Source organism: Lethenteron reissneri, chromosome 36, assembly GCF_015708825.2.
Source record: "Lethenteron reissneri isolate LAM-NWPU_2019-01 chromosome 36, ASM1570882v1, whole genome shotgun sequence".
NCBI classification, from domain to species: domain Eukaryota; kingdom Metazoa; phylum Chordata; class Hyperoartia; order Petromyzontiformes; family Petromyzontidae; genus Lethenteron; species Lethenteron reissneri.
Window position 1 is genome coordinate 7,543,881 of NC_083814.1, and position 72,089 is coordinate 7,615,969.

The window sequence follows — 72,089 nt, forward strand, 5'->3', positions numbered from 1 at the left end:
TACGAATGAAAAGTTACTGTTGCCACACGACCATATAAACATATGTAAGATGGTCTTATATTTGACAAAAAAAAAATTACTAAAGCAGCTACACAAACATTGCTCCCGTTTTATGGACGCGCTCGCCCGTTATTTTCCACCTGCGTAGATTAACGACGCGCATTTCTAAGCAACTGCCCGCTGAAACCAAGATTGATAATAAACCCACACAGGGATTGATTTCATCTCCATTCTGCACTCAAGCCTAAATCTAAAATCTTTGCGGTGGTATGCATTGCCTCATTCCGGTTTGCCTCCACTGTTAAAGTTGTAATGAATGATTTAGAAGTTAATTAGAAGAATAAACGCGGCGCTGTGATAAATATGGTACTCGGGCATATACATTTCATGGGTTGTAGCCCTTGCAAAAGAAATGTTGCCGTTCAACCATGGTGGCCCATAGTTTTCTGGGTGTGATGAATTTGCTTTGTAGGCGTTTGGCTAATTACGGTACCTCGCAAAAAAAAAAATGAAAAAGAGAATTTCAATACGCCCAAGAGAACGACCGCCGCGGAGATGGAGTGGATGAGATTAGTTCCACATTGCGTGAGTGAGATGGGCTGTGACTTCACGGGAACACAAAGGATTGGTGGCGTTGTGGGAGAGGGTTTGAATCCAGCAGCGGGTAGATGTTGGCGGCTTCTGCTGCTGCTGATGATGATGATGCGTTTGGAAAAGTAGACGGATGAAAACATGAATTGCAGAGGAACCTCCTCCACACACACACATATACATCTGGTGTTAACGGTGGGAAATGAATGCAAGGTTACTTTTGAATGCACTGTAAATGTAAAAATACAACTTTTTCAGTAGCCGCAGCTGTCTCCCATTTTTTGTTAGTGCCAGCACTGAGGGACCACACTGGTTGCTTGCTCCCTCGTGGTGCATCCGTAATGGCTATGCTAATAATACGAAAAGTGAGCCAATAAACATGTGATGTGGCTTCGGCAATGTTTGTTTCCTCTACAATTTCTGTCCAAGGTGCAATTAGTCATGTTTTTGGCTTCTATCTGTTTGTTTTGTACAAGGTTGGATCCAATTCGCTGGCAATGCCTCCTAGCTAGTTAACCCCTCCCCCCCCCGCCCCCTTTTAGATTCTAGTCCGTATGTGTTGCTAATTGCCCATGCTGGAAAAAAAAATGATGACAAGAAATGCTGACTGCCGTTGCTTTCTTTTTTACTGTAAATAACGTTGACCCAATATTTGTTAAGGGGAGGAGGAGGAGGGGGCGAAATATGGCTGCAATTTAAATGTTGCGATAAAAAAAGACAAATTGTGAAACAGTTTAGGCTATCCAAATAATAACAAAAAGAAAGAAATACAAAGACGTCGGTGCCTCAAGATATTTTAAGAATGTGCTGCAATTATCGCGGAACTAAACGAAGGGATCTTGCACATCTGTGAACCGCATGCAAGTGTCGGAATTGCCACGTTTCACGAGGACGTTTTTCCACGTGTTTGTGCTCGCTGCACAGAATAACGGTAAAGGGTTTGTCAAAACTAAAGTCCCTTTTTTCTGCGTGTGTGCAGTAGTTTATTCTCAATTGGACAAATTACCGGATTGTGGATATGTTTAGTCCAAAAATCATGAAACGTCCGTCTGTCAATGTTAATATATGTGCGTATATTGCACACACTCGCTTGAATATGAAGGATACATGATTTTTTTTCTTATATTATCTGTGTCCTTCCATCTGTCCACGAAATTAAGCAAACAATAATTGTGATATTGCACTGGAAGTGGTGCACAAGCACAGATAATAATGATTTTTAAAAATGACGTTCGTCAATAACAATGTCTATGTTGTTTTTAACAAGCGACATTTTGGGCAACAACCCGTTTTCATAGCACAGATATATCTGGGCAATGCACGACACATTTCCTGGTATATATATATTAGGGCAGTGTTATTGATCAATGTGCGTTGCATCCAGAGATATCATCAGATGAAGACTTTTGATAGCTCCTCCCATTGTTTCAACAGTCGCATTTTTCATCACTTCTCAAATAAGCAATTTCCACTCTGGCTTCTCCCCCCATTATACACTATCATGGTTTGGCACACCAGGATCAAGCATGAGCACCAATTTTGGAAGGGTTATTATTGTATTATTATTTTGATTTTTTTGCAGTCACTAAGCGCTTGGCAGAAAGCATCACACACACTGGATGTGTGAGAACCATTTCAATTATGATGTGGTTATTGATATATATATAAAAAAAAAACTTTTCTCCAGGGCTTGAGCACGAGCTCTTTGAGTCTTTGGCTGAACAGGCCTGGCGCAAACGTTTAGCCCCATGAAGTCACCCATCCACATACATCATTGGGTTATCTTTTTTGAACACTTGCATTTGAACCAATCTGTGGCCCCGCTTCGTTATTATGTCCGCAGGTGGATGGCCCTCATTCCAAAATGTATACGGCGTTATCTTTACTGTTGGTGCCACATTAATAGTGAACACGTATGACAGCGAAAATAAACCGAACGCAGCGATACAATCAAACAATCTGTATGTAATGAAACCGTAAAACGCAACCGAGATGGCAGGAAAATGGAATCATAGTTTACGGTCCGTTTTCAATATACTTTTGGATGAATGGCCTCCACATGCCATGTCATTCATGGGGGGTTGCTTTACCTTCCTTTACCAAGCTGGTCAGTTCGGGTTGGAGAAGGAGGGTCATGATTGATTCAAATGACCACTCGTCACTGATGTTCGCCAGGAATTGAACTCTGGTGGCTGGGTTCATTGTGCAGTGTGCTCAAGCACTCTACCACTACTCCACCCTGAACATATGGTACATAGGTCTAATTGTTTAAGCTCATTAGGCAACATGAAGGATAGGGTTGGCCATATTGTTGCAATTGTGAGGCCACCCCTGTGCTCTACATTAAGGAAACCCATTAAACAGCATGATTAAATGAAGACATGTGGTCACTCTGTGTGAGCATCTAATGGACAGTGCATCACTTGCTGTTTGGCCATGATGTAATTAAATTAGACTATAAATTTATGAAGTCAGAGCACTGCTCGGCGACAGTTTTGCTTTATCCAACAAATGTGTGCATTACCATGCGAGTGTAAGAGTCACAGTACTTAGTTTAAGTACTGCATCGTCATTGGCCGTGAATCAATCCAATGCTGGATGGAAAGCCTTCCCAATCCATCACAGGTCCCGCCGTGTAGCAATCCACCTCGTGCCTGCATACAAGCTGATTTAATCTTTACAGATCCATACTTCATTGGCAGGAAATATGCACTTATAAAAAAAAAAACCTCCTGTTTAGGCACATGACTAAGTTGCTCTCCATGATCAAGTGCATTTTTTAAAGCACTTTAACCTTTCTTTAGTCTGTGACTATATTTCGTTATTTTGATACCGGTCCACCTTCAATTGTTGAATGTTCAAATGCGTTTCCCAGGTGTATCCCTCTCACAGACATCTTCATGTGCGTGGTGACCTTAGCTTTGCTGATATTTATCTTGAGGGCAATTTTGCAGCCTTCTTGATCAAGCTTTACAATCGTACACTCCAGCTAGTGGCGGCCTCTGCACACAGTGAAACTTGAGCATGATAGAAGTCGATCCTGGTTGTGTTAGTTACGACTTTATTGTCTAATTCCATGGCCGGTTGCGCAATATACCGATCGAATAAGTAAAAGTGCAGCCCTGCAATAACTCACTTTGCGCCACTGCCCGTGAAGAGGGCATCCTCTCGAGTTGTCTTGTGGTTGTTGTTGTTGTTTGACTTGCATCCCACTGGGATTTTTGCATATTTTTGTGTACGGTGCTTTTTCTGCAATATTTTACTGTCTCTTCTTGGAATTTCTGTTTGCACTCAGTCACATATTCACTTTAAGATGTTTTTTGTTCATGTTTTTGTTTTTTGCTTGTTGCGGTTGCACCCGATTCAAGAGCCGAATGGCTCACAGGGCTATACCAAATAAATGAACGTGAAATAAATATACAAATAAATAAATAAATAACCTTGAAGAGGGGAGCTCTGGAGACCAATCCACGCTGGCCAGACGTCGCATAAGAGATGGGCATGCCCGCAATGTAATACTTCACCACATGCGACCTGCCAGTCGACTAACTGTGGTGTGTATCCATCTACAGCAGGGGTCGGGAACCTTTTTGACTGGGAGAGCCATAAAGCCAAATATTTTTAAATATATTTCATTGAGAGCCATATAGTATTTTTAACGTATAATAAATTAAATATGTCTTACTTTTAATGCGACTTCTGGTCACGGGATCCGTGACCCGAGAAATTTTATCTTCAAAACTAATTTCTGTTTACTTTAAAATGACACAGTATTATTAAGCAATATCACAAGTATTTTAAAATCAGTTCCAAACTGATTTTATTATTATTATTTTTTTCAACTCAAAATTGTCTGGGAGCCATATGCCGTCACCAGAAGAGCCATATATGGCTCGCGAGCCATAGGTTCCCGACCGCTGAATCTACACTGTTAGGTGGGCAGATGTTGGTGGGTGGTGGTGGGTGGGGGAGTTGAGAAACTAGGCCACATTTTCAACTGTCATAACCTGGAGATAAAGACATATCGTATCCGGGTTAATTGCAATAATAGAACCAACAAACGCGTAGCATTCACACTGCCGCAGTAAATAAGTTAGTCCTGGCACATGCAATGAAGGAAGTGATGAGAAAGTGACATCACCAACTGGTTAGTGGCACGCTGCAGTCAATTACCTTAATGCTAGTGGCAATTAATTGCAGCAGAGTGGTGGAAAACAACGCAGCCATTAGGAGAGCATAATTCGGGCAAAGCTACTAGTGTCACTATCATTATCCGCAATGCCGCCAACCCTTAACTTGTTTTGAATGGCGTTTTTTTGCGATTTAATTTCATATTTCTTCTGCAGCGCCATTTTCACGTAATGTGTAAAGTAATTACGGCGAGGATAATGTCTACGCGAGCTGCAAATGCCCATTGCCAATTTAAAGGATACCTTCATTGTTGGCTTGTGCTCAGAGCCTTTCCTATTTCATGCCAGCTGTGGCACAAAAAACAAATGGTTTAGAGTCGTGAGCCATCACATTCTCTTCCAGAACTGTCTCTACATTAATATATTTCGTGTGATGCACCCTGTGGAAAATTGAAAATCCTTGGTAGTTTAACTCAATAGCATGACACCAGGCAATAAACACGGATGTATAACTTTAACTCCGCAAATTTCAGGTTGATTCATCGTGCAATACATACGCTGTTATTCTCGCATCTTGAAATGCAATTCCAGAAGAAATGGACGATTTTGTGTTTTTTTTATGGAAATATTTGAGAAAACATGTCTAATGTGCAGCATACACTGTGTCTAGACATACCATCATATATAAAGGGTTGTCCATAATGCTATCATCCGTTGTTAATGAATTATAATTAGACAGCAGTTTTAAATGCACGGAAGAAAATTTGCATAGCCCGCGCCAGAATTTGGAAAATTTACCATAAAGCAGGGCACACCCAGTTTATTTAACATTCAGGAGAGCTGACTGAATTCAGATTTAGTTACATAAAAGCTTTATATGCTGCACATTACCTGATTGGTTTGACCACTTGCAACTACCAATTGGCTACAATCGCACAAGTTACTGGAATATGCTTTTAGTGGCAACGCTTTGATTGTTAAGGGTTCGAAGGATTCCCATTTGCACTCCGTACTAGCCAATTTACCATAGTATCGTCATCTCAAATCTCAATACGATGCGTGCCACCAATTCCGCGTTGGACGTGCTGAGGTTAAGAAGGATGAGAATCGTACGAGTCCACAGCTATAAGAAAACAATCATAATTAATTTTATTACAATTCATCAATAATGTTAAACTACTGAACATAATTTCCATGCAATTGTTAACCACCATTAAATACTAATTATTCGTCAGCAGTTTAAATTGCACGGTTAACGCTTCTGGCAGACACGTTTCTTGCACACAGGCTTGAGATTTTGTTTTCATCGGAAACTTCGAATGGGCTTCCAACGGAGGTGCGTGGCATAAGCATTCAAAACGATTTGAGTTGAGATGTTGGTGAGCGCCTGTGACTCTCTCGAATCTCAACGTGTCGTGTTTTTTATATATATAAATATAAATACGGTTTTCTTAGAATTTCTCTCACTTGATACAGCTATCGTGCTGTGACTGTTCCACCTGAAGACGAAAGCTTGTGTTGCCTCCGAAACGTCGTGATATTTTTATTTCTTTATTTTTTAGATTTTGCTTTCATTAATTTTAATTTTTTACCTACGTGACTTTACCGAAATAACCTAAGAATGTGTCGTGTGTTACCAACACCATTACAGGTACGTCAAGGTTCGAGAGGAACTAGAGGAATGCAATCAAATCTTCATACTACCAAGTGTGCGTGTGTGTGTGTGTTTTGATTGGCATTGCTCAAACGTCCGTCGTATTATAATACATGTTTTTTTTTAAATGAATGATACATTTCTGACACTCTGGATGAACGGAAACCGCAAAGTAATTATAACTGGATGAGAGCCAACCAGGCCGTCTCTTTTGCAAGGGGAAACGGGGGTAAATGTACTATATTGTAAATGAACGATCTCTCTTAATGCTAAAAGTTTCGGTTGCATTCAGTGTTTTATTGTTTCCTTTGATTACAGTGTTTAGAAATGTCTGTTGCAGATATCACGAAGGTTAAACTCTTTGAAACATCTCCCAGCATTCATCGCAAACGAGTTTGCCTCCAGTTGGCGATTGTGTGTTTGTTTTATACTTTTATAAATCAAACGACTTGGTTTACATTTATAGCTGCCTTTTCCCATTCTGGGTTGTGCTTAGTTCGCAAACACAAAGTATATGCTGTACGCATTCTTCATCTTTAACTGAGCGTGCGTGGCATAAATATATACACAGGCCCAGTTTAATACGAAGACTTATTACTCACAAGACGTGGTAATCATCTCGATAAACAACTTTGGCACCAACTTTTTTGATTCTTCAAATGGACGCATTGACGGTGCACCGGTGCAGCGTCGCACACCGACCCTCACGAAACAATGTCTGAAATCCAAATTTGAACTGACATCCGTCTTCCGGCGACTTTGACATCACGAGAACTGATTTTGACGCATCACCCCGCAAGGTTTTCTGATCGGGGTTAAAAATCGCGTGAAAATAAGTAGTTGATGCATTTTGTGTGTGTGTGTGTATGCTGCCAATACGTACAAATGGACATGATGAATGTACATCACTGCCGATACACTCTACTGCTCCTGACGTGGTTATCTGGTTTGACCACCTCAATGTAAAATTGCAGTTGTGGTTCTGCGTCTGCATCAGCTGTACAATAAGAATAAGTGGTAGAAGAAGAATAAAGAATATTGATGATTGATGATGATGTCCTTGCCCAATCCTGGCCAGCTGGCTCACAAAGTCAATCAATCAACAGCACTCTGTAAGTGGGTTACAGAGTGTTTGTATCGTAAACTTTTATCTTAACACGTTATTCTGACCAAATCCCCTAAAATAACGTTTTATAGTTCACGTTTTATATACTTTCGCCTCATTTGTGCACTGAGTCGATTTTAATTGTCGATTGTGTGTCGATGTTTTCATGAGGATATGCTTGCAATAAAGCACGGTTGCCTTGGAAAAGACGACTTTTGGTGTCACTGAGTTCTCACCTAGGTAAGAATGAAAGTCATCTATCAATCTATCACTGGGACGATACAGAGCAATCATTACCCCCTCCTGGCAGACTAACGCCCCAGGTCACTCTTGCAAATGAGAACATGCTGGTCTCTTGAGTTGTCACTTGGTTAAACAAAACAAAATGTAAAAATTGCATTTATCATCGTGCAAACACTAGATTTTCACTTTTATATTAAATGCACTCTCACGTAAAATAGAACATGGTGGAGAGATGTTAACTCCCTCGTGGGTTCGATCCCGACCCTGACGCCTGTATATTTGGAGTGTGCGTGTTTTCTCGCTGTGGGTCGAGTATACTTTTAAATATGTGTTAAAAGTATTCAGCTGCTATAAATGTCTACACGATAAGCCACTTCGTTGAGCTATCATTTGTGGCCAGGTCGCTTCTGAAAAAAAATTATATATCTCAGTGGGCCTTACCTGGTAGAGTAAAACGAGTTTAGTTTTTTTAAATCCTTTATATTAAATTCACTTACGCGCTTGCTTGCTTGCGCACTTACGACCGTGCAAATCTTTCGGTCGTTTTTTAACCCACTTCCCGTGATCCAATCGAGCTGACATTTTCAACACAGACTCGTCGTGCGTGACAATTAATGTTCGTGAAATTTTTTTTCCAAACTTTTACACTTTTTAGGACAAAAAAACTATATTTAATTACCAATTGCTTAATGCTGCCATGCAATCATCTGACCCATAGGTGGCAGCCATCTCAAGCCAGAGGACGAGAGGACTCTAGCCGCCACGCATATAAAGGATTTATAGTGAAAAACTTTGTTTTTACGGGTTGTTAGAGTTTAGTTAAGAACATAATGACTCAATTTCTTCTGTATCGCCGCATGCTCTTGTCCAATTGGTCGTGCGTTAGCCAACAACATTTGTGGCACATCTGACTGATGATGCGACCCAGCTCAATTATGGTCCAGAGTTTGTGTGCTTAAAAAATCGCCCTTGCGTAATATAAGCATGGAGGGTCATTGGACCCCAAAGGCTACAAGACATTACATTTTTATGTTGACTACGGATGTATATTTATGTATTTGTTGATATTATTCATCAACCATTGCGGCTGATTTACTATTTCCTTTTCAAGAGAAACAAACATACCAAAAAAAAACAAGGCAGCAACACAAGCAGACTTATGTATCGAAGCCACAGATATCCACATACTACCAATGTCAGTGAACAGATAGCCCATATAGCCGTGAACAGACTATTGGGGGCAACTCCTGCCTGTGAGCACCTATGAAGGCCAGCAAGGTGCACGAGGCGTTGCAGCTAGCATTACACCCGACCGCCTTTGTCTCCCCAGCGCTGACGTTTACACACTGTACCAGTTGCTCATTTAAGGCCGAGCCGATCTAGGGCGGGGGGGGGGGGGGAGAGACCCAGGACCGGTTCCGATGTTCGCCATTCATTTTAGCAAATGAAGCGGTAATGGAACTCTGGTCTCCTGTCTTATTTAATACGACGCGATAATGACGACACTGCCACTCTCCATGCGGGGGCCGCATGAAACGCGCATCGCCAGCAAAGCACGCAGCTGCTTGCTCTGCCAGCGCACGCTCGCGCTGCCCCGTGAGACTTGCGACCTGTCAACCGCCTGACACCTTCGGCCGAACCATTAAACGATCGCAAAGATAATGCACGAAAGTTATATTTTCTTCAAGGGTAAGGATGCCAGATAATTTAGAGTTTTGGGCGTGCGTGACGCATGCAATATTAACTCCAGCACGGATTTCTCCGGAGTCGACGATAATCTAATGAAGCAAAAAAAGCAGTCGAAAGATGTCTGCGGTTGTGCATATGGGATATGTTCGCCACAAAATAATGAAAATACAACGTTTGCATTCATTATATGGCGCTCATACAACTCAAAGCAAAGTCCATTGAATCTCATCTGCAGCATTCGAAAGAGAGCCCCCCCAGTGGCAGCTGGCCCGATGCGATGATTTTGCTGGGTGTAATCCCAATTGATCAATTTGTCCTCCACTCTGTGCTTTTTTTGTTTCCTGCAGCGGACTATGTTTAGGACTTGCTGAAATTCTTTACAATGTACGTGGGAAATCAGGAGAAAAAACTACTTAGGGGCCGTCCATAAATGACGTCACGCGATTTTGGACGATGTTTGACCCCCCCCCCCCTCGTCACACGGCATCGCAAAAAGTCAGACCCCCCCTCAAATATGACGTCACAAAGCTCTGCCCCCCCCCCCAAAAAAAAAACATGCTTCAAATCGCTTTAAACTATTGTCATTCTAGTGCTTATTTAATGTGGCGCTGCACTCTGATGTTGTAGGAGAAAACATTTATTAAAAAGTCGAATTAAGTAGAACGTGTTGTCTATGTTTATTTAAAGTTGCGCATTTTAATGTGATGTCACATTTCTCAACCCCCCCCCCCCCCTAGTCACACATCGTCACAAATATTTGCCCCCCCCCCCCCAGGTGCGTGACGTCATTATGGACTGCCCCTTATCTCAATGGCTTCATTCAAAACTAAACTAAAAACATCTATTAATGTAGCTTTATGGTAATTCAATTATATAAATTTGTTTTTTATCAGACGTGTCATCCTATGTTAGTTAAATTTACAAACAGTATTAAGCCCTTTGTTAATCCACTACAAGATGAGGGCCTCCCCAAGCCTGTGGGTTATGGGCATTGTTTGACCATACTTCACCACGCTGGTTAGTGTGGGTTTGTGAAGGTGGGGAGCATAGATATGTGAGCACAGTACAGTATAACATTGGATGTTGCTACACTGCCCCTGCTTCCCGTATATTCAAATACCTTTAATTAATGTAAAATTTAGAGTTTATAATTTTACAACACAGTACTTAGCAGTGTTAGTTATATTCGGTGGCTTATTATAAATACGCCTGTGAAGTTGTTTATGTAGGTCGCAGGTTGAACCCGGTATTGTCAAATACCCGTCATATATACAGTAAATCCCAAAATGATGATAATATACAGTTTATATATATGATCTCGACTGATGGTAGAAGTTTCATTCCACCAGGGAGGAATTTCAAACAGGGGCTTGTGCTCATTGCCAGTCTGCTGACGTGGGGAACAGCTCTAATGATTTGCAGGGACATTCAGTTTCTGAGCGAGATTACAGTAAACACGCAGGTGTTGAGTGCAAATGAGAAATTCTTTGGCCCCTTACCAATCAAAACATTGCCACTGAAAAACTATCCTACTATTGTAGCCAATTGGTATTTACAAAAGGATGAGCAAATCAACTTGGATGCAGTGTGTGAAGTTTTTTTCTGTCACCAAAGCTGAATTTAATCAGTAAGCTCCTGATTGTTAAATAAAATAAGAGCTTTCGTTAAATCATTGGTTGCTGAGCACAGGCCTAAGGCCCCAAAATGCCAAGCCGCCAGCAACAATAAGCACCGTTTAAAGATTTAATAGATACGACGTGATCTAATTCCTAACTTGAGCAAGGTCATTCTCATAATGAGAGGGCATTCCAAAGTCGAACAGGAATAGAAAAGGAAGCGTTGAGAGAAGTGTTCGACTTGCAGTGTGGTGGGTGAAAACGCTGTGGATATGTTGATCTGGCAAGACCGAGTATTCAACATGTATGGTGGAAATAATAAATAATAAAAATAAAGCATATATTATTATTTTATTATATTACATTATTATATTATTTTGTTATGTTTTATTTTTATTATTTTATTATTTCCCTTCTACGTGACTTTACCGAAAGAACCAAGAAGATGAATCCCTGCAGTCACGAAAGCTTTAAATCGAAATGTATGGTGGAATCAACGAGTGGGCTTCACGGGGAACGTTTCCCCATGTCTGCAGCGATAGAAGGGTGACAGCGAGGGTGACTGACCGCCAGCGAGCGAGCAAGTGGCTGGAGTCAGTTGGTGAGCAAACTGACTCGTTTACATCGAAGGGTAGTCACTGCACGGTGAGGCAGAAAACATGGGTGTTCCACCCTAGATATAATAACGATATTCCAACCTTGCTCGAACTGTAGTATGCATGTTGAACTTCTTTCACGCTGTACGTACGTAGCCAACCGTGCAAAAATGAGGTGCGAAAATATAACATAAACCATTATAATAATTGTTAAGAGTTTGAAGAAGGTTTGGAAGTAGAGAATGTGTCTCTTCTTTATGAAATGTGCTAAACTCTCACACAGGTCATCTGATGCCACCGAATTTAATAAATTGTATGCAGCACGCATTCATTTAAATCCTCACCAAGGTATAAAAACCCGACTGGTTTGCAGCTTGCAATTCTGAGTTAATTTGGAGCACATGAGAGCTGCACCACGGCATGCGGCTGAATATTTTTTTTTCCAAGGCATTAAGGAACAAAGAAAAGTAGCAATGAGTTCAAACATTGGGTTTTGCACACAACAAGCCGAAAATAAATGTGAGGAAAAATGAAAATAGAATTGAAGAGCTTCGTATTCAATCCGTATCACATATCTGCCAAACCAGTGCGGGTTTTTTTTTATGCAGAAGATGTAGGTATTCTGGGCTTTAACGCTGGTTTCGTGTATTTTAGTGACCATAACTATCAGAAGCTAATGCAGCAACAGAGCCACGCTAGCAGCTATTAAATATTTATTTATTTCCATTGCTAAATTAGCTTTGGTATTGATTTATAAAGGTGGCAAGGATATAAGTGCCCTGTGTATTTCTATTAAAAAACAATTTCATCCCTGGAAGAAGAAAAAAAAACTATGAAATCCCGAAAACACTTAAAGTGCTGGTCTTTTTTGGCCATTTTAATATTGCAAGCAATTTTTTATTAAGCCTCCAAAATAAGCCAAAACTTATCACACGAAGAATTGAAAACTCGGATATGCAATTTTTTTTCTCTTCCAATTTTTTTTTAAAGGAGCAGCGTTATGCATAGCAAGTAGGTTGGAATGTCAAAGTAAATGTCGTCACTGTTTACATGTATACGTGTACATTGCGTATGTATTGTTGTTAAAACAATTTTTAGGAAATAAGCTACAATACACTTTCAATCGACTGCTGGATGAAGGTCTCCCCATGCCATGTTAGCACTTGGGGAGGGCGGCTGTTTGACCATACTTCACCATGCTGGTCAGTGCAGGTTGATTGAAGCTGGTGGCCCAGGACCTGGTACAGATATGATTCACTACAGACTTTAGCTGTGGCTATGAATTGGACTCCGATTTCTGGGTCCATAGTGCAGTGTGCTAACTGCTTTGCCGTCACTTTACCCCATTGGTATCATCATCACCGCTAGGAAATGCTCTCAATTATAGCAACATCCGAAAGCAGGAAGTAGTTTTTTAGGGTGAGCTCATAATTGTGCCATCCTTATTTAAAACACCACACAACAGATGCTATCAGTGGATAACAGTGAAGGATACGTATTCTTTGAATTGGAATTCACAGGACTCACTCATCACGAGGAATTGACAAATTATGACATTTATTGCATACCAGATCATATAGGCTGTGGGCATTAAATGACTTATTTCCAATTCAAGCTTTCATTTTCATTCAATTATTAATTATTATTTTAACAAATTTACTCTGTAATATGTATTGCTTCTTGCTTTGTTTTTGCTTTCCACATTAGCATATGCTTAGCTACATACAATTTGCCATGAAATGCAAATACTGTAATAGGTTCCCACACGGCCAAATTCAATGCATGCATCGCGAGTGTAAAAACTGACAAATCAATCATTATTGATTGCATTATAACTGCTGTGCATTCGGATTCCTCCAGTCTAAATAAAGATGCCGATTCTAAAGATTCTTAAATTGTAGCTTAGTGTTTGAAGTAAAAAGAGTAAAGGGGTAGTCCCGTATTTGATTGCCCCATGCCACTGGTGGCAAAAAGGCGCTTCCCTTGAGGGTATCTTGGCCCACTCTTTCCACTGATTTGGTTCCTCAGGTCAGGGGTTACAACGATGCGTCTGTTTCAAAGGACGGCAAACGCCTGTGAGCATATCAGGTGGTTTCGAGAAGCCCCGCAATGGCTTGCCCACGCAACTGCTGGCAGGAAGGCCTCCCCTGAATGGATCTCGAAAGAGCTCTTATGGAGGGTATTTTACGGTAACTGTTCAACGCAGGCCAGATGTCTTGGTAGAGATGGGAGCACCTCACACTCTTTACCCCGCTGCACGCGACCTGCCAATCGACTGACAGGGCTTGAAACGCCGCCTGTCGATGCAGAGAACATGTTCCATGGCCTTCACGCGTAGTGTGTGGACACCCCCAGCGGTGAAAGAGATGGCAAAAGAAGCAGGTGCCATTGATTTCATGTAATTTAGAACGAGCGTGCTGTTCTTCCAGCAGTTGCCCACTCCACAGTGCAAAACAGGTGGTAGGCCACATTAGGCACGGGGCCCAACATAAGCAGACCTTTGAACTTGCGTTGTCAGCCATTTTTTTTTGTTGGGGCCAGCCAGGAAATGAGTCGTTTGTAACTTGAAAAAAAAACCGAGTGAGCGAAAGAGACTTGTTTGGCTTGCATAGTAATTCCCACAGCCATCAAGTGCTGAGCAAATATACAGATGCTCCGGTGCATAGAAAGCTATTAAAGCAGCATGGGAAATTAACTTTTGCCGAAATTATCTTTTCTTAAAGCCCAATTTTTCAATATAAATGCATTAAAAAGGGACGATTCTATTTTTTGCACATTCCCAATGCATCGCTATATGTGTTTGCTATTAAACCATTGTCATTATGCGTATTTAATACAACAAACTTACGATGAAATACAATCCGTTTTGGATTTGTAAACAGTTTAAATGTGACCGGATCTCAGTATGATCCGGTCCTGGGGGGTTCTATGGGTGGGAAGACAGACGGGGGGGAGGGGGGGGTCACTGTCATTCAGATAATTTAAAAACAGATTTTTTTTTGGGGGGGGGGGGAGGGCAATAAATGAGGGGTTTAAGTTATTCATGAGGATGGCTTAAAGTTATATAACAAAGTAATCTGTTACGATGTGTCAAGCTTTTCATAATGTCATTTATTAATTTATTTCATGGTGAATGCTGTTTATAGCGAACAGAGTCAGTGTCCTCATGCTCACGTGAATTCGATATTTGAGGATGAAAATTTTTCTTTTGAAAAATAATATGTGGGTGGCGATGAGCCAGTGGTAACATTTCTACCAAAATTCCACATTCTTGAAGCCAGACACAACAACGTAACGTCCGTTGACGGTGACCATCCCATACAACATGACAATCCGCGTTGCATCAGGCTGCAGTCACCCATACAGATGTGGAACCATCGTCTCATTTGAGCGCCTTATTGTGGGCTGGAAGAGCAAGCGATGAATTATGTTCAATAATGGTAACTCCACACCATCCTAAGAAAATACGTCGATATACAAAGCACATACCACGACCAAGCTAATATCATCCTAAAATTGTGTCCAGCACATAAACCAGACTGAGCTTCGTTGCCTGATTAGGAACGGCACTACGCATTTACATGCATTTTATATTTTATTCGTGTTTTATACGAAAGAGCAGGCATATTATATTTATTGGCAAAATGAATCACTGATTTAGAAACAGATTGACAGAAAAACAATACCAATAATAATGCAAATTATTGTATAATATACAGGGATGATGTAACATATGCAAACTTATAAAAATCTTTAACAAAATAAGCTACGATGTAATTCGGGATGTAGAGGAATCACGTTAAATTGTTTCTAGATATGTAGACATTCTCCATGTGGTCGAGTGCATATGTGTTGATCAACTCAGCTATGACTGAACAGAAAATTGCTCTCTGATGTGTTTTTGGGTTGTGTCACCACGTGTTGTCGGGCACGATGGCCGACGTTTCGGCTCCGTGGCGAGCTTCTTCAGAAACTGAACCGCGGGGAACGGCGCGCGTTATTTTGGGGCAGTAACGAAGCAGCAACGACGTGGCAACGTGGCTGACGTCAAACACCAGAAGCGGCCCGGCAACTCGTGGGAAGAACAACGAGCTGCTTCCGTTCGATACTCCGACTGATGCTCCTGCTGCTGTTGTGGAGTGACTCATGCAGCCAGCTATGGCTGCAGAGTTTGGACCAGTGGCGGCTGGTGATATTTATTTTTGGGGGGGCGCATTTTTTAAATTTTATTGAGGGGGGCAAATAAATATAAAGCAGTACCAAAAGCCATTTTGACTACTTGAATATAAATTTTGATGATCTTTATTTACATTTCAGACCAAAAGAAGTACCAAAAAGCATGTTTCCTACTTGAACATAAATGTTTCTCTTTTATATACATTTCAGACCAAAGTACCAAAAAGCATGTTTCCTACTTGAACATAAATGTTTCTCTTTTATATACATTTCAGACCAAAGTACCAAAAGCATGTTTCCTACTTGAACATAAAAACGTTAGTTTCATGCTATTATCAATATGGCTGCGGCTACTTTCATGACGTTTGCATTTGTCAGAGAGATATTTGAGGTCTCTTACCCCCGTCGTTGTCCACAAAACTTCAGTGCCGACACTTTGAAATAAAAGACAGGGAAAACAAAAAAGAGAATTGCTAACATCACATCCAGCCAGCCACCTCCGTTTCTCATAACAAGCGCGGGTGAAGCTTCGTGTGTAGCTTCGTCCTCTGTCACTGGCCTGCTGCTGGATTTGTAAATCGGGTTGGTCCGGTCCGAGATCCTTTATCTTTTTTATTTCTTCCAGCGAAAGCCTTGTGAAAGGGTTTTTTTGTAAATAAATTACAGAATTTGGATGAACTGCTGCCATTGTTTACACAAAAAATTTGATCAGCCTAGCAAGTGTCAAAGTGGTGTCGCCTTCGCACTCGCAGTAGTGGCCTACAGCGTAAATTTGAATGACAGGTGACGAGAACCAATCAGATTGGATAAAATAACATGTATCCAATTCTGATTGGCCAGGGACGCAACGACTTGCGCCCCGAGGAGAATCTTTAAGAAACCAATTAGAGACCAGCTTCAGGTCACATGCTGTCCGAAAATGTAAAGTCTCACATAGACATCCATTTGTCCGGCGCCCCGCATAAAACACATTGAAAAACATAGAAAATAGTTGACCGATTAAAGCCAGTTTTTATTAAATGCTGATGCTTTTCTTACTACCAGCCGGCACATCGTATGAAAAAAATATTTTATTTATGTATTTTTATATAAATTTTGTATATGTATATTTCTGGAATATTGATGGGGGCGGCGCCCCTGCGCCCTCTATTGACGAGCCGCCACTGGTTTGGACGTACATGTTGTTTACATAGTTTATTGTGAAAATTCGGTCGCAGTTCCTATGATCACTGTTTCATTGCTTTTATGGCTTTATTTTGGTGATTTTCGAAAAGTTTTTTGGCTTGGCCATGTTTGTTTGTTGTAGTACAGAGTTAGACCGATGGCCTTAATCTAAGTTGTCTTGTGGTTGTTGTTGTTGTTTGACTTGCATCCCACTGGGATTTTTGCACACAGTGTTGGTGTACGGTGCTTTTTCTGCAATATTTTGCTGTCTTTTCTTGTATTTTCTGTTTGCACATAGTCACTGTAAGATGTTTTCTTGTTCATGTTTTAGTTTTCTGTTTGTTGCGGTTGCACCCGATTCAAGAGCCGAATGGCTCACAGGGCTATACCTAATCAATGCACTTGAACTTGATTTGCTGACGAAGAAGAAGCTCCGAGAAGACCTTGTGAGTGAAACATTGGACACATCGTGCCAGACAACTCGCGATACAAATCGAAATCGCATCAGAGACTTGTACTAAACCCACCAAGCGAGACCCTGCATTTCTAGATTTGAAGCTTTCGTGACTGCAAGGTTTCATATTCTTAGGGTTTTTTCAGGTAAAGTCACGTAGTTAAAAAAATGTAATGAAAATTACTAAAAGTAAAATAAAATAAAAATCACGACGTTTCGGAGGCAACACAAGCTTCCGTCTTCAGGTGGAACCGTCACAGCACGCTTGCTGTTTCAAGTAAGAGAAATTCCAAGAAAACAGTCCTTGTATATATACTGGTTGAGGGTGGGTGGAGCCAAGGCAGGATATTATTATTGTGAGGTTCGGTGCGGCTGAAGCACAGCTGCTAGGAATGAGCCTTTACCTATAAAAACCTAAGAATATGAGACCCTATATAGCAGAACTGAAAATGACTTACGAACAATAAAGTGATAACAATATGTACGTGCGTAATCGAGTGTATTTTACAGCAACACAAAACAGGAATCTTATAAATATATGTAGCTGCATATCTTGATATTTGGTAAGGTAATTTTATAACGCAGTGTGCACAATAATTGCAACAATGATAATGTCGTCTTGAAAAACATGCCAAGATTCTGGTGTTGTTTTGCTGGCTGTTGAGTTAATAGTTTTTAAAGATGCAGAGAACGTGGTTGAATTTGGTGTTTTTGGGGAATCAATTGCTCTCCCCTGGACTGACATGGTAGAGTCCTCTAAACCAAATATTTAAAAGTGTGTTTGGAATTGAAAATGTCTCTGTTGGTTACAAACTAAGCTCACACGCACACACATCATTAATCCCAGACGCATCCACGGGTCTCTGCAGGTGAACTAATCTTTGTGTTTACTCCAAGTTAATTTAGGGGTTTGTATTTGAGCTGTGTCCTGTTTAAGCAGGCCATTATTTCAAGACTTAATGCACCTTGCAATAAAATGTAAAGAAAAGAACCGGTGATGACCCTTCATTGTGCGTTCAGTCACGTTGACATGAGACTTCGATACACAAAAGAAGCACAGCAAAAAAGTGTGTGCTTCAATGGCTTCTGAAACATTTCACGAATGTATTTTGATTCATAATAGAGGTTTTTGGGTCAGATCGCGTTATTTATAAATGTGTCGTTACCCTCCACCACCCGACACGGCCGAATAGTAAAAAATGTGTCACGTTTTTCAAAGGACAAAATAAGTTCACTTCTTTAGCCCACCGGTGTGCTGAAGAGAGAATCAACAGCATTTTAAATTTGAGTACGACGTTTCGCTGATAGTTACAATCAGCTTCATCGGGCAAGAATGGTGAAGCTCTCCTGTTGCTTCCGGTCTTAAATAGAGCAGCAGCAGGGTGACGTCATCATTTAATTAAATTCAATCTGGTGCAGTGATTCGGAGGCAAAGAGGGAGAGGGTATTGTTATGGTATTCACAGTATTACATGTATGCATTTATTTTCAGGATGCATGACCACTTGCGGACATTAATAAATTGATGTTAATGTTCTAATGCACCTATTTTTATATACGTATATTATTTACTCACCAGCCATGATCCAACCCACTGCTGGATGAAGACCTCACCAAGCCACCGCTATCTCCCACCCCCCCATCCCGTGATGTAATAATTCACCGAGCACCTGCACACACGAGCTGATTTTATCGCTACATCTTCTCAGTCGACGTCTTCGAATGCGTTGCACTCCATTGTTCGTGACAATCGAGCCGTCACCCCTTCTGGTGATGGATCACCCTCGAGCCCACTTCCTTTCTTAACACTTTTAATTATGCTTTAAACCTGTGTAAGTGCTCATCCGTGCGTTTTATCTTCCTGTCTCTCAATGCAATTCCAAGCATGAAACTCTCCATCATTTTTTGCGCACCGTTACATTTTTGTTTTGCTAATGTCCAAGTTTCTGAGCCATATGAAAACACATTTCCAACTATATTTTTTATCCCGCTGATTGGCACAGATTTGTAGTATATGGGGTCATAATCATAAGGTTGAAAATGAAGTCTAAATCTGGATTCAATTCGACCAAGTCAATAAAATCGGTTACTGCTATGTGTAAGGTCAGCAGTAATTATCTTATGGGATTATTCAAACCTCTCATAGAAATGTGGAATTCCCATCACTTCACTGGCTCAGAGCTTTAAACATGAGTGTGTGTTTAATTTATGTGGAAACCACTTCGTCTTACTTTCTATACTTGTGTAAATAATGCAATACAATGCAATTCATTATCATTTCAGAATAAATATCAAAAGTTAGCATATGCCAGTCAGTATGTACGACCGAAATGATCAGCATTCAGCCATCTAAAATTATCTGTTTGCACAATTTCCACCTTCCTCTGTTGATGAATGTGAAATGAAGAACAAATGAGCTCCAGATTATGTGTAAACATCGATATGGCATTCACCCATTGAATACATTCCACAAATAGTAATACAGTGGCAATACTAAAAAAGGAAAGTTACAATAAAAATGAGCACTTTAACAGCAAAGAATATTTTAGTCATATATGTGAAAAGTATCTTCGACATATATTTATTTATTTACACATCGTGATTTATCACATCGGTTGAGAAAATTGTATGTGAAAATTGAATTTGAGACTGCATAGCCTGCCCACGTTTTTATCAGGAGTGGGGACAAAGCTCCATCTGCTTGCTGCGTAATGCTTGTTCCTAAATCTATCGGCCTAACACCGGAATTATTCACAGCAAAACTTTAAATTAAATTGTCAAGGCCAGACAATCGCTTTTCTTATGGTATCACTCTAATCCGCGTCACAATCATTTTGCAGAGGGATTTTTTTTTCATTATTCAGTTGCCTTGTGCAGATTGCTTGCATGTGTGTGCAGTTGTCGTGTGTGTCTGCACATGTGCACTCTGACAGGCGCAGTGTGTTCCTGTGCTGCTCTTTGGTGGCATCAATCCAAAATGAAACCGCATAACTATTTTTTACAGTGCTTTTCATATGGTAATACGTGTTATTGGAATACGTGTTATTGGAATAACACGTATTACATATGTCGCACTGGTCCGCGTATACACTGTGGTGTACTCGTTTTATGTTTACCCAATGTTTTTAAGTTGTATTCTCTTGCCACTGAATGACCCAGATACAAATAATTATGTATTCCAATGTTAGTTGGCTAGTAGGAAGGAAATTAGTGGCATGAATTCCATTACTCCTAAAGCCCTTAACTTGGCTATGAACTATAAATTATGAGGCAAATGCTTCTTTGTATGAATCCTGAAGGAAAACTAAATCCGAGAGTTGTATTTCGTCCAAAAAGAGATGAGTCAAAACATAATAGCTGTTATAATAAGTAGTATTATCATGAAAGGACAATATTGAACTCCAGAACGTGGTTGCCATGAAGGTATGAACCATTATTAAGTAGTTCTAATCACAGTTTTCTAGGAGTAAGAACTGCATGAATCAAATGGCAACAAATTCCTTATATGTCTGAGTGATCTTCAACAGCACATGGCAGAAGCATTCGGCAAATATCCCATACGAGATGTTGAGGAATTCCAGATTTGAAGCTTTCGTGACTGCAATGATTCATACTCTTAGTTTTTTGGTAAAGTCACGTAGGTAAAAAAAAAAAGAATTAAAATTAATAAAAATAAAATAATAAAAATCACGACGTTTTGGAGGCAACACAAGTCTCCGTCATCAGGTGGTACCGTCACAGCCAGATTTGCTGTATCACTTGATACGCGTGTCACAGCCAGATTTGCTGTATCACTTTATACAGCAAATCTGGCTGTGACGGTCCCACCTGATGACGGACGGAGACTTGTGTTGCCTCCGAAACGTCGTGATTTTTATTATTTTTATTAATTTTTATTTCATTTTTTTTTATCTACGTGACTTTACCGACAAAACTAAGAGTATGTTGAGGAATGCCTATGACTCTTAAAACCTCAATACCATGTGTGTTGCCAGAACAAGGAGTACACGTGGAGGTTTGGAGGGATGAGACTAATAATAACACGTTCTTTCGGAGTGGGCAGGTAGGAACTTGACGCACTTCAACCAATCCAGGAGCGTACATGTTTGGGAGGGGCTATGCACGACAGACAAATAATCCCTGGTGGGCAATGTGGAACTGTTGTTCCTACCTGTATTAATTATTCACACTCCAATTATATAGGTAAATAATTTGACACATTCGTAAATAATAGTGGCCTTAAAAATTACAATATAATAGGCGATATTGCACACATCTAGAAACAATGCCCCGTCTTCATATATATATAATTTGAAGGAGGTGTTTGAATGAATGTATTGTTTGTGCTTGTACGCCACTGCTAACGCAGCAGCATAACCAAATAAGTATACGCGTGCCTTTGTGTATTTGTATCGACCTCGCTGAAACTGCTGTCAAATTCTATATATATATTTATAAATAATAGATGACACCTTTATGGACACCTTGTATAGTTAAACAGCACTGCGCAAGCAACGTTGCTTTGATTTAGTGCCATGAAATTAATTGGGATTGTTTATTTGAAGAGTAAAGAACAGCAAGGGCCAAATGTGTGTTGCGCCTCTTTGTGGATTAGCAGGACAGTGATGCCTGGTGGCGAGCCAAAATACAGAATTTAGGTTGTACTTTCAGGGGATAAGCACCTTATCCATCTGGCCCTATCACTTACATCCACACGGCGCTGAAAGACACTTTGTTTTCTAAACGGACTGCGTGTCTGCATTGCTTCGTGCGTGCCTCGGTGTCCTTGGGAATGCGCGTGCGTCGCAGCCACAGCTGTTTGTGGAACAAGTGCCCCTCTCCTCCGTGCTGTCAATGCGGCTGGGCCAGTTTTAACGGCCCACGCCGCCAATGCAACTCGGATATGATCAGGGTGTCAATTGTAGGGAGGGGGTGAAACTGCGTGCCGCGGTCGAATTATAACCCAGCCAAACCCATCCAAACCCCCGTGATCCGCCGCCGCTTTGAATGTGCCCCAATCTGCATGCAGCACACCTGGCTCGCACCGCTCAAGCTGGTCTTAAGCCAGGTGGGCGCAGCATCCAGAATGACAGCGCAATATGATAGCATCGGCCCTCCTGGAATTTAATCCTCAGAGGTGACATCTATTGCTGCTTAACATTTGTACGTTTCCGCCAAGAGTGTTTTTCTTTCTCTCTCTCTCTCTCCGTTTGTGTGTGTGTGTATGAATGTGTGAGGAGAAGCGGTGTATTGATAGGTGCATTGCACAATGAACATAGCCATCTTGAGTTCGATTCCTGGCCACACATGAACAACAGTGCTAAGTGCTCGTGGAAACTGTCTTGGCCTCCCCTATGTTGACACGGCCTTCGATTGGGGTATGGTGCATTGTGTAACCATCATCACTGGGGAGACAAAGGAGGCTAGGCGTGGTGCTAGTCATTCTCCACCCCCATGTGTGCTCTCCAGGGTTTCATATGCACTCGCAAACAGCACTTGGGCGATTCTATGCGCGATTCCCATGTTAGCATTTCTACTCACTTGAATGGAATACTGTGGGCGATTCTGCCATTGAAGATTCTTGTAATATAATCGGATTTTATTGAAATTATATTACTCATCTATCAAGCATTAGCTTCGGCAATGGTCAAGCATTGCCGATTCCAGCCAGCCAGCATCACCATTGTGGCAAATTTGACGTGGCCATTGAGGACCACTAATGAAATAAATGACATCGGCATTGGTTGTGCGGTTCTATGGTTATGCTGCTTAATAACAGTCTCTCAGTATCAACCAGAATCACCATTTGTCTTGTTCAATGCATGTGTGTGCGGTTGCGTAGTGGTTAGCACGCTGCGCTAAGAACCCAGTAACCCAAATTCGATTTCCGCTCACGGCCAACACCAGTGACGATTACACTGGTCAACAAAAAAAAAATTCTGGCCTGAATTTTTGTAGCTGTTTTAGACTAATTTCAGGGTGCTGATTCCAAATCTGATCTCAGATTTGCTCTATCACATCTCATTTTATGCTATCGGCAAACCCCATTTTCATTGATTTTACCCGAAATTAACTCTGTCACTTATGATTGCAAGTTTTTGCGAGTCAGTGACTGCTTTAGTGTTAAAATATGGTGCTGTATTTTTAGGATAGTGTGTTTATAATATAATTTTATGTAGATATCCACATTTATTTAATATTTTTCTTCTGCAGTTTTTATTGAAAATGCAATATTTGATATCTCAAAAACCCTGATGTGATAGACAAAAACTGATGCCAGATTTGGAATCAGCACCACAAAATTACCTTTAAACCGTTGGATACCTTATGCCAGAAAAAGTGTGTTGACCAGTATTATCTGAACTGGTCCCCTATATCGATTCAGCCTGGTGCGGTGTGTAATCATCGCCACTTGGGAAACAAAGATGGGCAGGCGTGGTTTTGGTCACCCATCACCTTTGTGTGCTGTCCCAGCCTTCATCGGTGCTTGCTAACAGCACTTGTAAAGTCCTTAAGGGGGATCTCTGTCTTTGTCTTGTGTGCTGTAAAGTACATCTTTATTCTGTTGAGTGATGGCATACTCGTGCATGCAGTGTGCCACGCTCCTCGTGAACACATTCCTGACTCGTTGATAACTGTTTCTGTTTCGGTGCTACACCAGAACAATTTGGCATCGAATGAGTCACCTTCAGCACCGGTTGATGAAATCTATCGCTGCATTTCCGTGACCCCTGGCAAGCACGCTCAGTCGCCCAGGAACTGTGTTCAACAACAACGGCTCTGGGCAATTAAGCCCCCCGACCTTCTTTGAGGTTCAAAAAAGCTGTGACATATCAAGGGAAGTAGAGTATCTCACCATACCAGTAAGAAACAGTGCTACATATGCATATGCTCTGGAGAAGGTACATTGGCTAAAACGGTCACCAATTGTAAATGTTTCCTTTGAAGGCAGTGTCTTTAATGAAGGTGAGCTTTTTAAATATACTTAAAAAATGCATCGCCTTAACTGGTGAATTATGCAACTGGCAAAAGCCAGGGTTTTAAACATCCTGGGAAGATTTCACATTTCTTAGGACAGCCACTTCACAAAGAGGATGATATTTGTAAAACCAGGGACAGGAGGTAGCAGCCCTACTCCCAGCACATCCACCTGTCAACCATCTTCGGCTGGAGGAAAACGTGTTTTTAATGTTCATCATAAGCTTATGTTAGGTTAGACAATCTCAAAGTAGCATCGATATGTTTTGTACATTTCCTAAGAAGCTTTGTAACCAAAAATAGGCGCCCATAAATTGAATGGAACGAGGGGATGCCAGTAATGGCATATCCCGTTTCCACATTGACCCTTGACTTCACGACTAACTCGGAGTGTAGGACGACTGAAATCACGCTGTGCACCCTGAGAAAACAGAGCTCATGGGCCTGGGTTTCTAACCACTTCCAATTACCACGGTTGGCTACGTATGGTGAGAAATAATTTCAACACACATACATACATAGTTTCCATGGATGGCCAATTCCCGTACTCAAGATAGAATGAACGGCCAAATTGAGTCGACTTGAGTGTGCAGTAGGTTGCATTTCTAACCGTTACATATCCCGACCTGATCAATCAACCGCCCAAAAACTCAGTGCAGTATATATTTATGGTGGTGTAGCTATTAATTTTTATATAGACATTCATGAATCCGACCTTGTCGGAGAAAGTAATGTGTGCTGAATCTCACGTGCGTTTCAATCTATATATATAAGTCAAAAGTTGCGTGTGAGTTTTTTAGCTGGGTTTGCGTGTGCGTTTGTGGCGGGGTTTGCGTGTAATCGCGTGCTTGCCTCTCCAACGGTGGGGTTTACGTACAAAAAAATAGCCAGGTACCCGCTCTAAGCCCCACTGTGAGCAAGCGCTATTCCTTTTTCACATCCGTCAACTTTTAATTAGTTTAATTAGAGATTTAGTGCGATTTCTGTGCCCTTTCTTCTTTTTTATTTCTTTATGACGCGTGCACGACCATACCAACTCACGCGCCTTTGGTGGGGAGGACGGCCCATGCCAAGTCGCACGCCTTCAGTGGGAGTGAGGGGAGACATTTTCTTTCACGTTTAAAAATGCTATAAATATACAATAACCACTCAGGTAAATTCTTCACTGTCTCATGTCCCCCCCCCACTCCGATGCGTGCAGTTATTACTACTATACAGTCGCTAGATGCTACCACTATAGGCCGTAGATATTACTGCAGAGCGGCCGGGGACATCCTGCCTGGGGTGGGGGGGGAGGGGTAGCAGCCCAGCCCCAGACTGCCAAGGTGCCACCTCGGCCGGCTGGAAAATCTAGGCGAGGCTGGAGGCTCTGCACGGGACTAGGCCTCACCACGCCACTCTGTCAGTTGAGTACTTTGTGCTATAGAGTCGATAAATACTGCTATAGAGTCAGCATGTACTACTGTAGTGATAGCAGGTACCACCACAGTCAGTATGCACTGCTGTAATCATAGCAGGTACCACCACGGTATGCATTGCTGCAGTGAAAGCAGGTACCACCACAATATTCACTGCTGTAATCATAGCAGGTACCACCACAGTCGGTATGCACTGCTGTAATCATAGGTGCCACCACAGTATGCACTGCTGTAATCATAGCAGGTACCACCACAGTATACACTGCTGTAATCATAGCAGGTACCACCACATTCAGTACGCACTGTTGTTAGATTTTTAAGAGTAGTTTTGAAATATTTTAAGACCCGGGCAACGCCAGGTACTTCCCGCGAGTTACTTATAAAGCACAGTAATGTCAATCTGGAGCTCTTGCAGTGTTTGAATGATAATCGTTTATTTGTTGAGGTTTTCACAGAAGGATTGCTTATTTTTACAATTTTTTTTCCTTATTCACATACATGTCTGGACCATTCCATTTCAAGTGTAGGTGTCTATTAAAGCACCTACATTATGTAAACATATTTTAGGATAATCTCAGCATTGTCGTGGTAAATTTAATATTAATTGATACGGCGTATTCTTTGCTGATGAACCACAAATACGTTTACTTTATATAAAAAAAATGTATTTCAAGATATTACTTAAAATGACTTGGGACACTTTATCCAGGAATCATTAAAAACTTGAGATTTTAAATATCCTTTAAACATTATTTTTTGCTTTTCCCTTCATCATGTATATTTCAATCGAGCTGTTGGCATAATATCAGGGCCTGATTAAATATATATATTCATAACGCTTGAAGCTAGCAGGGCATCATGCTGTGTCAGAAAGTGGTCCCAGAAGATGTCACTGAAATACATAAAACAGGCCTTTTATCTGTTAATTTACACCAGCAGCAGATATTTTAATGTTCTGAAATATTTGATTTTGATTGCATGTCAACCAACTCGGGAAAAATTACAGATTATAAAAAAGCCATCTGAAGTTAAACACATAATTGAATTATTTTTGGTAGACATCGGTTACCAGGTTGAGAACTTCAACATGATTAAAATGGAGAACCCATTTTAATCATGTTCGTCTGAACACCTGGATTTGAACCCAATATCTCAGGGGCTCCCACCTGACTGCTTTGACCCCTAAGTCACCCCTCAAAATAAAAGTTTACAATATCATTTACGATCTTTGGTACATTTCACAAACCCCTACCTCTATTTGTGTTTGCGCATAGAGTAGCATACATTTACAGTACTGTGTGATTAAATACACATGTTGAAGAGTAAATTACACACTGTTTTCCAAGTAATAAAACGGGTTGACTGCAATATTCCTATGAAAAAACACATTTCAAAATTAGCAAGACTATGCATAGAAACCTGCATAACATTTGGACAAATATATGTAATGTTTTTCATATATAAATTAGTTAGAGTAATAAAACATATACATACTATCAAACTATTATTTAAAGACATTTTCATTGATAACATTAACAGAACAGGACCCTGTGGGGTGGGCTGGTAGGAATAATACTTAGTACCGGTACAGAGATATCGACCGGGTATAGAGGAGTTAAAGAAAAAATTACTGTATTCTAGTGTAACGTTAATTAAAAGTGTTTGTTTTGACAAGAAACGCTGTGAGATTTAAAGACTCGTAGTCTTTCATTTCCAACACCACCCTCAACACCACCCCTCCCACGGACAGACGGACGGACGGACGGACACATTAATCTATTGGTGGTCTGGTCCACTTCGTTCCTACCAGTAAAACCTCATTATCAATATCAATTCAAGCTCAGAACCATAGTTTTAATAAAAACATGTTTTTACGGAAATACTTTCATCAAATTTGTGGACTTCACTGTTTATATTTCTCCGTAATAATTGAATAATTTTCTCTGAAATTTTAAATGTCTCTCAATGCACTTCATAGAATGTTCGACACGAACGTACAAGAGATACATATTGGAAAATGTTGCTCGGCCCATTTTCAAAACACTGCCTTTTATTTAGCTAACGTGACAACGGCTTGTTACAAGGTGTATTTTGATGGGGGGCAGGGGGGTGGCTTTCACCAACACTGCCACTAAAGTTCCAACAATGCAGCTTTCCATATCAGCCTATCGTCTGTGTTCGCATTCAAACCAAAGGTTATCTGTTGATGAGTGAAATAGCTTAATGTACCTTTGCACATGCTTGTTAGTTGGTAGACGGTGCTGTTGTTGATAAAAAAAAAAAGCACAACTGCCTTATATATTAAACAAAAACAGCTGTAAAACTCGCAAGAATTTATTTTCTAATTATAATTTCAACTCAGGCAATAAACATAGCCACGTCCCATACCTGACCAGGCATCCACTCTGGCTTTTTAAATCCTTTATATTAAGTTCGCTTGCTTGCTTGCGCGCTTAGGACCGTGCAAATCTTTCGGTCGTTTTTTAACCCACTTCCCGTGATCCAATCGAGCTGACATTTTGCACACAGACTCGTTGTGCGTGACAATTTATTTTCGTGAATTTTTTTTCTCCAAAATTTTACACTTTTTAGGGAATTTTTTTTTTATATTTAATTACCAATTTCTTAATGGTGGCAGGCAATCATCTGACCCATAGGTGGCAGCCATCTCAAGCCAGAGGACGAGAGAACTCTAGCCGCCACGCATATAAAGGATTTATAGTGAAAAACTTTGTTTTTACAGGTAATTTTTTCCCATCTTTCCAGGGTGAATACATTAAGGTACTATTATGAGGTAAGACATCAGTGGTTGCGTTATGGAATAACTTGCTCTGCCATATGAATGTGGAATGTGCATGACTGGCTTCGAGCTGTAAACAGAAAGGAGTGCACGCATCACGTTCGTTTGAGTAGGGAACTACTGCTGTTTTCTTTTCAAGAAGAAGTAATTATTTGCTGAAATGAATGTAGTTTTGTTTAATGATGTCTCAGCTGTGAATGTTTAAATTGTACAAACTGTAGCCTGGATTAGTTAAACAAACAATCCGTTCTTACATTTTGTATTAGGTTTTCTTCAATGTGTGGCTTTATGACTTTCAATGTAATGATGTGCTGCCGCGATGTGTAATACGTATTATTAAATTTTATTCTTTAAAATGAAAATGCTGGAAAATTAATTTGGCCAAAGTGTACGCAGTTTTACGAACAATTCATTCCCCATTGTCTTCAAAGAAGATACTATGTACACTGAAATACTGTGATATATTTTGAGAATGAAATATAGTAGTTTTGGAGAAAATAAGCTTACAAAACAGTTGCTGTTTTAGAAAAGTGTTTATATGGTGGATTTCTCCATCATACTACACCTTAATAAACAACGTTTTGCACCATTTCACTTGCTTTAAAATATGTATTTTAAGATGGGTTGTTGATAAGTTGTTTCGAATACATATTTGCATGGATGTGGCTTGGTCAACTTTAGCTGGCTTAATGTTAGGATTTTATACATGCTTTTGGTAACCTATGGATATGTTGGTTAATAATAAACCACGTTTCATAACAATAATACACTACGTTTCACAACAATAATACACTACGTTTCACAACAATAATACACTAAGTTTCACAACAATAATACACTACGTTTCACAACAATAATACACTACGTTTCACAACAATAATACACTACAGTTTCACAACAATAATACACCACGTTTCACAACAGGGAACACATGGCGTGGCACGATGTGAAGGGTGAGTGGAGAAGCAGTGCATTCTGGGCTATCTTCTTCTGCCTCACTACATCGGCATGTTGCCCTCAACCCAAAGGGAGGGTTGGAGGCCGTTTGATATCATTTAACTTTTATGGGTCTCTCTAAAATCACCATAAAACACCGCAAATAAACTCTTGCACAGGAATTGTTTTCGAAATAGTTTTACTTGCCATGTAACTTAAACTTCCAGCAAAAATAAAAACACTAATAAATTATATTACATATACCAGATATGGGATGGTAGAAATGTATTTATCTTTTTTCAAATTCTTGGCCACTTATGTAATTTATACAATCATGGTGCGGTACCGATTGTTGACTCAGAAAATGACGTGTGATAAATTCCCGTAATAACAATCACTGAAGTGCCATTTATTACTTTAAGTACTGAGCAAGCTTTGGTATTTCAGGATAAACTTTCCACCTGGCGTTCACTTACATGATGAATAATGCTCGCCACGCAGAACATCAATAAACAGCACTTCCCTTACAGCTACACGGACACTCATCAGCACACACTATTCTGTTATTTTCACCCGGGCATAAGCTACGGAAGTAATTCTATCATTTCACTGCACAATGTTTGACATCCAAGAATAACGTCACGTTTATGGATGAGTGATTTATTTTGTATGAAACGAAGGGGGCGAGTGTCTTAATTACCCCCAGCAATATCCACCCACAATGAGTGATACAGCAGGTCCGCATGTGGTCTGGTAAAGTATGGATACTCTCACCTCTCCAAAGACGTTTAGCCAGCGTGCAAGAGTAGGCCAAATACCTTTCTACAGGGGCTCTCTAGAGCTCTGTCTAGTGGAGACCTTTCTGACAGCAGTTGTGTGAGCAAGCAATTGCAAGGATGCACCTTTACCTACTTACGTATATTATGAAATAAAATTAACATTCAGACAAATGGAACAGTGAACGAGTTGCATATAACCTCAGATGCAACGGAGATGATGCTGCTTATGAACTAAACTTTGTGATTATAAACAGTAAGCAGAGAGATGGAGTTAACTTGGAGAAGTCCCCTCGCCAATTTTGACAAGAGAAATAGACAAACTTGACATGATTATTTAACGCAAAATTCCTACACAATCGAGTTCAATTGTGTAACGAGAGTTTGCTTGCTTAAACGAATGCCATTCTGAAAGATGAATCTTTAAGACACATATGCTCCTGCCGGACTACAGTTCTTTGTAGTTTGCGAGATGTACTTTTGTCCTCAGTGTCTTGCTCACAATCCAACAGCGTAGCGCGAGTTATTATGCGGTGCTGTTTTTGCGCTAAGCGACCCCACAGCTTACACAAGAGGCCCTCTATGCCTATTTTTGTGTTAAGCCCCAGCGGTCCTTGCTGAACAGTGTTCACAGCACCTGCATCTGTATTAACAATGACAATGTTGTACAACCATGCGACTTTGGAAAACGATTGTCTTAAGGTTCAATCCACAGTCTTCCTACCAGCTATGTCCAGCACTCTGCCTCCCCAAAGTGTTGTCAAACTAGCATGTCAACACAACCGCCATCTCTCCCATGTGCTTTCACACAAAAGTTTTCCACATCTTCCTAGAATCGAGATTGCAGATGCTTCCATGTCTCCTCCAAGGTCTCTTCCTCAGATCCGTAAACCTCCTGTGTATCTGCTTAAAACAACATCCCTCTCTACCCCTGGTACCATATTGTCTGCGTCCTATTACACGAACTATTCAACCAAGCATACAGTTGTGGTGAATGCACATCAGAGAATGTCCTCTTGAAGTGCAACATGCCTCCCCACAAGCAATGCAAGCGTATTCACATTCAGTCAGAGAGGCGGTACTGCCATGTCTCAAGCCATTGGTTCAATAAACACAGTCGCCACATAGCCCATCCCTATCAATCAACCCTCATTCTTACACAAGCGTTGATGTATTAATCACTTTAATTCCCCATTGTTTTCCATGAAACTCTTGTCTGCTGGCTCCGCATCTTTGGCAGCCTGAGTAAAAGCTTTGTAAACACACTGAGCAGACTTGAATTGTTTCACAGAGACTTTCCTCGCAAGCCCCCAGAACACATTCCTGCGGAGGGAGCTGGTAAAAACGTTGGGTTGCTCGGTCAATGGTCAGGGTCAACGGCGGCGTGGTGTATTCCGCAAATATGGCCGACTGTGAGGGCGGGCACAAGCCGGCGTGAGTAGGTTAAACGTTGAGTTTTATAAGGGCACCACGGGGTGACCAGCCCCTCCCCACCCAGCCCCACCCTCCCACCCCCCCACCCAGCCCCACCTTCCCCACTCAGCCCCTCCCCACCCTCCCCACACAGCCCCTCCCCACCCTCCCCTCACCACCCAGCCCCACCCCTCCCATTTTTGGATGCACGACGGACGGACACAATAATCATCTGTGGGCTGGTGTAACCAGGAGGTTCCTACCAGTAAAACCTTCCTGATGCATAGACAATGTTTGAGTGATTTAGAGTAACCAAATATGCTTTCAAGTTTGTCTGTTGGAGTATGTGTGTTCGTTACGGATATGCTCACAATCGTAAAATATATTATTTTCCAAATTGGATCGAGATACAACATTTCATACTAATCCAAAGTTTTGGTTTTGTTTTGGATTAATAAAAAATGGGATTCCACAGGAATCACTCTCACGCTATTACATCCACACTCTTCCCACCTAAAGTGCCATCATTTTGAGACGTGATGTCACTTTTACACCCATGTGCTTAAGAATATTTTTAAAGTATTATAGTGTTTATTAAAGTGAAATTATCGGAAACAATACGATAGTAAAATTACCCCGACTTTTTTTTATAATCTGGAATTACATGTATGTAATTGAAGACAATAATGGTCAGTTCACGACACAACCTCGTATCCACCCCTGAGTACACACACCTGCACCCCTGCGCTAAATAACACGTGGCATCGTAGCAGCATAACTTTAACAGACCTGACTCTCTTCCGATGAGAACCATAAGGTCAACAGTGGGTGGATAGTTGTCCTGCTTAAATATATGCTCAAGGAGGCTCATCGTACCCGTATGTACGTTTTTAATATAAATAGCTTTGAGCGACTTTATTTCTCTGTATGTACTCACAGTATTAATAATGTGTACGTGCCGACTGGTCCAGATTTCTTGTGACCCCAAATTAACTGACACCCAATCGGTGTTTTTTTCCTTTGTATATTCATTTAAATTTTAAATAAACCTTAATCAAAACATTCAGTTTTAGAGAATTAAATGGGGGATCACAAGATATCTGGACCGCCCTGTAAAGTAATTAACCAAAAGATAGCCACGTTTGAATCAGGTTGGGAGCCCATCGCTAAGTCGTGACTTTTGAAAGGGAGATGTGTGGGTGAATTTAGTCGGTTTATATCGGCACAATCCACGTTTAGTTATACAGCGACTGGAAAATTATCTTAGCTTTTGTTGTCATTTATTCAACACACAGTTGTAGTAAAGCGGTGGAGTGTTGTCGACGAACTGCAGTGTGTATAATGTTTGTGAAAATGTGCAGCTTACCGACCGGAAACTCATGCAGACACGAGGTTTGTCTGGCTGTTAAAAGGTTTAAGTAGAAATAAATAAAAACGTGTCGAGGGAGGTTGGAGAAGGGGTGGGGGGAATTTGTGGCTCACCAGAAGTCCGATGACAAGACAAATTGCATCCAGATTGGTGCAGTGACTTTTTCCCATTGTGAATGGTTTGTTAATTTATCGTTGAGGTCTGCAGGTGAGACTTTCAGGATCATCATTCCTGGGCTGGGGTTGAATTCGAGTGGGCATTGAAGATAAATGCATTTCACATGCGCAGAAATGCACAAAAAACATCTGATTAATTTTTCTTCCCCCCAGCACCTTTTTTTTTTCGGTCATCTGGAGGCGTTGCACTCATAATAACCGCAACATTAGTTAAAGTGCTCAGACAATTTGGCAGCCACTTCCATAAATGCGATCTTCTCTGCATATTTGAACTGCAGTTGGCCACAACTCATAACACTGCCGGCATGGGGCAGACACGGTTGGCCTTCACCCTTTAAGAGCCATGGCTTAAATGGTCTCTAAGGGATCTCCATTAGATTGAATAGGAGACAATAATATTTTTAAACCTGGAAGCAATACATGGTATATACGCTTCCCTCCTTCCTAACCGCATGCATACATTTGAGAAGAAAACATTTGAAATGCCACTCGTGTGTACGGTGTATTTTAGCACAAATGTATCCGACGAAACAGACATTAATTTTGCACAATTAATCGCTGGTCGGCATAATTTGTATGAGGCATAGCAAATTCATTATTTTTGTATTTGACGTTGCATTGTTGAACTAGGTAGCTTTGCTTCAGTCGTACTCAATGTACGACTTTTATGCCGCGATTGGACTGTTGCAGGGCATCCGGATCAGACACAATGCAGCAAACAACACACTTACCACTGCAGCTGCTGTCGCAGTTTTCAGCTGCAATTGGGCGTGCAATACCAGGCAATGAAAATTGCATTCCGTAAACATGTATATGCCTCAAATGGCATTGCAAAGTTGTGGAGGAAGAGTGAATAATGTCCCTGCAAGAAATGCCACATTCTCAAACTCAGTGGCTCATGCAGTCAAGGCCATGCTCCAGTAATTGCCTACCGCGCATGCATATTCTATCCCCGGAGCGTCCCAGGTCCAGGTGCCAAACATTAACACCCACCCCTCCCACCTCCACCACCACCACCACCATCCTACCAATCTCAGCATTCAAGAGGATGAACAATTCCCTGGGGAAGGATAAAGCCTTAACAACTTGTCTGGAATGTGATAGCAACTGGTGAAGGATATTTAAAGCAATGCCACGTAGATTTTTTTTATTTATGCTTTTATAAGACTGCTTCCAGTCATGAAAATTGTATTTATATCTAAATACAGGACCAACATTCTTATTTTTTGTAATATATTCGAATCTTGAATGCTCTTAAAATATAAATTAACCTATTAGATTAATTAATTTGATTAGCTATTGACCTTGTGGTTAACAGATGTACTCATAAGTAGTTGCTGATCTTGTATATATCAGAGATTGTGTGGATGTCTGGATGTGTTAACTTGATTTTGGTTTGTTTATATTTTTAAAAAATAATATTTGGCCATTGACTCATCACCAATCTTAGCTGCGACCAGGAATCGAATACAGCTCACCGACGTTTTCAGCACAGTGTGAGAACTACTACATTGCCACTCCACTGTTAATTTGCTGATGTTGAATAATGGACTATGTCTGGGACATGGGGCCCAGAGAGTTGTCGAGTACAAACCTTGTCATGTTGGTATACATGGATGACATACAGTTTATCCAGCTAAAGCAAGGTACCCAGATACTGTAATCCTCAATCTAAATGCTGCACTGCATTTAAACTGAGCAGGTTTAAAATAAGCTGGGTGTTTTGAGGGTTGGATGGGCAGTTAAACATCAGCATTTCTGTTCAGAGGTGGACTGCCAACCGTAAAATTGCTGTCAGATCATCGCTTGTAATTTTTGGACTTATCGAATTTTTGTACACATCACCTGGCCATAGGTATGGAGATTACAAAAATAGAATAGAACATCTAACAGCAGAAGTGGAGTGTTGGTGGATTAGTTAACGCACTGCACAGTGAACCCAGCTACCTAAGTTCAAACTCTGGCCATAGCTAGATTCCAAAGAACACAGGATGAGATGTTACTATCCTTTGTGCAAGCACTTCCAAGAGTTCATGAACAGTGAGCCTGGTGAAATTTGGGGAGCGCATCGTCAGTAGTGAACCTTTGGTTCCTAGGGTGTTTCGGCCTTTCATACTATACACCCTCCCCAAAGGCGGCCAGCGACAGGGTGATCAATCCTATGCTTGCGTCCCATTCCCAATTAGTCATAGGAGTTGCCTTGTTGTTGATAGCCAACATCCCATGGGACTATGCATGGCAGGGGCGTCCTCCTCCCTGAGTCAAGCATTGTTGACTGCATACCTCCTGGCCCTCTCACTTTGGGGCCCAGCTGGGGTCTTTCCTCTTCATCCAGAGCCACTGACTGCTGCCTTCTGCCGCCTCCGATACAGCTCTGATTGCCGAACGCTGGCTCTGGCCCTTAATTCCCAGGTCTCTAAGCAGTCTGGTTGTAGATGTTGCCACAAAACCTCTGCAGCCTACCTCCACTGGTCGGACTTCTGTGTTCCAGCCATGATGCCGTGCTTCGGCAGCTAGATCGGCATAGCGCAGATGTTTTCGCTCATAAGCCTCATCTACTGAGTCCTCCCAGGGTACTGTGAGCTCAATGATGAAGATCTTCTTGAGCGAACGGGACCAGAGCACCATGTCAGGTCTTAGGGTGGTGGTTGCGATCTCCGGAGGAAACACAAGTTGCCGGCCAATGTCAGCTAGCATTTTCCAGTCGCAGGCCAAGCGCAGCTGGTCTCGCTCTATTGGTGTAGAGCCGCTAACATAGAGTGATATCTGAAATGGTCCTGGGACAACCCAGCCCTGCTTTTCACTGACTCACATTGACCAACATGATTATATATTGGGCAAACAATCCCCTTGACCAAAAGGTATGAGAAGGCCTTCATCCAACAGTGGATTTACACAGGACTGTATATTCATATTATGTAAGAACAATGATCCAGCTGCTACCGAAGGCAATCATTCTTATCCTTTGTAATAACTGTGTTATTTAATACAAAAAGCGTATTAAAATAAACTCGTTTTCAAGCTATGGCTATTTATAAAGCCAACCAACATGCGTATCTACAATGATAATAATTGACGTGGGATATATATTTTGCATTTATCTCGTGTAACCGTGGCCCAATCCAAAAATTGACCCCATTTTATCTAACAGCTGAGCTCACTTAAATTTTTTTTTTTTGGGGGGGGGGGGTATACACTTTTCAACTCGGTATTAATGTAATTGAATACTGGGTTTGGCAGCTGAATATAGATCCATTTTCTTCACTGAGGAAAGGCATGGATACCCCCTCCCCCCGTAAATTAGCAGGTGCAAAGAGACGAATTAATAATGAAATGCTCAGCCTCGATGTAGTGACCGACCGCAATGACCATGCTTCTCCGTGCATGGTGGAACGTCGCTGAATATGTTTGTGCTTGATGCTCTTAACGGAATGGATTGAAGCAAAACGACAGTGGTTGTTGCCAGGCAGGGCCAACAAGCGATATTTACCGTCAAAGTGCCTTGATGCCAAGTCGCAGCAATCCAAGTCGCATCCAGGCCCATCTGACAGGTCCGTTCACAATATGGGTTGATCATTGATATTTGCACCATGAATTTTGTTCAAGTGTTCCCTTGCCTGCCCAGCTTGTGTAATGACGGTCTAACAAATGGCACCTACAATTTCACAAATTTGTCTTAATAGGGGCCACATTGTAGTTCGCTGCTTGTAAACATTGAATTAGTGACTCAACGAGGAGTGCAGTGGTCAGGACACCGTGCTATGAGCCTGATGGCTACTTTAATAGTAAAATGATCTTGAAATAATCCTAATAATGCCTTTTTTTTAGCCAGGAAAACTTCAGTGCATTTTTTAAACCCATACGCGGTAGGGTCCTGCATTGTGATGTTTGGCCATTTCTATTTACAAGTGTTAGGCACTGTGAAAGGACACATTAATGAGGATAGCGCTCAAAAAACTCAGATGGCGTTAATCGACTTGCTGTACTGCCAACTCATGGTCACCTTGTAGGCATGGAGGGCTTGGGAGTGTCACAGATCCTATATGTTATCCTCAAGCCTTCGCCTCCAAAGTTCTGGATCACAGGTGCAGTGCCAACTTCGCTGCTCGGCACAAGAGGTCCGCCTCGGTTTGTAGTTTTCATGGAATGTGCAGGTGGTGTGGTTGATTGAAGTTATGATGGTGATTAATAATGTACTAGCGGTGGGCTGCCACTGGAACGTCCCTTCCAAAGCAGCTGTTTTCCTTTCGATATAGATCCATCCACTGGAACTGCTTAGATGAAACCACCATCGTTAAGGGGTGCAGCATGGATTTATCAAAGACACTAGCTGTACTACCCGGCTTCGCCCGGGACTTGTATCCACCACGGCCGGCCACCTTTGTCTCCCCAGTGGCGATGTTAATACGCTACAGCAGTTACTCGTTTGAGGCAGAGTCGACCTAGGGGAGGTTCAAATAATCGTCACCGGTGGTGGCCGTGAGCGGGAATGGAACTGGGTTCGCCGGGTTGGTAGCGCAGCGTAGCGTTAAGCACCACACCCACCGCTCCTCACACACCACACACGCACAGACAGACACACAGACACACACACAGACACACGCAGACACACACAGACAGAGACACACACACACACACAGACAGCACGCTAACCACTACACTACCGCTCCCCACACACCACACACGCACACACACAGACACACACACAGACACACACACAGACACACACACACAGACACAGGCAGCACGCTAAGCACTACACTAACGTTCCCCCTACACAACACACGCGCGCGCGTCCATAGGTACACATACACGCGCTTGCTGCAGACACACACGACTTTCAGGGTGCGTACGGCAGTAAACGACTGAAATAATAAAGCGGCAATGCTGCGCAAGGAACTCCTTAGACCTGCAACACATTTGTGTAATGCGAGCGTAAACACACAAACACATACAAACACATACACAATACACACACACATACATGCAGACACACAGACAGACACATACATACACACACATACATACACAGAAACAGATATACACACATACATACATAGACACACACATACATACACACAAACACATGCACACACGTACATACATACATACAGACACGCAGACATACACATAAAGACATAGAAAAAAACCCACATACATGCACACACACACAAACACATACACACACATACATACACACATACATACAGACACACAGACATACACATAAACACATACGCACATACACATGACCCGGCTTCGCCCGGGACTTGGATCCACGATGCCCGGCCGCCTTTGTCTCCCCAGTGACGATGTTCACACACGACAGCAGTTACGCGTTTGAGGCTGAGTGGACCTAGGGGAGGGCCAGGTCCGTTTCAAATAATCGTCAGCGGTGGTGGGCGTGAGTTGGAATCGAACTGGGGTCGCTCAAACAGCTTAATGACTATTTGTACAACAAACATATAAAGAATCGATTATAATAACCAGGCTACAGTCCACATTACAGACTGGCAGTACACGCAGTCAGCTTCATAAGCAGGCTAGAGTGTACATGATAGAGTGGCAGTACGCTCACCGAGCTTAATAAGCAGGCTACAGTCTACATGATAGACTGGCAGTACGCTGACCCAGCTTAATGACTATTTGTACAGTGAACATTTAAGTAATCGATTGTTGGCGCGTTGGGTTTAAAAGTAATATTAATTGCACACATTGTGGTGGGGGTGGAGTGAAGAGTAGGAAAAACTTTGATGAATTTACCTCAGAGTGGCGTGGTGGGTGTGGAGGCCTAGTAGCGTGCAGAGCCTGCGGCCTCGCCAAAATTGTCCAGCCGGCAGAGGCAGGGTACGGGTGGCGTGCCTTTCCCCCCCCCTCAGCGCTCCAACAATACTGTGTAATGGCTATTATTTAATTATTTACGGAGCCTATGAAAGTGGCGAAGGCGTGGCTAGCCGTTGGCAGGGGCAACCGCCGTCCAATGAAACTGCAGCCCTTGGCGAAGGCGTCGCTAGCCGTTGCCAGGTCCAATGAAAGCGGCGAAGGCGTCGCTAGCCGTTGCCAGGGGCAACCGCCGTCCAATGAAAGTGCGTATGGTCCGAAATCCACACACACACACACAGACGGACAGACAGACATCTACGATTTTATATTCAAAGACATGTGGTAAGGGTACGGGTCAATAATAGCTGCAGTAACCAGGAAAACTTTAACGAGTCTCATATCTCCTTTTCAGTAGGGTCCTGCATAGGTTGCCGTGGTGGCAAGGTGTTAACTACCTTGCCTGGTATGCAGGAGGTCGTGGGTTCGATCCCCAATCCTGATGCCTATAAATTTGGAGTTTGCATGTTCTCCCTGTGGTTGCGTGTGTTTTTCTCCGTGTCCTCCGGGTTTTCCCTCCATGTTTTTTGGCTGCTATAAATGTTCTCGTGATGAGCCACTTCGTCGAGCTATAATTTGTGGCCAGGTCGCTTCTGAGAAAGAGCTATGGAGTTCAGTGGGGCCCCTTGCCTAGTAAAAAAAAAACACATAGTTTAGTTTTACCATGTTTTTTTTACAATTCATTTCGTGGCAAAAAAAACTGAGAGTACCTGGAAAAACACGTCTTGTACGAGGAGATAATACTCAAAAGTCTGCTCAGATGAGTCCGTGGACGTGTACCCACCGTGCTGTCTTCCCCTTGCCACTTAGCAGCCTCGAGGGTTTTGGGAGTTTTAACAAACGTTACATTCACGATCCAACAACCAACCCTCTCCTCCAAAGTCCATCATTCTGAAGTCACACTGTCCATGTATGCAGCGTACGATGTTCTAAGTACTATTTAAAGTATCTCGGTTAATTTGACACCTGCGGACACGTTACCTTTATCCCATTTCTTTCAACGACTTCACCTCTTCAATTGTTCAAGTCCACTGGCTCGAACAATTGCAGCAGCACAATACTCACCTGTTAATGAAAGGAGCTCGTGCGTTAATTCTAGATTTGACGCTTTCGTGACTGCAAGTATTCATATTCTTAGTTTTTTTCGGTAAAGTCACGTAGGTAAAAAATAAAAATTAATAAAAATAAAAATCACGACGTTTCGGCAGGCAACACAAGCTTCCACCTGAAGACGGAAGCTTGTGATTTTTATTTTATTTTTATTTTACTTTTAAATTTTTATATTTTTTACCTACGTGACTTTACCGAAAAAAAACCCTAAGAATATGAGCTCGTGCGTGATTATCACTCATGCTGTAGTCCTATCACCGTTTATTGTTGACGACAGTCTGCAACTTCTCACTGCTGGGCCTCCTCGATTTCCGTTCTTGCCTCACTGCCTTTCCCGAGATGTGCGTGTCCAGTAATAGCCTCCAAATTTCGATGTAAAGCTTTCGTGACTGCAGGGATTCATCTTCTTGGTTCTTTCGGTAAAGTCACGTAGAAGGAAAATAGTAAAATAATAAAAATAAAACATAATAAAATAATTCTCACGACGTTTCGGCCACAACGCAAGCAGCCTTCAGACTCTGCCTTCTCGACAGACCTGTTCTCCACCTGAACAGGTCTGTCGAGAAGGCAGAGTCTGAAGGCTGCTTGCGTTGTGGCCGAAACGTCGTGAGAATTATTTTATTATGTTTTATTTTTCTTATTTAATTATTTTCCTTCTACGTGACTTTACCGAAAGCACCAAGAAGAAGCCTCCAAAATCTTTGATTCCATCTCGCCGTCTTTTCCGCTGCCTCCCCTTGCTTCATTCTCCGTGCTTTTCTTCTCTACTCTCTCATCTCCCACCACGTTGGTCTCGTGACGTGTGCTGACCATTTCCACTCGATTTCTCTTGCTTTAACAACCGTGTTGAGGAGGCCTGCTCTTTTACTCCCACAGTACTGACAGTACCTCCAGTACATACAGTAGATGTCCCACAAATCTTCCTCCCTCATTTGCTCCAACCCGCATTGCTCAGGGGAATACAGTAAGTAAATCGTTAACAGCCTTTAGTGTGTTACCTTAACCATCCCACCTGCACAATCGGTACATGTGCTTTGTCCTGTGGCTGTGTCTGCAAGCCGAGAGTCCCGATACCTTCACAACAAATTGTAGCAATGAGCCAATACTGATGGGTGGCTCCCCTACCATCTATCAAGGAGCCAGTTTAATAAAGTGGGACAACAATGCACTGCGTTGACAAATGGTGCTTTAATTGCAGATAGACCAAGATGTATGCAGCTAGCATCAAAGAGAAAAATGTAATCTTAAAGCTGGAAAAAAATTAGGAGAAAACTGCAAGGAATCGAAAGGGCAACCTTGCACAGTGATTAAGGTGATGGCAGTTCCTCGGCTGAATTTAAATTAATTTTGTTTAATTTAAAACAGCAATTATGTATTTAAACATACTTTGCTGCCAACGAAAATCACTTTTAATGGGGATTCGTTTTAATGGTTAGAGTTCATTAAATATATTGAGTGTATTCATTATCTGGGGCCAACAGAGAGGCTTCTGCCCGGAAAATACTTTGTGTTGCAATGCCAGGAACCTTAAAATGGTAATCTCACACACTGTAGGTGGCTTGCAGAGGATGGTTTAATCATATACTATAAAACAAAAGATAACAAAAAAATGTCCCTTGAGTGAGCTTGTTGCGTGAACGTGTTGTATGCATTCTTTGATTGGTGGGATTGCAATCACCTCTAATAATACACAATACAAATGCTAATTCTATGCATCAATGTACTCTCTGCATTGGTCAGTATAAATCAATGCAACGTGGAAAATAGGAAACTTGCCTTGGAGATGCAGTTGACATATCATTTTGACTCTGAGATGTATCCGAGCAAGCACACATATGCGTGTGTCTGTACGCAATGTATGCTTGTATGTGTGTGGTCACTCTTTTATCTATGTTAATCTGTGTTGCTGATAATAATTTTACTTCTCTCGCACTTTGAAAGTCAACCATTCAAAACAAAGTTTACGTGCGTGTGGCTTCTGGACATTTTCTAGAAAACCTTTTTGCATGATCACTTCCACAGTGTGCCTATTTGCAGAGCCGTACCTGAAAAATTGCCCAAGCGCTATAACCGTTTAAAGCCATTATCGGAAGTGCTTAGCAGTGCACAATGTATGCTTAGCATTTTCATGCCATGCATCTTTCTGGCATTTTTGTTATCACTCATGCCGGGTAGGTGTGAGTATACTTGCCCAGGCTTACTGGTGCAGGCCCAAAGTTTATCAATGCTTTTAAAAGTCGTAGAAATGTAATATATATATTTGATCCACAGACTTTATGAGTTATTTTGCCATTGACATTTCGCTTTTTTAAGTTAAAGTGTGGGGCTAATGGAACATCGTCACTGCAGATATGAAGGAGGAAAAGAGTCTCCAACAATTTGAGGACGTATTATGCAACAAATCACATAAGTGCGATTTCTACACGCAAGTTATTTAATGTTGTTATTTCAGATAATTTATCTTAAGCTAGTCTTAGCAGTCACGCATAAATGATCGTTTTAATCATTTTGCAACTGATTCTATGGAATGTAAGAATTAAAATATTAAAAAAACTGCATTTTCCCTACATCTTAAAAAACATCATATGTGCATTATATATATATATAATACTACAGTAGCCCTTCAAGCAGATGTCTTTCCACATGTATAATTAACCATCGGGGATGTAGTGTCCGTAAGGGTATGTTTAAGTTGAATATATATTTTTAAGACAGAATTTTTTTTCCTTTGTGAGAGTGGGATGAAATTCCCTGTCCAAAGTTTCATCGCAAATATTCCTATGAGGCTCATTTGGCTGTTACGAGGAAAACTGTATTCTCAAAGATGAACTGGAGAGAAGCAGAGAGGGAGACAGCTAGAGTAGTACACAGTTGCAAATGTTTTTGTTTAAATCAAATCTTGTGTTTGGGAAAAGAAGCAGATGTATGTTTTTTCTTCTAATACATACAGTATGACTGTCGCCAATAATCTTGCAGTCTGCCATACATTTGTGCAAAGCAAATTTTCCTGACCCCACTTTATATATTGTTGCCACACAGGGCCCTACATATGCCCTCTCTGTTTTTTATGGTTTGTTTATACACGCCGTGCTCAGAGCACGGCACTAACCATTTTATGTTTCCATGCACGGATTAGGATTGTGTGAATGCTGAAGGGCGAACTGATTTAGAATGTTGTGCATAGTTAAATAGAAAACAATAACATTTACAATCACTGTGCATACACAGTGACCTTATGAATTGAAAGGCTAAATTAGCAAAATACGGATTCATTAATGGTTTAGCATTTTGATTGTAACAAAACACATAATTCGGTGGCACAGTGGTTAGTGCACTGTGCTATGAACCCGAAAAGCTGAGTACATTTCCCAGCACAGCTTTCATCATTGAGACAATGTCACGAGACCGAGGTCTGTGGCGATGCTCGTTTGTAGAGGCGATGGTAACTTTCGGTCAAAGTCCCAAAGGCGGCATGAAACGACTCATCCTTTCATGAGTTGCTGGTGTGAACATCTGGACTGGTGAGACCAAACGGTACTTGGTAGTTTACTTGCATCAACATTTTGTGTGTCTCTGTGGCCTTGTGTATCTTGTTTTAAATCGGTATACAAAACCATATAACCTTCTTGATATCTGAACCTGGACTTGGCCTTCCCTATATCAACTCAGCATGAAGTGAATATCTGTTGCAGTGTACGAATGCCCAAAATGGAGAGACATGTGAGCAAGTGGTATGGCAGTCCTTCTACAACAATGTGTACAGTACCAGCCTGAATAGACACTCACTAATATGATCTTGATTTGAAGCTTTCGTGACTGCAGGAATCCATACTCTTTGGTTCTTTTGGTGAAGTCACGTAAGTAGAAAAAATAAAAAATCACGACGTTTCGATCACCACACAAGCAATTGCCCCACCTGACTTTACCGAAATAACCAAAAAGTTTACTCACTAATTTGATTTCCTCCAAACAGTCGATGACATGTTAAAGTGTATTAAAAAACACACATGATTTAAGATATTAACAAGCTGTCCATGTGTACAAGTGGGTACTCATGCTGTTTAGAAAATGTTTTTCCCCTCTTCATCATTTATGTGGAAAAGTCACACAGCCTGTTTCTGGAAACCTAATTTTGTATCAAAGCGTCACTTTGTTGTTTCACTTCCCAAACTCATCGATAAAGAAGTTTTTTTTTTAAATGTTTTAACTAATGGACATCTTCTTGCACTCCTTTCACATGTTTTAGACGTTGGAGTTGGCATTAGATGATACTAGGCATCCATGAAGCCTCATTTGCCCACACTTTGCCAGCACATTCTATATTTGAAGCTTTTGTGACTGCAAGGATTCATATTCTTAGGTTTTTTCGGTAAAGTCACGTAGGTAAAAAAATTAAAATTTATAAAAGTAAAATAAAATAAAAATCACGACGTTTCGGAGGCAACGCAAGCTTCCGTCTTCAGGTGGAACCGTCACAGCCACGACAGCTGTATCACGTAAATGAGAGATTACAAGAGCTACCACTCCGTTTATATAATGGTTGAAGAGGGGAAGGGCCAAGTACGGCACACTTTTTGACCATATCAATAAAAAGTGTGCCGTACTTGGCCCTTCCCCTCTTCAACCATTATATATACGGAATGGTAGCTCTTGTAATCTCTCTTTTACGTGATACAGCTGTCGTGGCTGTGACGGTTCCACCTGAAGACAGAAGCTTGTGTTGCCTCCGAAACGTTGTGATTTTTATTTTATTTTACTTTAATTCATTTTAATTTTTTACCTACGTGACTTTACAGAAAAAACCTAGGAATTTGCCAGCACAGTTTTGCATTAACAACTCGTCAGAAAAGTTCACATCGCCAAGTTCTGCAGCTCATCTACAATTCAAAGAACAATGTTGTTTTTTTGGGAAGAATGTACCCCGTGATAGAATCACTCACAAGTCGCATCATCAACCCAAGTTTGCTGAGCTTGGACAAAGAGGTATGCTTCGTGTTGGCGTAACCGAACTTTGAGCATCGTGGTGGTGCCGGTTAAAATTCAAAGATGACGGCCAGTTTCTCCCAAAAAAAAATTACATTTCTTTTTTTAAATGTTTACATTACATTTTTTAAAAGTCCACGACTCTCTTCTTCAAAGAAGCAAGTTGTGGTTTACATTGCTGCCACTGGCTGGTCCATGTTGCCCTTTTTGGCTGGCAATTCGCTTGAGGTCCTTCCCTCTTGACAGATTCATTCCAAGGCTCCCACGAACTCTGTCTGTCCAGGAGGTCCCAGGATTGAAGGTTAGCCCCCAGAGACTCCATGCTTCAGATGTGCACTGCCATCATGATTCTTGACAACCCCCCCCCACTTATCACCACATGCTTGCAAATGCAATGTAATTGCCACAGTACACTACAGCATTAAATATTAAAAGCGGTATTTTTCAGTATCACAGGTCTGGATTAAGAAAAATCCAATTGATGGCATATGGTACTCATGTTGAATTGCCACTCGACACCTCTGGTCGTCGTGCCATGAAGCTTACTCCCTTCTGCAAAGCATTGGCACGTTCCCAGTTATAACTTGGAATCTGAATTCTGCAATGTGTTCAAGTACGTTGGCCAGATTATACACCTCTTGTAACTTAATTCCCTACATGTAAAACCAGGGCCTCCCGTAATGGTTATTGGCTGAATCCTTCTGTTATGGCAGTAGTTTGAATAGTAATAAATAAATAAGTCTGCAACACACATTCGAATTTTGATCTTTACAAGTAACACATTGCATGTGAATTGCGGGGTCAGCACACATGTGGAAAAAATCTTGACATTAAAGTCAGAGCTAATGGCTTGAGGGCCCTTTTATGAAACTGTTCCTTTAATGTGACCTCTAATTGCTTCATGCTTTGTTTCTGTTCTCCTAACGCACCGTGATACTGTGCATTAGGAATAGCTCATCCTCTTTAAAGCCAAGGCGACTTGCGGGTCTTAGCCCTTTCAATGGTTTGATTGTCATGAACCGCTTTAACAATTCGGCGCATTGAGCGGAGTAGTCAATCTTTACCATTCCCTCCTTCTCCATGCACATTAGGCAGAACAATACCGCTTTATGAGTGTTGTAAGTCACGGACACTGCTTTGGGTACAACAAGTTAAACTCGGGAATCTCTAACTGTTTTTAATCCTATTCACGAGACTTCAAATGAAAGGGGGTAGTAACACGTGCCCTTAAACACTGGTAGGCACTTCACCGCCACGTGCTCTGGCTTTAATCGCCACTCGGGAAGCACGGTGACATTTCACTCTTATCTGGCGCAATTGATACGCTGGGGTGTTTAACCTATAGTCTCATTGCCTCCGCTCATTCCCACGAGCAACAAGGTGCCTCGGCAAGCAAGAGTGTACACGCAGTGGCGGATTTAGAAACAGAAGAATAACCACGTTATCGTTGTTCTAGATTTGACGGAGTGGTAGCTCCTGCAATCTCTCATTTACTTGATACAGCTGTCGTGGCTGTGACGGTTCCACCTGAAGACGGAAGCTTGTGTTGCCTCCGAAACGTCGTGATTTTTATTTTATTTTACTTTTATTAATTTTAATGTTTTACCTACGTGACTTTCCCGAAAAAACCTAAGAATAGAGTTATCGTTGTTGTTGTTATTTTTTTTTCCAGGAGTCCCACAATGGGCCTCCATACTTTTCAGACAGAGAGGCCCTCCTGCACTGGGATGTTTGTAGCAGTTCGAATGTTGAGTGCCAGGAGAACACCCACACGACGCAGGGGAGTGACAATAAGCACTGCCATCTCCTGGCCACATAACACGTGGGCAAGCCTCTGCTGAGACTCTGTGATGTGACAAGATTGGGTGAGTTCAGGGTGATCTGGTCATATATTAAGGAACACATAGCCAATCGATTGTGTGCCAAGAGATGTATTTATTTCAGTGGTGTGTGTCAAATATGTATAAACAATACAAACAAAATGTGATATTAGGTCATGCACATGTGTTGGATGGATTATAGTGGTGGTGCAGTGGTAAGCATGCTACATTCCAAACTGGGCAATCCCAGTTCGATTCCTTCTTACGAGCAATAACAGTGGCGAAGGTTTGAACCGCCCCTGGGCCTCTCCTAGGTCGACTCGGCCGCAAATGCGCACCTGATGCGCTGCATAATTGTCGCCACTGGGGAGACAAAGGCGGCCGGGCGTGGTACTGGCCACCCACCACCTCGTGTGCTGTGCCGGCCTTCATAGGTGCTCGCTAATATCACTTTCAGCAAAAGTATGTTAAGGCTATACGGGGGATATTTGTCTTTTGCCTTGCAGGACCATGAGAGATGGAAACAGCTTGGATGAGGACTTCAACTAGCAGTTGGATCGATTATGGCCACTCAAATGCAAATATGCTCACAATTTCTCATTTTATAGCAATGTATTTTGATTAAGCTATTATTCAACCAAACAATGACGAAATTATTTACAAAGAATAGGCTTCTGACAAATACTAACACCTGCGATTATGGGCGATTTAAGTAGACCGGTTCAGAGAAGGGCAGGCAGGCAGGCATGGTGGTGCAATTGATGTGGAATTTTACAATACTCACCCACACACTATCGTGCACTGTGCATAAACCAAATAGTGATGACAGATCCTGCAGATGTTATTTCATGCCACGGACTAATGTATGAAAAGCACCGAGTGGTAAATTAATCAGCTGCAGGTGATATGCAGGCAGGCTCTTTCGGCAAAGAGATGAATCGCACCTGGGAGAACTTAACATAAAACTGCCAGAGTGATATAAAGTTGCAGTGTATCGGCGCTTAGCCCTGTGCGAGGATCAATGACTGCGTCTGTGTCTGTGGTTGTGCTGTACGGCTTTCCGATGTGCTTTCTGGTTGTACCGCGTGCGGTTCCGCGTGGCGTCCGACATTTCGCTTCACGTTTCCGAAGAGGTTTCCAGCATGTTGAGTGAACCGTTCGGACATTGTGCCGGATAACACGAGGCGGCGTAACCGATAAAATATGAAGAAAGGGAGCATTAGCTCCTCCGTGTTGAAATTTCACATCTCTAATTCCACCACTGCACACACTTAATGATTTGAGACATTCAACTGTAAGATCCATTTTCTTTCAACCTCTTCTTATTCGGGTCACACTCAGTGTGATTACATGTTCATTAGTGAATAGATGAGCAGGTGTAGGTGCTTTGTGTGTTCGTCTGTAAATCACAACACATGGCAGATACAATTAATCCTGCCGTTGATCAATATTTCTTTATACTTTTTTATGCCTTTGTCTTTGCATGCCAACTTGATTTATTTCTCAAGGGTGACAAATTCTACGGGCAATTTAATATTAACCTTTAAAACACAGACCCACACTCTGACTTCATGACATACGGAGTTGAAAAAGATGGAAAAAGCAGTTAGAAGAAATTTGATTAAAACATAATTAGCCCGTGCATTCTTTAAAGATTTGCACTTTTTTGCAGAAAAATACAACTTTTTATTTTCCCTCTGAAAACAAAACTCTTGAAATACAGGTTTTGAACGGCATGTCTGCTTATGCATTTCACGTTAGTGCAACACAGGAGCTGCTCACTGCTTTTGATAATGTGCGTAATGAACGTGGAGGCAACGGTAGAGGCAGTATGCAATCTGTGGGCCATATGGGTGACTTTTGAAGGCACCAAGACCTGGTGGGAGCAGATGATGCATAAAAATTAGAGGTCGTTGGTGAAATATACCCCTGCCTCAGACGCTTCAACGACAGGAGGGCCGATCACTCTGTAAGAATGCCGGTTATACTTCTCGTCGGTATGCCTAATTTCCGCAGCAGACTCCAGGGGCTGATGTTGAGCATATTATTGCACACCGTGACCAGTGGATGGATGACACACATCATACCTTAACCTTTTATCTTTAAATGAGGAAGCAGTGACCAGGCCATGTGGCAGCTGCCTGCTGCAACCGAATAAGATTCATTGAACCAGTAAGTGGCCCCTGTGGACAGAGATTAGATTACATTAGATTAGTTTAACCCACACTGCACTTAAATTGGACACTGACATTGTGTTGTTTCTGAAGATATATTTTTTCTTTCGACCCAATTTCAAATTATATGTGCAGTTAGTCAAGGCGGGTCTGTGGTAGCCAACTTCGCTACCTTTCGATGTGAGCCAAAGTAACGGCAATGAAATGGGATGTTGCCGCGGTGTGATGGTTAGCATACTGAACTTTCAATTCATGGGTTGCCAGTTCGAATTGATCCCCTGGCACGGAAGTTAAACCAATGGTGCAAGTTTCTTCAATCCTACCACCCTTTATTCACCCAGCCACAAACGTGTGTATGCCACAGTTTATTGGCAGGTTGTGTGTAGTGGGGTAGAGTGTGGGTTCTCCCACCTCATCCAAGACGTGTGGCCAGTGTGGAAGAGTAGGCCAAATGCCATATATAGGGCCTCTCTAGGGCTCCCTCTCATGGAGTCCTTTCTTACAGCACTAGCATGAGTAAAGTAATTGCAGGGGTGCCCATTACCACCTTTTATCTGCAATGCCCACCGGCATTTGTTTGCTGTGCTTTGAAACGGATGCATGGTTGTAGCCTGACCTAGGCACCTAATCCGTGATCAATCATAGCCCCCCCCCCCATACTCATAGCCTTGCCCAGATGCTAAGCCTTTAACTGGGCAGAGCCCTGACCCCTAACCTCTTGGCTTCACTCTTCATTGCATATGTTCTAGAGTATCCTCTTACATTAATGGTTTTGGAAGGGAACAGTACGTTTCAGATAATCCATCATTGTGCGGTTTAAAGGTGGTGGCTGTTGTGCCAACACTGTTGCTGAAGTGTAACTACTGCAAAATAAATCATCTCTGCGGCAATGGAGTTGCGGACACATAGCAATCGATATGCATAAATATTATAAGGTGATGTAAACAGTCCTGACTTCCACAATGAAAATTGGTCTGCTGGTTATCAACAATTTCTCTAAATTATATGTGCTCATTATCATTAGTTCGCTTGTTTATCCAGTAATACAATTTTTCAGGAGGGTTCTGTTAAGTTTTTTTTCTAGTGATCTGAGTTCAATTCCCGGCCACAGCTGGTATCAGTGGCGGTAATTTCAAGTCCTGGGCCACCCCACCCTCACCTACGCACTCTGACCAACATGCGGACATGTGGTGAAATGACCCTTTTGTGACTGGCACGGTATGGGGGAGACCTTCATCCAGCAGTGAATTGACAAACCGGTAAATTATATTGTTTATTATTACTGTATTGCAATCATCCTTTCAAGTTGATTTGAAAACCGCTATACAATTACCGTACATAAAATAACCTGCTCCTTAAAAATAAAAACGTGAGCTCGGACGTAGAAATAAACATGCGGTGTCTTTGTTTTTGCTCAGCTAAACCATTCATTTATCACAATTCCTCCAATGCAGCTGCGTAACAGCCACAAGCATGACAATTCAGTATAACGGTTTCTGGGGCATGGTGGCTGGCAGTGTTCGTAAAAAAATGTTTTGTCTCCGGCATAAGTAGATGATTCCAAATTCTCAGCGTTTTCGAATTGTCTTCACGCTTGCCTAGACCTGCAGTTTGTTTTCCGTTCACCCGCTGACCAGTGACTTTTTGTCGCACCACCGAACACCCGGCACACTTTGCTTTATCTTGCTCACAGCCACACACAGGCAATGCAGTAATATCTCAGTGGGTGAGTAATGGCATTTTGACCCTTTGACCTCATAAGGCAATGACATGGAACGAATGTAGGTCCTTTTGGAATGATACTAGAATTCCAAATGGCTTTAAATTATACATCCACGTCAGAAAACACACTCTTTACAAATATGCTTTGTGCACATTTGTTTGTACGCTCGGTTGTGCGCATGGCACGCTTTCCCTTCAGACTCTCACATGCGTGTTCAACTCTGCTTATTCATTCATGTATTTACGGATTGTGTGGTTGTACGAGTAAAAACCAACACGTTCGTGACAATGGTGACTCTTCATGAAAATACAGTATTGCTATATTAGAGCTTACAATATTTGATTCTAGATCATTATACATGCCGTGTAAAAAATGTCATTTTTCTACATTTATTGTGCAGACTGATGCAGAGTGGGCCCCGTGAGATTGTCTATGTAATTTTCCAATATACGCTGTATCTCAAGAGTCAGCAAAAATATAGTGGAATCTCATAACCCCATCAAACTGAGCCCAGATTTATTAAAGTGATAAGCCATCTCAAGTGCTAACACTGGGGATCGTTCGGCTGCATTTCTAGCTTTCATTCTTCATTGTGCCAGGCTCACAATGAGCACTTTGGCTGTCCGTGTGTTGCAACAACAGTGGAAAGCAATGACGTACGCCAGCAGATTTTGCAGAAAAGGGACATTTCAGTATTTTTACAGTTAATGTAGCGTTAATCTTCTGGTGGCATATTACGCTAAAAGGTGTGCTCTCCTCTGCTCGGTGATTAATCTTTGGACAATTCTAACATCGTTCTCTCGGCGTGTATGTACACAAACAAATCTGGTGCTTAGTTCATGATAAGAACCACTGACCTTTAAAGTAACATGTTCGGCTGCCATTTGAGGCTTCGGGGTAAAGCTTCGAAAGCACAGGTAAGCACGTGCGTTTTTTTCTCTTCACTGTGGGTCAACACTGGCAATGAAAACTAAATTGGCACAGCATTTTTGGGTTACAATATATAGCAGGTGTGTGTAATATATATATTTTAAACTGCAATTCTTCTAGTTTTCAACCAAAAGTAGCAGAAATAAGAAATCACATTTTGAGGATCCAATATTCAACTCTGTCCTCTCTTCCAATTTTTTTTTTACAACTTCAGAAAAAACCTCACATCAAATCCATAAGCTGTGTGATATGGAGGGCGATGAAGCCATTGCCAATATCCTTGCATCACAACAGCCCAGATTGAACACATTTCAACCCTATTGGGATATCTTGTGCATGAGCATTGAAAAAAAAGTCTTGGCCACATTTTTGATTGCTTGGAAAACGTTTGAATTTGTCTCTACGTATTTGCTTTAGGCCAGGTTTAGTGTGACTATAATCGGTGTTTTTCTTAAAACCTTTTTATGTTTACACCGATCGGTATGCTGCACGGAGGGCTCCATCTCGGTTATAACACATTCCTGCGGAGGGAGCTGGTAGGAACGTTGGGTTGCTCGGTCAATGACCAGGGTCAACGGCGGCGTGGTGTATTCCGCAAATATGGCCAACTGTGAGGGCGGGCACAAGCCGGCGTGAGTAGGTTAAACGTTGAGTTTTATAAGGGCACCACTCGGTGACCAGCCCCTCCCCACCCAGCCCCACCCACCCCTCCCACCCCCCACCCAGCCTCACCCTCCCCACCCAGCCCCTCCCCACCCTCCCTACCCAGCCCCTACCCACCCTCCCCACCCAGCCCCTCCCCACCTCCCCTCCCTACCCAGCCCCACCCTCCCCACCCAGCCCCTCCCCTCCCCACCCAGCCCCTCCCTGCACGACGGACGGGCACAATAATCCTCTGTGGGCTGGTGTAACCAGGAGGTTCCTACCAGTATTTCAATACCTGTGTTAGTAGTTGGGTGGAGTGGTGGCACGGCGGTTAGCGCATTGCACCATAATCCTGGCCGGCTGAGTTCAATTCTCACGTCATTGCAGACGTCACTTGCGAGTGACGTCACTGAGCTTGTCGAGTGCCCCTCACCCCCGCACCTTCCTCCACTAACCCGCACTGACCAGCGTGGCGTAGGTAGATCGTTATCGAGCAGTGGATGGCAATAGAGTGAAAATAAATATGATTATTATTTCTACGGTGTACGTGCACGCGACGCACATGTTTGCCGATAAGATAGGTCGATGAGATGTAAATTGTGAATGCTGGAGTGTAGGCAATCTTCAGATTCTATATTGCACGAAGTTGTTTGTCCCTTAATTGAATGGTTTTAACAACTTGTGGTTTGGCTCCACTGGTACACTTATGAATTAGTGGATGGCTTTTTTTAGTGAATGCATGAATCAGTTTTATTTACTTCTCTTTGGAGTTCATGGGGACGCATCTAACTTCTCAGTATAATGAGTTTGCAAGGTCGGGAGGGTGAACGCAAACGGGTGAAAATAAACAGATTAGAATCGCAAGTGGAATCTTTGGGGCTGTCTAGGAGAAGTGGTAATTTGAAGGCAGGCTGTAAGTAATGGCCCTTGGATGACATGCCCAAGGACAAATGGCACGTTTCTGCCATGCCTCATGCACGTTAACCCTTCCTAGTACTGCATTTCAGGACACATCTATCACATATCACAACCATTTAAAAACATTAAGTAAAATATATAAATGATATCTTTGTTCCGTGTTACCAATTGTCATTTCATAACATTGTATTGAATTCATGTTTTGTTCAATTTCATATATCATTTTGCTGATTTAATTAAAATTGTATTATCACCGTTATGTTACAGGAAGAGGGGTGTGATTTGAACTCGTGGAAGGCAATGCAATTCTATTGAGGGACTGTGCACTGGCGGAGCCAGTTGGGGTGGGGGGGGGGGTGGCACGTGCCCCCCTAATGATCCAATCGAAATCCCTAATTTCGATCGGATCATTGGGGTTTTTTAGTAATAAATTGGCATTTTGCGACCCCCACTGTCACTGTGTAGCATATTATTACGTGCCAGGCACACTATGATATGATAGGACAATAGTCTGAGTCCATAATTGGCAATAAGTAACGGCAAAGCAGTTATAAGTGACTCACAGAATCGTAAGCAGTTGCGTATACAGTAGACGACTTCCCTGAAGGCATCAACACCTTCAGCGAGCGCGATGCCGATAACACAACGCGGTTCGAATTCGGCCCTCGATCGATGGCTGCGCCATTGCCGCACACGCGTCGTCGAATAAAAATCAAGGGACAACTCCTTACTTACTAACAACTCCTATCATGTTTTTATTGCAGGAGGGTTTGCCCCCTCTACCTGAAAATCCTGGCACGGCCATATGGACTGTGTGTTGTCTTGGTGTGGTCGAGGACAGATCTTGCAGTTGTTTCACTGCCTTTCCCAAGCTTTGGAATTCATGTACTTATGAAATTTTAACTTATATACTTTATCAATATATACTCTTCGGTTCTTTCGGTAAAGTCACGGAGAAGTTAAATAAAATAAATAATAGAACACGACATTTCGATTTCAACACAAGCAACCGTCATCAGGTATGAATAAATGAGAAAACAAACATAGTAAACTTAGAATTATATTGCAATGCAACACAGAGAGTCGGCTAACACAAAAGTTAACACCCTACCTGGTTGATTGCGTTCTTCCAAAGATTGCTAAATTTGAGAGAGAGAAAAAACACAGACACGGAGACACATAGAGAGACACACAAGCAGAGAGAGACACACACACAGACACACAGAGAGAGAGACTGTGGGGGTCGCTAGCCCCCGAAATCCCTCCCTCGATAATGCTAACGGCCGGGCTAGCATCATCAATCGCCCCCCCGCTGCTAAGCGAACCGCTGCTAAGTTCCTCACCCATGGTGTGGGAGCCGTCGCCCGAGGGTTCCACTCCACCGCGGGTCCGCGTAGCAGGCATGGTTAATTACGTACGCGCACACCCACACACACAGCTCTGTACGGCACTCACTCTTGCGCTTCTCTGCGCCGCGCTGGCCGCTCACGTTACAATCGCGCACCTGGGGTACGCCGATTACGCACGCCGCGAGCTTACGCACACACAGTACCACACGCGTTCCCACACGCAACCCGCGCGCTCAGCTCCGCGCAGCGCTCACTCACGTGGCGAACCACTGTGCACACAGCGCACCCACACGCTCACACTGCACGACAAGATCACGCGAGACCACGCTTCGCTATTAATGATTTATTATATGCCACCTGCGAATTGATGTTGAATCAGTGAGTCGACGAGGCTGGCCTATTCCACTAAACCTGTACCTATTCCCTATTTATCGGCTATGATTCTAATTCCCCTTCTTACTCACTGTTAAGTGTCCACGGCGGTCCGCTGATCCTTCTGTTAACCGCGTGCCTCGGTGCGTCGCACGGACGTCCGGGTCGCTGGCTCGAGCTGCGTCTGGTCGCCTGGCGCTGGAGTAAGAGAGCGATTTCCCCTCTGCGCTCCTCTATTTATCCTCCCTACCTCCCAAAGGGGATGCTGCGCTGAACAATGGGCTCGTGCACCCCAAGCCCGCGCACGGCAGTCCCCAGGCGCTGTTGATATGCTAATCAGTGTGCTGCGTGCAAGGCGTAAATCCTAATTACTCCCTTACCCTTCCTACCAATGGGGCTTGCGCGCTCAAGCGCAATTATCCCAACCCTCCATGACTATGCGCAACAGCCCCTGTGACCCCGCTATTCATGCTGTCCCGTGCCTCCCCTGCTCGCCCCGTCGACCCGTGGGAGTGTGTGTGGGGGGAAATGCGCCTCAACCGCGGTGGCCGAATGCCCCACGCCACGACCTACCATATTAAGGCCGGCCGCAGCGCCGCGGTGCCACGTAGCACGGGGAGGTCATCCAATTCCCTGATCGCCGGAAACCGTGAGAATTAATCCCGATAAGGGTCTCTCGGATAAAAACCGGTCGATCAGGTGACCTTCCCTTCCAGCTCTATGGGGGGGGGGAATGCGTGCGGGTGTGTGCTTATGTGGGGCGGGTGATGGGGGGCAGTGCGGTGGGGGAAGCCGGGCGGCTCCCTGGTTCGGCAGAGCGGCCCCGTCGTTGTGGCACCACATAGCCCCCCGGGGTGCCAGTCCCCGTCCCGGGTTGACTGGAGCACCTCGCCTGGGTTGCCCCCACGAGGTATCGCCGCGGGGTCCGCGGGATTCGCCCGGCCCTTGTGGCTGGCCTCGGGGGTGGCGGCTCCGTCTCCTGGGGCTCCGGCGGTGGTCTCCTCCTCCATTCCAACGGCTCCCCTCGGCCTCTGGCACCTGCGGGCTGGGGAACAAACTCAGAGGCGGTGGGGTTTAAGGGTCGCCGTCCTCGTCGCCCCCGGCCCCGCCCGGGGCCCCTCGGAGCCCGGGGCTCCGTGGGGCCCATGTACTGCGCGAGGCCCCCGGGCACGGGGGGTGGGGGGACCCCGGGGTTTCGGGGTACTTGGACGGCGGGGCTCCCCCCCTCGGGGGCTGCTCGCCACGGCTTCAGTCGGCGGATGTTGACCACCATCTCCCGGCCCCTCTCTCCTCCCTGAATCAGCACCGTCCATGGTGAGATCTGCCGTCTCACAATCCAGGGTCCTCGCCAGTAGGTGGTCAGCTTCCCCACCTGTCCGGCACCGACGCGGGGAGTGTACAGCCACACCTCGGAGCCCGCAGTGTAGAAGGGGGGCTCCATACGGGGTCGGGCGCCCTGCTCTTGCCGCTGGTGCGCGGCCTCTCCGTGCGGGCAGGCTCGGCCCCTGGCCCCTCGCAGGGTCTCCAGCAAGTGCTCCACGGGGTGGCTCCCTTCCTCCCGTTGCGGCGGAGGAACACCGAACAGCAGATCTGCGGGCAGGCGAGACTCGCGACCAAACATCATTAGGAACGGGGTCTGTCCTGTAGAGGTGTGAACGGCGGTGGTGTAGGCGAACAGGGCATAGGGAAGGTGTTCGTCCCAGTCCTGTTGATTCGCGGCCGCCATGCGTTTAAGCTTCCCGGCCAGAGTCTGGTTCATCCTCTCTACCATCCCGTTCGCCTGGGGGTGATACGCCGTGGTTCGGTCCTTCTGGATCCCGAACTCTCGGCACAGCGCCTGAAATAATTCGGCCTCGAATTCACTACCCTGGTCGGTAATGACTCGTTCGGGGATCCCGCACTTAAGTACATAGTTTTCCACGAAGGCCCGGGCCACTACAAGGGCTGTTTTATCTGGGATAGCCACCGCCACGGGGTAGCGGGTGAAGTATTCCACCGCTACGAGAATATATCGGTTGCCCCGGTGGGATCGTGGAAAGGGCCCCTGCAGGTCGATTCCGACCAACTGATTCGTCCGACTGACTCGGAACGGCCTCAGGGGTACCTGGTACCTCGCCGGCTTTTGCCCACACTGCTGACAGGCCCGGCAGCCCTGCACCCAGGCGGCCACATCTTGTGCCAATTTGGGCCAGAGATACTGGCGACGCAGGGTCTCCCGGGTGCGCCGTTCCCCATCATGGCCCCCGAGTGGGTGGTCATGCACCAGCCGTAGCAGCTGGGGTCGCACCTGGGCAGGAACACAGATGCCCCCCGGCTGGCCGGCCTCGGTTAACTCCCGTACCACTCCGTTCCGCACACACAACCGGGCATACAAACCGCTCCAGGGTCCTGGTAGGGCGCTCTTTTCCTCCCGCAGTGCCGCCTCCACTGCCGCCAGATCCGGATCTCGCTGCTGGGTCTGTCTCAGCTGCTCGTCGTTTAGGCCCGGGAAGGCGCAGCCGACGTCCTCCTGGATCCGTCCGATCGGGTCCCGAGCCGCGGGTCCCGCGCTTGCCGGGCGGTCGACGGGATCCTCAGTGCCACCTGTGAGGGTTTCTGTGGCGCACACTGCACTCTCCCTCGCTGGGGCGGGGTCAGTGGCCGCGGCCTCTCGGGGGTCCGTTGCCTGCCGGCAGCGTCCCGCCGTGAAACACGGGCAGGCCTCCTCCGCCCTCGTCTCGGCGTACACCGTGGGTCGCCTCGATAAGGCGTCCGCGTTTGCATGCGTCCGGCCAGCCCGATACTCGATTTGCAGGTTGTACTCCTGCAACTGCGCCAACCACCGGGCCATCTGCCCCCGCGGCTCCTTGAATGTAAGAAGAAACTGCAGAGCATAATGGTCAGTGCGTACGCGACATCTCCTGCCGTACAAATACGGTCGGAACTGTTTGCATGCGAAAATCACGGCGTACAACTCTTGGCGGGTCACGCAATAGTTCAGCTCGGCCCCACTCAAGGTCCGGCTGGCGTACGCGATGACTCGTTCCGCCCCATCCTGTACCTGTGACAACACCGCGCCCAGCCCGCTGCTGCAGGCGTCGGTGTCCAAAATAAAATCGGTGGTAAAATCGGGGAAAGCGAGGGTGGGGGCGTGGGTGAGGTGGTCTTTGAGAGTGGTGAAGGCCGTCTGGCAGGCCCCCGTCCACTGGTAGGGGTGCTTAGGGGAGGTGAGTTGGGTGAGGGGGCGTGCAATCTCGCTGAATCCCTTTACAAATCGACGATAATAGGTGGCGAGCCCCAAAAATGATCTGATCTCCGTCAGATTCCTTGGCCGTGGCCACTCCACTACGGCGCGTACCTTCTCCGGATCGGTGCGCACGCCTGCCTCGCTGACGCGATGCCCGAGGTACCCCACCTCGCGTTGTGCGATGTAACACTTACGTGGCTTGAGCTTGAGATGAGCCGCTCGCAGCCGCTGGAACACCTCTCGAAGCCTGGACCAATGCTCAGACAAAGATCTACTGAACACTATCACATCGTCCAAGTAAATCAGGCACTGTTCCCACTGCAAGCCCCGCATCACCAACTCCATCAACCGCTGGAACGTCGCGGGCGCGTTAGTGAGTCCGAACGGCAACACTCGAAACTCAAACAGGCCCATCGGGGTGGTGAATGCTGTTTTTGGCCGATCCTCCTCCGTCATCTCCACCTGCCAGTAACCGGACGCCAGATCGAGGGTGGAAAAATACCGCGCTCCTGCGAGACTGTCGAAGGTGTCGTCGATGCGAGGTATGGGGAAGGCATCGCCGAGCGTGACTGCGTTTAGTTTACGGTAATCGACGCAGAATCGGGTTGACCCATCCTTTTTCGTTACTAGTACCACCGGGGCTGACCAGGGGCTCGCCGAGGGCTGAATTATGTTATCGCGAAGCATGTCCCCAACTGCCTCTTTGATTTGGACGCGTTCGGGTGCGCCCACTCGGTACGCAGGGAGTTTGATGGGTCGGGCTGCACCGGTGTCAATTTGATGCTTAACAAGGTCGGTCCGACCCACGTCCGAGTCGTGTTCGCTGAACACGTCGGCATACTCCCGCAGTAACTCGCGCAGCCGATCGGCCTCTCCCTTAGGTAAGTCCGCCCATGGTACATGTAACGCGTCGAGCAGGGGAACGACCTCGGCTCGGGGAGTCGGGCCGACTCGCCAGGCCAGGTCCTGCTCACCCTCAGGACGACCGGGGTCCTCAGCCCAGAGTGCGAACACCGAGTCGTTAGAGTGGCGTGCGTGCAGGGGGTGTACTGTGGCTATCGGGGTGCGCCGTCGCAGTATCGCTGGGGTATTGTGGGGGTTAAACATCCGCATAAACAATCGGTCCCCATCTGCGTTTACCAATGTGGCGGATCCCACTAACCCATACCGTTTTGCCAACTCCGGGTGAGGAGTTAGCATTACCTCTCCTGATGGTCGGAGCGCGGGGTCGATGGGGGATGTTGCCACCGGCACCAGCATCTCGGTGAGCGGGCCGATGGTGACTGCCGTCGCCAGGATAGCGGCCACAGGTGCGAAGCGGGGGCGCGTCGGTTCTCGTCCCAAGAATGGTATCCGCTCGCCGTTGCTCTCCATGGTGGCGCATCGCTGGCGGGGTTGCACGTTGAGTCCCAGCCGTTCTAAGAGGTCGGTACCTGCGATACACTCGTGACACAACGCACTCGACACGTAGAACTCCTGGGTGCACACCTGACTGCCTATGCGGACCTCTAGGGTGGCTCTCCCCAGCAGCCCCATTCCGGCTCCGCTCGCAGTGTGCAGCGCGCGGTCCGGTGCCTGCAGGTGACGCACGTCGACCCCGATCGCGCTGCAGTGCGCTGCGCTCACGAGCGAGGCCACCGCCCCCGTGTCCAGCAGGATTCGGGTACGCACTCCGTTTACCTCCCCTTCCACCAGCGACGTGGCCCCCGTGATCCCCGCCACCAGCTCCCGCAGCCAGTCGCCAGGAGTCACCGTTTCCGTGGGCGTTGTTGCTGGAACCTGTGTGGAGATCACTCGCTCGCCATTATTCTCATTATCGTCTATTTGTATCGGGACCGCGTCGATTGCACCCCTAGTTGGTCCGCTCACTAGGAGGCGTTGGAGTTTAACCCCCGCGCCTGCCTAGCTCGGGTGATTTCAGGACAGTCTCTCACTAGATGCCCTCGGCGATCGCACATATAACATGCCCGGGGAGGGGGGGCGGTTCCGTAGCGGGTCCCCTGTCCGCTCCCTCCCCCCCCATTACGCCGCTGTCCACCCTCTGCCTCTAGTCGGGCTACCCTCCCAGATAACCCTCCCACCGTGGCGCGTAGGTCCCCCATTTCGGATCGGATGGTCTCAACGGAGGATTGCAGTTGGGTCATATTTTTATTCGTTTCCTCGCGTACCTGGGTTACCCTCTCACCTACTTGGTTTACCTTGTTGTCTATCTGGGTTACCTGGCCGGAGACATCCTTTATACCCGTTTGTATACCGGCAACCCATCCCGGAGTTGTCTCGCGGGACACTGGAGGCTCTCTTTCCCGGCCCCTTACCGTCCTCGCGAGCTCCTGTTCCTCCTCCTCGTCTTCCGAGAGCAGGCTCGCAATGGCGCGCTCTCGTCCCAGCCCCCGGAGCTGCGCGCGTTCGCTGTGAATTCTTTCACACTTACGTGCGCGCTCGACAAGGGCGTTAAAGGGAAGACGTGGGCAGCTCATGTCTGGCTGCCACCACGCCGTGCGAGACAGGTACCGCTGGATTTTCTCGGCGGCCAGTTCCTCAATAACATCAGTTGCGTACCCCGGGCGTGCGATCTTTGTTAACTCGCGCACATCCTCGGCGTAATCACGTAGATCTTCGCCAGGTTGGCGCCGGCGCGCCTCTAAGGCCGATTTTGCTTCCTCCTCGTCACGCGTGCCAAACCGCTGATCGAGTCGGCGCATCAGCTCCTCTAGCTGTGTCTGTGCGCTCGCGGGTAACGCTTCTACAAAATCGGCTGCCCGCCCATCAAGATTCATATTAAGTTGACGTACTGCCTGCGCGTCCGTCCATCCATTAATTTCCTTGGCCCCTAAGAGATTGCGGGCGAATGCCTTCCACGAAGGGGCCCCCCGGCCGGTAAATATTAGTCTTATTTTAGCGTGAGGTAACGCGGGGGTCCGTACCGCTTCCGACACCAATTTGTGGGGGTCGCTAGCCCCCGAAATCCCTCCCTCGATAATGCTAACGGCCGGGCTAGCATCATCAATCGCCCCCCCGCTGCTAAGCGAACCGCTGCTAAGTTCCTCACCCATGGTGTGGGAGCCGTCGCCCGAGGGTTCCACTCCACCGCGGGTCCGCGTAGCAGGCATGGTTAATTACGTACGCGCACACCCACACACACAGCTCTGTACGGCACTCACTCTTGCGCTTCTCTGCGCCGCGCTGGCCGCTCACGTTACAATCGCGCACCTGGGGTACGCCGATTACGCACGCCGCGAGCTTACGCACACACAGTACCACACGCGTTCCCACACGCAACCCGCGCGCTCAGCTCCGCGCAGCGCTCACTCACGTGGCGAACCACTGTGCACACAGCGCACCCACACGCTCACACTGCACGACAAGATCACGCGAGACCACGCTTCGCTATTAATGATTTATTATATGCCACCTGCGAATTGATGTTGAATCAGTGAGTCGACGAGGCTGGCCTATTCCACTAAACCTGTACCTATTCCCTATTTATCGGCTATGATTCTAATTCCCCTTCTTACTCACTGTTAAGTGTCCACGGCGGTCCGCTGATCCTTCTGTTAACCGCGTGCCTCGGTGCGTCGCACGGACGTCCGGGTCGCTGGCTCGAGCTGCGTCTGGTCGCCTGGCGCTGGAGTAAGAGAGCGATTTCCCCTCTGCGCTCCTCTATTTATCCTCCCTACCTCCCAAAGGGGATGCTGCGCTGAACAATGGGCTCGTGCACCCCAAGCCCGCGCACGGCAGTCCCCAGGCGCTGTTGATATGCTAATCAGTGTGCTGCGTGCAAGGCGTAAATCCTAATTACTCCCTTACCCTTCCTACCAATGGGGCTTGCGCGCTCAAGCGCAATTATCCCAACCCTCCATGACTATGCGCAACAGCCCCTGTGACCCCGCTATTCATGCTGTCCCGTGCCTCCCCTGCTCGCCCCGTCGACCCGTGGGAGTGTGTGTGGGGGGAAATGCGCCTCAACCGCGGTGGCCGAATGCCCCACGCCACGACCTACCATATTAAGGCCGGCCGCAGCGCCGCGGTGCCACGTAGCACGGGGAGGTCATCCAATTCCCTGATCGCCGGAAACCGTGAGAATTAATCCCGATAAGGGTCTCTCGGATAAAAACCGGTCGATCAGGTGACCTTCCCTTCCAGCTCTATGGGGGGGGGGAATGCGTGCGGGTGTGTGCTTATGTGGGGCGGGTGATGGGGGGCAGTGCGGTGGGGGAAGCCGGGCGGCTCCCTGGTTCGGCAGAGCGGCCCCGTCGTTGTGGCACCACAAGACACACACACAGAGGTTTATTTATTTTATTTCTACGTGACTTTACCGAAAGAACCAAAGAGTAATTCCTGCAGTCACGAAAGCTCCAAATCCAGTATTTATCAATATATATATTTATTGTTCGTCATTTTGCTTCCTATACTTTGCACTCCTATCGTTTCTTTTAATGTTTGTTGTTGTAACTTCCTGACCCCACCCAACTGAATGTGTGAAAAAACGAGCTTCATAGCTCCACGAATTTCTCTAGAATGAAGGTCACCATCAAGTGACCTATTTCACTGTCATCTACACACGACGTGGCTGACGTTCCAACTGCACCTTGCTCACGGAAAAATGTCCATCACATGACCATAGCGCTAAAGATTGTTTCGTATATTTATTTTTAAAAAATTGAATTTAGAAGGAAAAGAAAAGTGAAAAACCACATTGGACGTGGGTTTATTTTGTAGTCTTTTTTGCGCGCATTAATTCTTGACCAGGCTAGGACAATCAGCTCCACTACATTTAAGAGCCCAGTTGAATAGCCAGTTATCGGGCTCAGTGTTTCGATCTCAAAGTCACCTAACCACCTCTTGTATCGTACACATTTTAGACCAAAAACACGCAATCACGGTGCAAATGAATGTAGTTTGTAATTACTGTTTGTGTTGTTCATATTACTATTAAAATAGATAAGTGATGTTATACACCGTGTTGTGAGATGCAGTTATAAGGAAGCTGTGATGTATGCTGTATTTGCATTTAATCAATGTCGCTCTGTGTTCTAATGAATTTATTCCGTGAGCACACCGACAAATGTATTTGAAAAGTTGAAAATTGCAGAATTACAGTAATATCGCAAAGGCTAGCTGTTAGCATTAACACATTATTTAAATAATGAGTGCACTGAAGCTTAACGAGCATTGAGTATAATGTATCTGCAATGGCAATCCTGAGCCGGTGGTAATCTGTCCACATTCCTTTGGTGCAGACCGGTCTATAGGAGAACCATTAATTGTTTGGGAATACCGCTGCGTTGGCAGTGGTGAACGACCACAAATAACAGCAAAAAACTTAACACACTCGTCAATAGCTCTGCCTTAACAATGAAATGGTATATAATAGGTGGCATTTGGGGGAATGGCCCTTCACAGCACAGAGAGGCCACTCTACGGATGAAAGCCTCCTCAATCTGCTGCCATCTCTCACCGTCCTGTTATATAACAATCCACTATACTACATGTATACAGTGCCATTGTTTGTCAATATGGGAAGAGCTTACGTGACCAGTGTAGACGGTTTTTACTCTGTTAATTTACAGGATGCAATACAAAAACACATTAGAATAAGCTCCCCCACAAATGTGTATACTGTTGGAGGAAATTCTGTGAGTGAGCACCTACGCGGATATGATACATTTTATTGAACACCTTTGTCAATCCACTGCTGAATGTGAGTCTCCGCGGGCAGCATTGGACCATGGCGGTTGTTGGACCATACTTCACCATTCTGGTCAGCGTGGCTTCGTGAGGGGTGTCCCCAAGGCCAGTTAACAACTTCACTTTCCGCCGCCGTTAGTCGTGCCGAGGATTTGAACTTGCGTCGCTGCGTTCACAGCACAGGACGCGAACCACCGCATTAGCGCCCTCCCCGATCACCGACATAATTGTAACAGGCATGGGGGGCCATCTGCTTCCTGATATCGAATTGGTGGGTGGGCTAGGTTGCTTTCTGCACCTCTCTGAGTTAGTATCCTCCATGACTGCCCAACATGGGCCCCCAATGGCTACTTGCCCTGCCAACTTTAAAATTGTCTGCACACGCGTGATCGTGAAAGCAAACCCAATGGACACATCACCATATGCAGATTACGTACTTGACGGGCCGTTTATTAGAGGAACTTTAAACAGATACTATCATTTAATGCGTATTGGGTTTCAACTGAATGCAAAAAAAGCACATTTCTTTGACGTACACCACACATGATCATAGTTCTCGCACGGAGGCATATTGTGCCCTTGCAATGCAATTGTACCTCTTTAAATGAGATGGTTAAAGTGTGGTGCGCAAGATAACAACACTCTAGTAATTGGATTTTTTGAATGTGCAAAGTGTAGCTGCAAAAAAAAAATAACAAATGGTTAAGGACAACCTTGGATAGGTAATAATACTGGCTCGTTTAAGGGTAAATTGTTATTGTGCACATTGGCAGCATTTTGGCCCTCATCAACATTATAGACCCCATTACTTTAGAATGCACTCACTTTCCTGTGTGAGTAAATTACGCCGCACATGCCAGTCAGGCAATGAGCATTCACTGGAACTTAATCTTGACCGCCGCCTATATCCACCCCCAATGCCTTTTGCCTTCAATAAATTGTTTCAAAGTCAACGTGCGCTGTTGGTAATAAATAACTGTTTGCGATGGGAGCATCAACGGGAAACGTGAAGTACTTGTCGATGCAGTGTGTGAGCTGTTTGTAATGAAAAGTACAATACGTTTGAATTGGAAGAGAAAATGGTGTGTGTGTGTGTGTGCGGTAGACATGCTGGCCAATTTTGTTTATGAAGAAAGCCTCTTAATATTATAAAGAATGACAGCTCTACAACTCTGCCTAGGAGAACTGCTTGCCAGCCTGAGCTACTATGTTCAAACAAATATTGCATTCATTACAAATAACCATTGTTTATTGATGACATATATGTATATAAGCATGGGGAAGCATCCTTGCAGTTGTTTTGCTTTAATAAAAAAAAACTATTTTCGCAATTGAGGTCACTCTCGTAATGGAGACTACCCCGGGGTTTCGAATAGTACAACTTATAACGCACCCACAATGTCTAACGGACATTAATGACGGGCGAAACGAGTTGGGGGCCTCGAAGCGTCTCTTATAAGTCGGTGTAGATTGAACGCTGCTGCTGCTGCTGTTGCTTTGATTTCGCAACAGCAGCGGGAACAATGATGGCTGCATTCCAGACGGCGGGGGAAGCCACGGAGAAGCGACGCACGGCAGGAGCCACTGTCCTGCTCCTCGGTGTAGAGGAGGAGAAGGTGGTGGTGGTGGTTGTGAGTCGTGCTGCTGCAGACAGCAGCTTTACCGTGAGCCATAGTGCAGGGCCGCCGGAGCGGAGATAAGGCACACGACAAAAAGCAGTGGCGCTCTGGTAACCTGCTCCGACTGGACCGCTGTTGAAAAAGAGCTTAATAGCTTGTGGGATTCCTCCAGTATGAATACAATTCTGATGCTGATATCACAAAAGATGATATAACAGAACAAACCCCAATTGTATATGTATATTATTGCCATTGTATTACTCTTAGTCCTTAACGCCTTAATGTTGTCAATGTCGATTGACGTTTTCAAATCGCCTCTCCTCTATGCGGTTCAAACTAGGATGCATTACGGAGACAAAGAGGCGAGTTCACCCGGCAGTTCGAATGTCTGTGCGTGTCTCAATTATTGTCGGTAAGTCGTGGCGGGAGCACGGAAAGGGCTTAAACATTCCACCGCGTGTTGGGTTGAAGCGCGCAAGTCCACGCGTGTGAGCTCCCGCATCTCAGCTCGGCAGATGCACCGTCTTTTTTTTTTTTACAAAAAAAAACCGCCTTAGAAATTTTTCAGATTTTTTTTTTCTTCTCGGTTCTTGCTATAGACGAAACAGTCAGTAACCCTACCTCTTCGGCTGCTGCTCTGCTTTGGACTGTTTACTTTTTTTTGGGAGGGGGGTGGGGGGGAATAGAGTCATAAGCGTTTTTTGACGATCCTGTTTTCTCGTCTGAAAAAGTTTTTTTTTGTGTGCAATTCAGCTTAAGCGGGAAATCTGCTCTTGTTGTTTGTTTTAAATGTATGGATTTATTTGATTGAAATGTGTTCCAAAACCCCAGCTTTCCTTGGCTCTTCGTCTTTGAAAAAACATGTCATGCATTATTTATTTAACATTACTCCACTGGTTGTGTTATATATTTGCCGGGTATGATAGGTTTGTGTGTTGTAGCCTGTTTTTAGTACGATATAGTTGGGAAAAAATATGATTTTTCGTTACACTTAATTCCATCCAAGAACCGGGTTCCCTGAATGCATTTTATTGTTTAAAAAAAACAGCCATTACTAAAATAAATAAGACAGATTTGTTGTTTACCACTGATGGATTTGTCATTATAACCATTTATGTTTCTCTGTTAAGTTCGCTACAATTATAGTATATGCCTCTCTTAACTCAATCATGCAACAGCCCACAGTGGCCAGCCTTAATGCTTTCAAATAAACTCTTCACTAATGCAAACGTTTCGTGGTATTGATTTATATTTTATATATTTTTCTACAAGCACTATCCGTCAAACATGAAAAGGCATGCATCTCTGCATGTATAAATAACGTATGGAGGACACTGAAGTCAACATTTTTAATTAAAACGATTATGACAATATAAAATGCATGAAGAATCATGATTTTTTATTATTATTGTTGTTTCCTACAGCGTGGTTGGGCATGTTACCACGAATACAATTGAGGTGTGAGGTTGTACTGTATTCACAAACTGTCATCACTTAGAGGGAACAACGGGACCTGCCTGCTGACATTTTTTTTATTGCATGGTGCCGCTGTCGCATTGGTACGCACGCAAAGACAAAGATCCCCCATATAGCCTTCACAGGCTGTTGTGGAAAGTGCTGTTCGCGAGTACTTACATATGAAGCCAGCACCACGCCCGGCCGCCTTTCTCTCTCTAGTGGCGATGTTCAGACATAGCACCGGGTACTCATTTGAGGCTGAGTCGACCTAGGGGAGTCCCAGGACCGGTTCAGAAAATCGTCACTGGTGGTGGCCGTCAGCGGGAATTAAACCCGAGTCGCCGGGTTCATAGCGCGGTGCGTTAACCACTAGACTTACCGCTCCCCACGCATGCATGCGCACATACAGACCCACGTGTCTGTGCGAATATGTTGAAGCGTTCGCATGAATCCTCTGCGCGTGTGCACGCATGAGCATATTGCTGCACGCGCATCACGAGAGGAATCCTGTGACCCATATTCCTCGCACGTGCCCTCTGTTATTCATCTTGCAGATCATGTCTAAATCAAGCCTCTTGGATAAAGGTGCAGCCCTGCGATTGTTTACCCAATAGCCTGAGCACTCGAGGGGGCTCTAGAGGGCCACTCCAGAGGGTATTAGACCGACTGTTCCACGTTGAACAGATGTTATGCAAAGAGGAGGGAGCACCCACGCTTTAGCCCATTGCACGCGGGACCTGCCAATTGACTAACTGGGGTGGACCCCTTCATACTGCAAGACGGACAGAGGCAGCGGTGGAGGATTTAAAACAATAAAAAAATAAAAATGCTCCATCGTTTCAACAGCCGTGCCGGGATACCAAACAGAACCGACGACCGACGGTTCTTCCCCCCCCGCCCGCACCTCCAATGAGCATTGTTGGCTACGTACGGTACAGAAGAAGTTCAACACACGTAACGTGCATGCGAACAATCGCGCCATGTCAGCCACCCCCCCCCCCCCTTGAGCCTCCGGGGACCCCCACGAGCTTATTCTCCGGTTGACGAGCGCCCAAGCCATGCTGTGTGATGCCATCGAGTCCGGCACGCGATCTCACATTCACACGTTGGGGGGCGGGGGGGGCAGCGAGGAGTGACGTTAACACGGTCTATGCACATATCCCATGCACAGGTGTGTACCCCATTGGCTATACAGCGGTCTACATTCAGGCTTAGGTTACCTCGACTGGCCCACACCTGGGCTGTGTAACGTGGAAAAGGAAGAAGTTTTCTCGAGGAAATAGTCAGTGTCCTTGTCGAGTTATGGAGCTGGCTGCAGGCACTCGGGGCGTGTGTGCGCGTGTGTCTGTGCGCATGTGTGTGTGTGTCCCGAGAGCCATGTTTTCATAGATTGGAAAGCGCTGTAGTAATGTGCTTTAGATGGTGCATGTTGATATGCGGCTTTGGATTCTTTGTGAGGTGTCAACAGACTAAGTTTCTGCACAGTAGGAGAGCATGTGGACTATTTTAGAGTTCAAATAGTGTGTTTAGAAGATAGTGTTTGGTAAAATGAATTCCTCACAAAGCTCTAAAGGTTCAGATGCGCTGTTGTTAACAGCTACAGTGCTAAACAGATCACTTGTTGGGTATACTGTATTGCATCTTGGGCAACTATCCATTCTATTTGAAACAAATATAACCTAAAATAACTGCGAGTTACTGTGGTACTTTATATAAGGTAATGGTGCAGCCCTGGAATTGCTTGCTCATAACACTGCTAGCATAATACTCGAGGGAGCTCTTCAGAGCCCCCGCCCCCTCCCCCAGAAGGAATTTGGCCTACTCTTCTATGCTGGCCAGATGTCTTGGAAGGGACATGTGTGCCCACACTTTACCTCACCACGTGACTGCAGTGTGTACCCATCATACTGCTGGGTTATTATACAAAATCTAATAATATCTGGGCATGGGTATACCTTGACTTCTTAAGTTGTGAAACAAAAACATGAGTCTATCATTATATAATTATGGTATAAATGTTTGCCGTGTGGCCCAAAAGGCCAACAGCATGTCAGAGAAAATTAAAATGTTAACTTTGAGCTTTTCGCGACCACATCAGAGATCTGAATTTGCGCGACTGAGTACCTCGGTTAAAATATGGGTCCGCCACCAATGATTGAAGAAAGAAAAAAAACTCAACACACTCGTCAATAACACTGGCTAAAAAAGAAAAAAAAGATATAATACTTGACGTTTCGGGTAATGACCCTTCTTCACAGCACATAGAGTCATAGGCAGTGCAGAGAGGTCGTGATGATTCAAGCAAATTCTCAAGACTAGTGGGTCGATGGCCTCCGCCGTAGTCACCAATGAGATAGCTAAAAGTAGGTGGTCACTTAACGTTCCCGACTTCTGAAGTTTAAACATTTTGTTGTGATTGCTGCGCTCGAAATATTCTTCACGTCGTGAAGCAGTGTCGACAAGAAGCCTCTGAGGTGACTTCTGAAATAGTTCCGTGCGTAATATTGTCTCGAAACCATTTTCTGAAACAATATAACGCACTGCTCCGGGGAGAGCTTCGAACGGAAGTTTATTTGTCTCTCGACGTGAAGTCAACAACAGGATTGAAATGGACATGGTAAATCTACTGCTGGATGAACGCCTCTATCATCACTCAAAGATCGTGCGCTGTAAAAATCCACGGAGCGCCCACACACGAGCTGATTTCATTGCTTCATTCCATCAGCACACATCCTCCTGTACTCATTCAATCAATCGGCTGCAACCCATTCGAAATAGTGTAACATGAGTTTTATAAGTTACGTCTGTGAGACTTTTTAGCATTTAAAACTCATGAAGTATTATTATCCCTGATATAATAGATTTGTATTTCTGTTCTTATGCCGAAACTGAGTCAGAATCTTTATAATCTTGTAAAACATATTGCAATGTATATGAATCTATCATTATTCTCAGAATCAATCAATTTAAATGAATGCCCCATTATTCCAGTCTATGGCATTTTGTGGGCTGGCACGCTTTGCAGAATTTTATCTTTGCAACTTTAAATCCCTCAGTACCACCAATACAATGATGACTTTGAACAAAATACAGAGCACTGAGTTGCAGAAATGAATCACTTTGGGCCACCTGAGGCCCTGTTGTTTGTTCCCAGTGCCCTGTCTTAATTATTGTAATAATGCTATTCGTCTGGAATTAACCAGATGGAACGCCTTAATTATGAAGCCATGCTTAAAAATAAGAGTTTGATAATGAAGCCTCTGCGTGAAAATCACATATGTAACAACATGGGGTAAAGGTAATTGCCTGTGATAGAGTAGAATGTCCAGCAATTTTGGGGGCTTTGTTAGCTATTGCTGGGATTGAACCCAGCAATGGCGAACACTATTGGCGAGTGATTCCTTTACTGGTCTTGGGTCCCCATTTCATCAATTTGCACTGACCAGTATGGTGAAGCAATCATCACGATTGATATTGTGTTCCTTATCCACCAGTGGGTAAAAAGACAATTATTTATATTGTTTATATATTTATATTATCACTGCCAATGTAGTCCTCTAGGTTATGGTTTAGTCCTTGCAGAATTATATTTCAAAACATTTTTCAAGAATATTGCTTTGGGGGGATCATTAGCATTTTTTTTTACTGGACATTTTAATGACCGCGAGCACTGCGTGACGTTTTAACAATGCAGTTATTATTAATGTTAAATGTGAAAATGATGCGCTTCCAACAATTTCTTGTGTACCCTGGTTCTTTATATGAATTTTTTTTCACTTTTGGTGCCTTAGATTGAGCACGTTTGTTTCTCAGACGGAGCACTTGTCGTGTTGTTCTGTCATTATTTCAAATTCTCATCGCAAGCACGCTGTGCAAAGCCACTGAAGTAAAGCTGCGTGCAATAGCAGGGTGATGCCTGAAGCAATCAAATTCGATTCCCACCAGTCCACTTTTGGATGATTCCTGTAGGAATTGTATTTTTTAATGCTAGATTCCCATCTAGCAGATAGATTCCCATATTCAAATCTTGACTAAATTCAAGAGGGATTGCAACGGGAATTTTTTCAATGAAATATTTCTGCAATACGATGAATGGAATTAAAGGATCTAGCTTATCTATGTCTTCAGCTATGTTTATCTTGGCTAAGCATCGCTCATTCCGGCCAGCAAGGATGGAAATTCTGGACAATTCCAGATGACCAGCACTGCCTTTGAAATCATTGCCTGGTTCTGGCTTGGCATTTGGGGAAGCAGAGAGGCCCTTGCTGCCTAGTTGGTCTGGTGAAGACCAGCCTTGCCACAGTCCTTAACCACAGGCATGAATGGCTTGGATGTGTAATGCGAGCGTAAATGGGGTTGTTGCTGGGCTCTGGTCCAATCACACAGCCCGGGGTATTGGGGGGCGGAGCCTGGTCTGCGGGGCGTGTGGGAGGGGCCACCGTTCACCTCGGCTCCAATGGGAGGCGAGGTGAATGGGGGCGGAGCCAGCGGGGTAGTATGAGAAGGCCAGGATCTGACGATCCGGAAGGGGAGGAGTCAGGGTCACGTGGGGGGAATGGATATAAGGGGGAGCCCGGAAGAGATCGGGGCAGTTGGGGAAGTTAAGAGTCTGAGCCACGTTGGGTGGTGAGAAAGAGAGATCCGCGCCATCGGCCAAGTGGCCGAAGGACCTCATCACGCCGTCGGCCAGCGGTGTGCGGAGTGCGGGAGTAGAGGAGCTAATGGAGGAGCGTGCGTGGCACGCGAGAGGGAGCGTGTGCGGGGCACGCGCGAGACGACGCTGGTCCGAGGAGGAGACCAGCGGGGTGCGGAGAAGAACCTGAATAAAAGACAAGCGGGGACCAGCAGTGCCTGACGGAGTCTTTTATTACAGATGTACTGAGCAATCAATTGACAAGGCTACACGTACAC